Here is a 61,656-nt window from a genome sequence, read left to right on the forward strand (position 1 = left end):
AGCCAACATCGCTGGCTGATGGCTGAACATAATTATCTGCAAGGGATGAGGGGAAAACATGTCATCATGGCACATACAAACCGTGCATAACCAGGTACCATGGGCTTCATGGTGGCCCCGGTTGTAACCGCGCGCCCCAGCCACGCATGTCCCCCACCCCCGCACCACGGCCCCATCGGTGCCCCCGTCCTGGCACCCGTCCCTGCTGCCAGGGCCACCGTTTTATGTCACTGCCCCCACTGGGGGCTACCATCAGTGTTGCCCTGGGTGATCGGCCGGTGGGGTGGGGGGGGGGGGGGCACCCGGGGGGCACGCCCCATACGGCCGTTTTCTATGGGTCCACCCAGGGGCCGGGGTGGGTGGCCAGCAAGGTGGCCGCTGTAATGGCGCTCAGTGTGTAGGCAGCGCCCTGTCCTGTCAGGGGCTCCCAGGCTGCTCGGCCTGTTCCCCCCCCCCTTCCCCTCCCCTCCCACGGCCCTGGTGGGGCCCACCCTCCTCCCGCAGAAAGCACGGCTGGTGACCAATCCCCTTGCTGTGTCGTGACTACCCTCTCCTATTCTTTGGCTTCTTGGTTGTTGGCTACGGACAGGCCTTAGAACAACCGTGTGGATGGCTCCCATATTTTGTGGAAGACCTCCGACCCCCAGATGGCGAATTTAATTTTCTCCCTTAGGAGAAATTCCGATATGTTGGGCAGCCAGTCTGTAGCTTTGGGTGGTGCTGCTGACCGCCAGCCGAACAGGATTCTACGGCCGGCGATCAGGGAGGAAAAGGCAAGGGCGTCACCCCTCCTCCCCGAGGAATATATCTGGCTGTTCTGATACCCCGAAGATTGCCACTCTTGGCCAAGGCTCCACCCTCATCCCCACCACCTTGCCTCAAAGAAGGCTGTCCAAAACCTAACATGTCAGGAGCAAGGCCAGAACATGTGGGTGTCGTCGGCCAGGCCTCCTTGACACCGTTTGCATTTGTCCTCCACCTCCGGGACAAACCTGCTCATTCATGTTCTGGTAAAGTGGGCTGTGGGTACCACTTTTAGCTGCATTAGGCTCAGCTTGGCGCATGTGGAGGTATCTGTAGATTTGAGCAGATGTGTTCAGTCGATTTCATTCACCTTGTAGAATTTACAAGATGTGTAGGGGCCGGCGAAGAATGCATTTGGAGAATAAAATGCAAAGGAAAAATTTGGTTTAGATTTTCCATTCCCAAGGATTCGAAGATGAGGGTTAATTGAGATTCAAAAAAAATAGCATGAAGCAAGCAGTTATTGATAAGGTCATTTAATAATATTCAAGAATATCAAGGGTTGGTAAGATGGAAAGGTTCGCACTCCTGAGTGAACAGATGGGAAATGTGGAAAGTAGGAGGCCATCGTTAATATGCTGGCAAAGTCTGAGGGAACAGTGGTGGGCAGGCATAAACAGGTTGAGGAGGATAGCAAGATTAGTTTCTAGTGGGCGCAATCACAAGGTAGGTCAACAAAATAGAAGGATGGAGCAATTGCCGCCCATAAAGGTTTCTCTGAGAAATTTGATAATTAATTTATGCTGTGGGTGCCAGCTGCACAGCTGACATTTATAGTAAGTGCTCACTTATCATTGACTCAAAAGTGAGCGATGGTGGTGTAGTGGCAAGCATAACTGCCTGCCAAGCAGCTTGACCCAGGTTCGATTCCCGGGCAGCGCAGTGATGATGTCTTGGCCGCACGGTGGCTCATTAGTTAGCACTGTTGCTTCACAGGGACCCGGGTTCGATTCCCGGCTTGGGTCACTGTGCGAAGTCTGCACGTTCTCCCCGTGTCAGCGTGGGTTTCCTCCGGGTGCTCCGGTTTCCTCCCACAGTCCAAAGATCTGCAGGTTGGGTGGATTGGTCACACTAAATTGCCCCGTAGTGTCCAATTGTTAGGTAGGATTGCCGAGTTAGGGTGGAGGTGTGGGGTTAGGTAGGGTGGTCTTCAGGGCGGTGGTAAACCCGATGGGCCGATGGTCTTCTTCTGCACTGTAAATTCTATGAAATGGAATTCCTCCAACATGTTTCCCAGTACGGATGTTGGACTATGTAGTCTATCATGACCAGATCTGGTCCTTGGTGCCATCTTTTTCCAATATTGGAAATACATTGTCATTAGTTACCTGCCCGATGTTCACAGAGCTCTACCAATTCAAAATTGAGAAAACTCTAAGATTGAAAAGATAGCACTGTGACTAGTTCTCTCAATGTTCCCCCTCCGTTCACTCCAAACTCATATACTCCATCCCTCATCCTCTCCAGGGCTGAATCAGAACTCATGATCCATTACCCTGTTCCAAGGGGCCAATCACAGACACTAGACTTGTGCTGTGTAAATGCAAAGTCACAGTCATGCAAAGGTAATGCAAAGTAACTATTCAGGAGGAAGGTGCAAACGAGATTTCTCCTGCAGGCATCAAACCAATTTGTTTGACCCGTCTTTATAATATAGTTTAATTTTGATGCTGAGCACTTAACAAGAGACACCACAATGGAGTCCTTAAATCACAAGTTCAACATTCTTACAGAATAGCATTTTGAAATTAAATGAAAATGGCTTATTGTCACAAGTGGGCTTCAATTAAGTTACTGTGAAAAGCCCCTAGTCGCCACATTCCGGCACCTATTTGGGAGACTGGTACGGGAATTGAACCATGCTGCTGGCCTGCCTTGATCTGCTTTAAAAGCCAGCAACTTAGCCCAGTGTGCTAAACCAGCCCCATACAGATTCATCTCCGATTGACTGAAAAGAACAGGTCATACTTTGCCAAACTGGGAGGGCGCCAACAGTTTGCTAACTAGGACTATTTTGTAGCATAGTCCTGGAACTGTACTAACCACAGATGCTCAAAGTCTTACCTGTTGGTCCCCGGGTAGATGTGAAACTGGTACATTGTGAGATGATACAAAAGACTTAAGAACAATCCCATAAAAGGATGGATTAATGGACAAATATACCTTTCTGAGTTAATGAGCCTCATTCCTTACTCGAGATTAAACATGTCTGTCACAGTTAGCTTTGCCTGCACAATTTTGTCAGCTGTTACAAAAACTAAATGTTACGACAGGACCCTGGAACATAGCTTGTCAACAACAGCCAATTCAGTGGCTGTTGCCCAAGCTGCCATCTCTGTTAAGGGCAGCCGACACAACCCCCACCCCCGCCCACAAAGTGCTAGTCGGACAATCAGAGAACCAGCCAACTCAGCGGTTTGAGTGGCGGCACCCGGGCAGTGCCCACCGACTAGATGTACCTGTTGGATGAGGGTACGTGATGGCAGGCACTCTCAGAGCCAGGTAAGTAGGGTCTGCGGGCACCAGAGTTAATCAAGCAGAGCCCTGGCGAGGTGGGGGATATACCCAGGACAGGTTGGGAGGGCATGTGGAGCCTTTGCAGCCGGGATGTTCATTACCACTTGGGGCGTGTGCACTAATAAGTTCCCGGAAAGGAAGGCTTCCTCACACACCATCACACAATCACCCCACTCCGCTCAGGAACTTTACCTAGTGGTCTCCACTAGCAGCGGAGAGCCCCCCCCCCCCCCCCCCCCCCCTCTCTCCCCCAGCTGCTGCTGGTTAACAGACAGCAGAGGCAGGAGGAGAACCTTCATTGGTTTCGTTGGGCTCTGGGCAAGTAGGTTGTCTGCCACCTTTCCCACCAGGTTTCCCGGATAGCCATGGTGACAGTCAGACAACAACATCCCACCTACTGCCAACCCCCGCCATCTTGCTAGCCTTCCCAGCTTTGCCACAATATCCACCTTTGGAAGTGAAGCCAGGGAACTTAATCCTGCCACTTTTTCACTTGCAAAATGGTGGCAACTCTACAGGGAGTAAATATGTCTGCATGTCCAACCAACAGATATGGACTTCCCACTGTATTTGTGAAACGTGTGCACAATGCTGCCTGTACCACTCCTATAAATGTGAATACACTTAATTGGCCCTCACGGTAGCACAGTTGTTAGCACTGTTGCTTCACAGCACCAGGGTCCCAGGTTCGATTCCCAGCTTGGGTCACTGTCTGTGCACAGTCTGCACGTTCTCCCCGTGCCTGCGTGGGTTTCCTCCGGGTGCTCCGGTTTCTTCCCACAAGTCCCGAAAGACGTGCTGTTAGGTAATTTGGACATTCTGAATTCTCCCTCCGTGTACCCAAACAGGCGCAGGAATGTGGCGACTCGGGGCTTTTCACAGTAACTTCATTGCAATGTTAATGTTAGCCTACTTGTGACAATAAAGATTATTATTATCATGGTCACTCAATGTCTTCTTCTTCGGAGATCACTCACTGATGAGCATGATTGTCCACCTATGAATCTCAGTGTCACTGGTTACTCAATTTATTTGAAATCAGTGAACGTTTGATCTTCTGCAATCACCTCATCACTTTGTCTGCCTGGGGTAACACTCGGCAGCTGAACACCACCCATGCCCTCAGGCTGACTAGTACGGCTGCAGAGGAGAAAAACATACAACAATGGACACATGAATGGGGCATGATTCATTTATAAAAATCTGTGATCATATACGCTCTGTGCGGTAATATCTGACCTGAGTGATGACAGATCCAATTGTGGCCTTGAAATGGGGAGCGGATAGCTTTCTGAAGAAATATATTGGCCTGGGTTACGGGCAGGGGAGTGGGACTAGCTGAGTAGGCTCAACAGAGGGTCAGCACAGACACAAAAAGCCGACCGGCCTCATTCTATTGTGTAACCATTCTACGATTCTATTGCTATGATCAGCAATGGGTGGAACATTTCAGTTAGGTAATTATCATAGAATTTACAGTGCAGAAAGAGGCCATTCAGCCCACCGAGTCTGCACCGGCTCTTGGGAAGAGCACCCTACCCAAGGTCAACAACTCCACCCTGTCCCCATAACCCAGTAACCCCACCCAACACTAAGGGCAATTTTGGACACTAAGGGCAATTTATCATGGCCAATCCACCTAACCTGCACATCTTTGGACTGTGGGAGGAAACCGGAGCACCCGGAGGAAATCCACGCACACACGGGGAGGATGTGCAGACTCCACACAGACAATGACCCAAGCCAGAATCGAACCTGGGACCCTGGAGCTGTGAAGCGATTGTGCTATCCACAATGCTACCGTGCTGCCCCCAATTAGGTTACCTCAGGTGGTAGAATTGTGAAATGAGCAATTTAAATGCTGACTTAAGAAAGGATATAAATGCATTAGAAGCAGCCCAGAGAAGCTCCACTGGACTGGTACCTGGGATTTGGGGAGGGGGAGAAGGTTGGACTGGCTTGTCGGGTTAGTAGAACAGTATGGTTAGGAGTGGTGTAGACCAGGGTGTTACAGTGAGATCAGAGGTCATGTGCCAGAAACCCGGGAGAGGAGATGGAACACTCTGTACTCATAAGAGACACTCCTCCTCTTCAACCTACCTTGTATATCATGTTAATAAACCAGTTGAAAGTTAGGAGCGGAGTAAGACTTCAGTCTCTCTAGATAAGATAACCAAGCAAACCAGGTCACCTGTATATGCAACATGGTCGCAGCGGTGGTGACACAAACCTAATTTAGGTCGGTGCCATTGACGGAACCACAGCAAGCAAGTGCAGGAAAACCTGATAACAGACGAATCTGCAAACCTACCGAAGAAGGAGGCAAGGTGGAGAGCAGTAAAGATGTCTGTACCTGGTCAGCAGTCACAGCCCCCAACCCCAGCCATTTGAAAGTACCAAGGATGCACAGAGAGGCCAGAAGTGCGAGTTATGGAAGAAACACTTCCTCCAATATCGAGCAGTATCGGGCCTCCGTGCTAAGGAGCAGAAGGATCAGGTTAGTTCATTATTTTAGGCTGTAGGACATAGGCGTGATAGCAGACGGTGTTCTTTTGAGACAGGAGCTGGAATGGAGAGACCCCTGCAGACTTTGAGACTATCATTACAGCCTTTGACACCTTTGTTGGCCACGAAGGAGTCCACACCGAGTTGTTAAAAGGAAGTAAAGGTTTTCACAATAACAATTATTTACACAGCATGAAAGATCCCAGCCGGGTCTCTCCTGTCAGTACCCAAACTGGCCAACTTTACACAGACGATAACTATTCATGGTTTAGGGTTCCTGTGGTGAATGTATTCACCTAATGCATGAGCTGTCTGTATGATACTGTAAACTATGACCTGGAAGTGGTGATACGAGCTACTTCCAGGTCCTGTACTGTAACCCCGGTGGGCTCCGCCTCTGGCTCTGCCCTCATTGGGGCCATATATACACCAGCCACCTGTGAGTGGCACTCATTTGTACAAACGACTCTGGCTAGGCAAGTTCATGATTAATAAAGCCTAATGTTCACTTACTCTCTCAGTCTCTCCGTAAATTGATGGTACATCAATTTATTAATCATCGACAGCACCATGGAAGCCGCTCTAAAGCCAGACAAGCTCGAACTCGACGCGCGCGCGTCGGAAGCCAAAGAGATATTCGAACATTGGCTTTGATGTTTCGAGGCCTGACTCCTCCACAACGCCTCCCACGCAGACACTCAAGCTCCATCTCCTCCACGCTCGGGTGAGCCATTGAATCTCAGTAATGATCGAGAAAGCGGCCACGTACAAGGGGGCGGTCGCAACCCTCAAGGCTCATTTCGTAAAGCCCGCAAACCAGGTGTTCGCCTGACACCTCCTCACTACTCGCAGTCAACGCGCCGGAGAATCGCTGGACGAGTACCTGGAAACCCTGACTCTACTCGCAAGGAACTGCAGCTATCGAGATGTGACGGCAGAGGAACACATGAACTCACAGATCCTGGACACCTACGTGGCTGGGGTTCGCTCGAATGACATCAGGCCTGCTGGAAAACGGGACCTCTGACCTGCAGGACATGGTAAAGCTATCTACCTCGTTAGAGGTGGCCTACCAGAGCCTCAGTGCGTTCCCTGTGGGCCTGGCGAACCCCTCGTGGACACACTCATCGCGGCCCCCGTCGGACCTGACGATGTTAGAGGCCTGCGCAGCACGTCTGCCAGCCCAGCCCGGGGAACCGTAGTGCTACTTCTGCGGCCAGTGTCAACACCCCCGGCCGCGTTGCCCAGTGCGCGCAGCGATGTGCAGCGATTGTGGGAAAAATGGGCAATTCACTAGAGTCTGTCTGGGCCACCTAAGACACAGAAATCAAAAGCGCACCAGGCCCGACCCATGGACTCGCAGTCCCACAGACCCCGCAATGTGGCTGCGTGCCTGCCCGGAACGCCCCCTTCAGACCCGTCATCAGCCTCGTGCGACTCGTGGGGGCTGCCATCTTGGCCGCCGGCTCCAGCACCGACCAACACATGCGACTCATGGGGGCCTCCATCTTGGCCGCCGGCTCCAGCACCAACCGACACGTGCGACCGATGAGGGCGGCCATCTTGGTCACAATCCACCCCAGGCCGACACGTGCGTCTCATGGGGGCCACGATCTTGTGACTCCACCGACCACACAGGCTACCCACAGTTGGGCGCATTCACCCGCGACCAGTCGCAGCCAAAACAGCTGAAGAACTCCATGATGGTCGTCCGGGTCAATGGGCACGAGACCCCCTGCCTTTTTGACTCTGGGAGCACGGAGAGCTTTCTCCACCCGACACAGTAAGGCACTGCTCCCTCCACACCTACCCAGCCTCCCAAACAATCTCCCTTACCTACGGTTCCCATTCGGTTCAGATCCGGAGGTACTATATTGCCAATCTCGCGATGCAGGGTGCAGAGTACACTCGTGTTAAGCTCTACGTCCTCCCCCCCCCCTGCGCCCCCCCCCCCCCCCTCCGCAGCTCAGATTGGACTTCCAATGTAATCACCGAAGCCTGACCCTACAGTTCGGCGGACCCTTGCCCACCTCACGGTGTGCAGCCTCGCGACCCTCAAGGTCTCCCCACCCTTCGCTCTTTGCGAACCTCACTTGCGACTGTAAGCCCATCTCCACCAGGAGCAGGCGATACAGTTCGCTAGACATGACCTTTATCAAGTCGGATGTCCAGCGACTGTTGAGTGAAGGGATCATCGAGGCCAGCAACAGCCCCTGCACAGCGCAAGTGGTGGACGTCCGGACCGGGGAAAAGAATCGGATGGTTGTGGACTACAGCCAGACAATTAACCGGTTCATGCAACTGGATGCATACTTCCTCCCCGGCATAGCGGAGATGGTCAACCAGATCGCGCAGTACCATGTGTTCCCAACAGTCGATCTGAAGTCGGCCTACCACCAGCTCCCAATCCTCCCGGAAGAGCGCCAGTACACTGCCTTTGAGGCAGCCGGCCGACTCTTCCACTTCCTCAGGGTCCCCTTCAGCGTCACTAACGGGGTCTCGGTCTTTCAGAGAACGATGGACCAAATGGTGGACCAGTACGGTTTGCGGGCTACATACCCGTACTTGGACAATGTGACCATCTGCGGCAATGATCAGCAGGACCATGAAGACAACCTTCAGAGGTTCCTCCACGCTGCCCAATCCCTCAACCTTACATATAACAAAGAAAAGTACATCTTCCGCAATACCCGACTGGCCATCCTCGGCTACGTCGTGGAAAATGGAGTCCTAGGGCCCAACCCTGACCATATGCGCCCCCTCACAGAACCCCTCCCCCCCTCTCCCCACAGCCTCATGGCCCTAAAATGATGCCTGGGGCTGTTCTACTACACCCAGTGGGTCCCCAACTATGCGGACAAAGCCCGCCCACTTATTCAAACCACCATTTTTCCCCTGACGTCTGAGGCCTGCTCGGCCTTCAGCCCCATCAAGGCCGACATCACCAAGGCCCCAATGCACGCGGTGGACGAGTCCATCCCCTTTCAGGTAGAGAGCAATGTATCAGACGTCGCACTGGCCAAAACACTCAATCAGGCGGGCAGGCCAGTAGCATTCTTCTCTCCACGCTTCCGAAATTCGACACACCACGGTCGAGAAGGAAGCACAAGCCACAGTGAAAGCCGTGCAGCACTGAAGGCACTACCTAGCCGGTAGGAGGTTCACCCTCGTCACTGACCAGCGTTCGGTCGCCTTCATGTTTGACAACACACAACGGGGCAAAATAAAAAATGACAAAATCTTGTTGGAGGATCGAACTCTCCACCTACAATTACGATATCAAGTATCGTCCTGGAAAGCTCAACAAGCCCCCAAATGCCCTGTCCCGCGGCACATGCATCAGCGCGCAAGATGACCGTCTTCGGGCTATCCACAATGACCCCTGTCACCCGGGTCACCCGGCTTACCCACTTCATTAAGGCCCGCAATCTGCCCTTCTCCACTGAGGAGGTCAAGGCAATCATCGGGGACTGCCAAGTCTGTGCGGAGTGCAAACCACACTTCTACCTGCCAGACAAGGCCCGCCTGGTAAAGGCCTCCCGGCCCTTTGAGCATTGACTTCAAAGGGCCCCTGCCCTCCACCAACTGTAATATATACTTTCTAACCGTTGTCAATGGGTACTCCCGCTTCCCCTTCACTGTCCCCTGCCCCGACGTGACCTCAGCCACTGTAATAAAGGCACTGCACGGCATCTTCACACTGTTCGGTTTCCCTGCAGATGTCCATAGCGTCCGGGGCACATCGTTCATGCGCAATGAGCTACGTCAGTACCTGCTCAGCAAAGGCATCGCCTCGAGCAGGACTACGAGCTATAACCAACGGGGAAACGGGCAGGTGGAGAGGGAGAACGCGATGGATGCCATTCTTCTGGCCCTCAAGTCTAAAAGTCTCCCGAACCCCGCTGGCAGGAGGTCCTCCCCAAAGCCCTCCACTCCATTAGATCACTCCTCTGCGCAGCCACGAACGAGACCCCTCACGACCGTTTGTTTGTCTTCCCCAGGAAGTCCAACTCCGGGGTCTCGCTTCCATCTTGGCTGATGACTCCAGGACCTGTCCTTCTCCGGAGGCACATGAGGAGCCATAAAACCGAACTGCTGGTTGAGAGGGTCCAGCTGCTGCGCGCCAAACCCCAGTACGCCTACATCACGCACCAGGACGGACGGCAAGATACGGTCTCCCTATGAGACCTGCGCCAGCTTGTTCCCCTGCCAACGCGCCCCCCTCTCCGCTGCCCACCACCACCCCAGTGCCCTGTACGCCCCCCTGTATTGCCCCACGCCAACACTACCACCACCCACCACCCCCTGCCTACCCCCAAGCGTCTCCAACACGCCGGACTGAAGCTCGAGCTCCAGACACAACACCCCTGGAGTCACCACCTGCAACAACCGTGCCTGCCGCACCGCCAGAGCTGAGAAGGTCTAAGAGAACGATCCGGCCAGATAGACTGAATATGTAAAGACCCCACGTCACCCCCACTGGACTTGATTTTTTTAACAGGGGGTGAATGTGGTGAATGTATTCACCTAATGCATGAGCTGTCTGTATGATACTGTAACCTGTGACCTGGAAGTGTTGATACGAGCTACTTCCAGGTCCTGTACTGTAACCCCAGTGGGCTCCGCCTCTGGCTCCGCCCTCACCAAGGCCATATATAGACCGGCAACCTGTGGGTGGCACTTATCTGTACAACCGACTCTGGCGAGGCAAGTTCATGATTAATAAAGCCTAATGTTCACTTGCTCTCTCAGTCCCTCGGTGAATTGACGGTACATCAGTTCCCCACCCCCTTTAACGGGGAGCTCAAATTTGGCGATGCTCACGGGGAGTTTAAGCATTGCCACGCCGTAGGACCTGTGCGGGCTATGACAGGCACATATTTTAGTCTGAAACAAAACCTTGCGATAGAGCAAGCATGCTTCAATCAAAGATGCCAACAACCAGAGGAAATCAGTCAAATTATTTCTCAGCTCCCGAGCTCCTGTGGATACAGTGCATTGAAAGATCAACTTGTTCATGATAACGTTGTCACCTGTGATGAGAAGCTATCGGCTTTTTTAAAAGACCGAGGATTACTTCACTTCAGTTCAAGCAGATTGATACGTGAGACGGGTCAAATTCAGAGAGATCAACTGGGCTATAATCTGTCACCATCCGAGGCTCTAGTCTGCCCCGTGAGCTGAGTAGGTGCAAGGGCAACAGCCCCACCCACTCAAAAGCGCGCCAAAATGGTGAAAGAGTGGGAAATGTTTACGTTGGGCAAAGAAACAATGGTGATGCTAGGATTGCCCAGTAGGGGGTGTAGCGTGCCTCCAATGCAGGAAGAAGAGACATTTCAAAATGATTCTGTGAGTTGAAGAACTTTAATAGAGGAAGAAGACAAGAGCCTATTTACGAAACTCGCTCCATCCAAGGAATTGGAAAATATAACAAAGTTACAGAGTTTCTGGAGAAAGTAAATGGCCCTAATAAAAGTTATTGGCCAGTTATTGTGCAAGTTAAAGGCTGTGAAAGCAACTTTTAAAACTCATACTTCAACTCATATTTACAATAGCTGATCATCGAGTCCGGCTTCAGCCAAAAACCCTTCATCCATCAACCTGCAAGATCCAGGTGGCAGAAACCTTCCATTTAAGGAAGGCTAATTGTCCTTCTTTGTCACAAGGGCCGATAGATCATTGATTCTCTCTGTGTTGTTCACAATCGATGCAAGTACTTAATGAAAAATATTTTTATTGGAGTTTTAACACAATATCAAACTTAGCATAAGGCAGAGGAAGCAGAGAAAAAAACAACACAACAATCGAAACAGCATATTAGTTACAGGTTGCCACAACATCTGAACCCCTCATCCCCGTGGTCCCGTTTCCTTATTTACAATGGTATACATGCAGAGAATGTTGTATTTATAATTATAGAGATGGGGAGGGTCATGTTGAATCCTTCGTTTTCGAGGGTGGGGAGGGTGTACCGCTTCCACGGTCTCTTACATGTGTGAGGGGTCTGTGTCCATCCCGGGCTTCCCCCACCCTGCCCCATGCCCTCCCTCCCCTCCCCTCCTGTCTGCCCCCCCTCTCCCTTAGTTGCTGGCTATAACCAAGTCCTCAAAGACTGCCACAAATGGGTCATGGCCTCGAAGAAGGCTGTCCAGGACCTGTTGAGTACGTGGCAGGACCAGAACATGTGGGTAAGGTTGCCTGGGCCCCACAGACACCGCTCGCACTTGTCCTCCACCTCCAGGAAGAATCCGCTCATGCATGACCTGGTTAGATGCCCTCTGTGCACCACCTTGAACTGCACCAAGCTTAGCCCTGCACACAAGGAGGTGGAGTTGACCCTGTGCGGCAACGCAATCCAGAAACCTCCCCCTATCCCCACACCCAGTTCCTCCCCCAATTTCCATCATTTTCGTCCAGTAGGGTTCTGGTCTCTTCTATGAGTCTCTGTATATGTCGCCACGTTTGTCTCCACCCAACCAGTACAACACTACCATCTCTAGAAGCGTGTGTCCAGGTAACTGGGGGAACATCTTTGTCTCCTTGCGGAAAATATCACAAATAATGAAGCTCATTCCCTTTCAGGAGTTGGAGCTACCCAACAGTTCCCCCAGGGTCACTATCCTACCGTCCATGCACACGTCCTTCACCCTCAAGTACCCTTTGTCCTCCTTTCAAGCCCTAAATTTGGCGTCTATCTTCACCGGGGCGAACCTATGGTTGTTGCAGATGGGAGTCTCCTTAGAGATACCACCAGGTTTGAAGTGGCGCCTTAACTGGTTCCAGGGCTTTAATTGGGCTACTACCATCAGGCTCCTTGATGTGTGTGTGTGTGTGTGGGGGGAGCCGGGAGTGAAGTGGGAACTAGTGCCTGGAGAGACATCCCTGTGCAGGAGACCTCTTCCATTTGCACCCATTCTGCTGCTGGCTCCTTCAGCCGTCCCCTCACTCTCTCTGCTTTCGCCACCCAGTGGTAGAACAGGAGGTTCGACAGGGCCAGGCTCCCATATGTCGCCGAATGACCATGAATAGCTTATCAACCCTGATGAAGAAGGATTTAGGGATGAAGATTGGGAGTTATCTAATATGAAGAGGAACCTTGGCAGTACGTTCAATTTGATTGGCTGTCCCCTTCCCACTAGCAAGGGCGGGAGCGAGTCCCATCTTTGTAGGTGCCTCCTTACCTCCTCCACCAGGCTGGACAGGTTCCATTTGTGGAGCCTTGTCTAGGTGTGGCCCACCTGTATCCACAGGTACCTGAGCTTGGTCTGGGTTATCTTGAAGGGTAACTTCTCCAGCTCCACTCCTCCGCCTCGGGGGTTTCCCGGGAAGATTTTGCTCCTCCCCAGGTTGAGTTTGTAACCTGAGCAGGCACCTAACCTTTTAAGGAGTCCCGTTAACTTTCCCATGTTGGCCAGGGGGTTCAGCACGTAGAGGAGCAGGTCATCTTCATGGAGTGAAACTCGATGCTCCCTTACCCCCTCTTCGAATGCCCATCCACCACTCCACCAATTTAAGAGCGATGAATTGCCAGTGTGATCAGGAACTGGGACAACAGCACCACTGCCTCATTCCCCTATGCACTCGTTGCTGGTGGCGTTCATCCGCAGACTCGCCGTGGGAACGCTGTATAGGCATTTCACCCACGTGGGGAACCCTGATCCAAACCCAATCTGTTCAAGGTAACCCTGAGGAACCACCATTCTACTCGATCGAAGGCTTTCTCAGTGCCCAAGGAGACGATCACTTCTGGTGTCTCCTCCCCGGGTGGGATCATTATTACATTCAGCATATTCTCTGTTAGCTGTCTGTCCTTAACCAACCCGGTTATCATTCCGCGATCATTTCTGTCAGGCAACTCTCCAGGCGGCTCGACAATGCTTTCCCTAGGACTTTGCATCAGTGTTTAAGCGAGATATGGGTCTGTATGATCCACACTCTGTCGGGCTTTGTCCTTTTTGGGGATCAATGAGAGCGAGGCCTGTGCCAGCGTGGGCGGCAGGGTACCATTAGAAGTGAATCGTTGAACATTTCCCGCAAGTTCGGGGCCAATGGTGTTGCAAATGTTTTGTTAAAGTCGACCGGGAACCTGTCTGGTTCTGGGGCTTCCTCTGACTGCATGGAAGTGATGCATTCCATGATCTCATCCAGCCCCCCCACCACCGGTATTTCCTCTCTGTCGAGGAACTGTTTAATCTCTGAGGTGTACAGGCCTCGGTAAAAATTCGCAAAGGCTTGGTTAACCATATTCTGGGCTGGCATCCTACCATTCCTGTCCATAACTGGCACTACGTCTTTCACGGCAGCCTGCTTCTTTAGTTGGTGTGCCAGCATGCGGCTGGCTTTGTCTCCGTGTTTGTAAAAAGCCCCCCCCCTCGTGAGTGGCGGATCGATGGACTACTTTCCTCATGGAGAGAAGATCAAATTCCATCAGCAGTTTCACGGTTGGTGCTGAGAAATACCACCGCTCCAACTCCAGTATGGAGTCGATCAGCCGCTGCCTGGCTGCCCTTTCTCCCTTGTCCCTTATCACCGCCTTTGCTGCCTCCCAAAATGTGAAGGTTGAGACCTCCCCATTCTGGTTGCTGTCGATGGCTTGGGATATTGTTGTACAGAAATTCCCAAAGGCGAGGAGGGTTCTTAGACATAGACATAGAACAGTACAGCACAGAACAGGCCCTTCGGCCCTCAATGTTGTGCCGAGCAATGATCACCCTACTGAAACCCACGTATCCACCCTATACTTGTAACCCAACAACCCCCCCCCCCCCCATACCTTACTTTTTAGGACACTACGGGCAATTTAGCATGGCCAATCCACCTAACCCGCACATCTTTGGACTGTGGGAGGAAACCGGAGCACCCGGAGGAAACCCACGCACACACGGGGAGGACGTGCAGACTCCGTACAGACAGCGACCCAGCCGGGAATCGAACCTGGGTCCCTGGAGCTGTGAAGCATTTCACCCTCCCTCCATCAGGGAGGGGGGGGGGGGGGGGGGGGGGGGGGGAGGGGGGGGCTGCCGTTCTCCAACTTTACATCCATATAATGAGGCACGTGGTCAGAGATTACGATCATCGCAGAGCAGTCCACCTGCACTACTCCTGGAAGCACCATTTTCCCTACGATGAAAAGGTGAGTTGGCCTTGAGCGCTTGGGAGAAGAATGAGAATAATTTTTCTCTGGTTGTTAAACCTGCATGGGTCTACTTCCCCATCTGCTCCATAAAAGTGTTTGGCTTTCGAGCCATTCCTGTTCTGGGGTTGGCTTTGTCCACTTTCGGGCCTTGGACACAATTAAAGTCACCCCCATGATGAGTCGGTGGGTATCTAGGTCAGGGATTTCAGTCATAGTTCTCTTGATGAACTCTGTGTTGTCCCAGTTTGGGGCACATATATTTACCATTACTATCGGCGCCCCTTCCAGGGTCCTGCTGGCGATGACGAATCGGCCCCCAGGGTCAGTCACTGTATCCGTCGCCGTGAACGTTATTGTCCTGCTAACTAATATGGCCACCCCCCCCCCCCCCCCCCCTCCCTTGCCCTCGTGACAAAACACCCATGAGTCAATTTTCCCACCCAACCATTTCTTACCTGCAGTCAGTCCAGTCTCTGTAGGAAAGCAATGTCCACCCTCTGGCTTTTGAGATGGGCGAAGACTCTGGATATTTTCACCGGCCCGTTGATGCCCCTCATGTTTCATGTAGCTATTGTGATGGGGGAGCCCTGCCTCCTCCCTCCACTCCTGTGGGGTCAGCCATACTCCCCCTGTGGGCCTGGCCCTGTTTGCTCGAGCCTGCCCTCTCTCTCGGGCCATTCAAGATGGCCACTGCTTCCTCTTTTTCATCGTTGCCACCTGTTGTAGCTAGACCTTTACCCTCCCACTCTTCTCTCCCTCCTCCTGCTCCCTGCCTCCCACCTAGCCCCCCACTACCCCATGTGATCCCCCTTCCCTCCCTCCCCCGCCCCTCAACCCTGGCTTTACCCCGCTCTCTACCACCACCACCTCCGTTTCCCCTCTTCTTACCTTTTGTTTCCCCTGAACTTCTGATTTCCCCTTCCCTCCTGCAGGGACTCTGCGCTGGGATGTCTGTGAATGTTTAAGGTGATTAATGAGGAGCCAATAAAGTGGGCTGCTTTGTCCTGGGTAGTGTTGTGCTTCTTGAGTGTTGTGGAGCTGCATTCATCCAGGCAATAGGAGAGTATTCCAACACACTCCTGACTTGCGCCTTGTAGATGGCGATCAAGCTTTGGGGGGGGTCAGGAGGTGAGTTACTCGCCTAAGAACTCCAACCATCTGAGCTGCTCTTGCCGTCACAGCATTTAATTGGCTATTTCAGCTCAGATTCTGGTCAACGGTAACTCCCAGGACGTTCTGGTGGGGGATGGTAATCCCATCGAATGTCAAGGGAGATGGTTAGATTCTCTCTTGTTGGACGTGGTCATGGCCTGTCAATTGTGTGGCACGGATATTACTTGCTGCTCATCAGCCAAATGCTGAATGTTGGATACATCTTGTTGAATGGGCTGCCACAAATGATTCAATCGACTTCCGATGACGGGGAACTGCTGGGCGGATGCAGGAAAGATGGCACTCCTCCTGGAAATGTGAAATTTGGCATTTTTAGCCCAGAAATAGACCACTAAAACTGCAAAACAAAACCCACAACCTCCTCCAAGGTCTAGCTATGTCAGGCCACACGTGGAGACAGCAGAGACAAGAGCACCAAGAACTAATCTTGGATGGCTTTCAAACAAAGGGAAACTCCAGAGCGCAAGGGCACATCCCACATGGTGAATATGTCAATGGCAGCCATCTTGGAAAGCCCCTGGACAAAGGGAAACCCTGGAGTTCAGGGGCACAGCCACAGGGTAAGTACGGTTGACCAAGCAGAAGGGGGTGAGGGGGGGCGGGGGGGGGGGGCATCAGAAACCTCCCATCAGGATAGTCAACTGGAACGTCAGGAGACTTAACGGCTCGGTGAAAAGATGCAGAGTCTTCACCTATCTGAAAAGTCTGAGGGCCGATTTACCTTCCTCCAAGAGTCGCACCTGAAGGAGAAGGACCAACTGAAGGTAAGAGCGAGCTGAGTGGGACAGACTTACCAATTGTGCTGCGGGCCGAGGGCTAAGGGGATGACCATACTGCTCACCAAGAGGAAAGCTTTCACAATGACAAAGGCGGTTATGGATCCAGGGGGATGGTATGTGTGGTAGTACGACTGGTGCTATGTCTTTTCATCCGACGTCATTTCGTCCAACGACACTTCGTCCACGTCTTTTGGTCCAACGTCTTTTTGTCCGCACGTCTTTTGGTCCAACGTCTTTTTGTCCGCACGTCTTTTGGTCCTACGTCTTTTTGTCCGATGATTTTTTTCGTCAAAGACTGTTTGTGACTTGTTACGTTTATTTGTCCGATGATTTTTTTTGTCAAAGACTTTTTGTAACTTGACTTTTTGTAAATAGAAATCTTCTCTAATGCACATAGCAAGGTATAATATGTAATAAAGGATTTTTATTACCGGTCACTGTCCTTTAACGAGCCTCGTTAAAGGATAGTTATTATCGTTCTCTTTCCTTTAACGAGCCTCGTTAAAGGATAGTTATTATCGTTCTCTTTCCTTTAACGAGCCTCATTAAAGGATAGATATTATCGTTCTCTTTCTTAATTCGCCCATCCCGAAATGGCAAAGTTCATTGTGTCAACGAAGAGCAAAAGGAAGGTAGCTGATGAAAGTAATTACATCTACGATTTTCATTCAAGCAGTACAAACCTAGGAAAAGAATACTGGAGATGTGAGAAAAGAAGGCTGTGTTCAGTGCGGATTCACACGGTAACGGAAAACAATGAGCCAAAAATTATTTATTTTTCTAATGAGCACCTTCATCCAGCTGATGTTGATTCGTTAAATGCTAGAAAAGCAGTTGCAGAAATAAAGCATGAAGCAACTGTATTTTCCAACTGTATTTTCTAAGTGATATGATATCTTTCGGAAATTTAAAGTAATTAGTAAACTTTTAGATTTTTTAACTGCATTTTTCAACTTTTGCTGTATTTTACTTGCATTTTATCAAATAAATTCTCATAGTAAACTTTTAGATTTACTTGCTGTATTGTACTTGCATTTTATCAATTAAATTCTCATTGAAGATATTATACCTGGTTTTCTATGGAGTTTATTTGTGATTGGATAATTGGACAAAAAGACGTTGGACCAAAAGACGTGGACGAAGTGTCGTTGGACGAAGTTACGTCGGACGAAAAGACGCGACACGAGTACGACTAGGGGTATTACGGTACCTGGGAGTGTGAGCTGCCATTGGCGCAGAGGACCCGCTGCCCATTGGCCCAGCTATCGTGTGCCTCTTATCCCTATTGGCTAAGAGGAAGGTAGCTCCGCCTACAAGGCAGGGTATAAGAACCCGTATTCCCCTGCAGCCAGCCATTTTCCTGTACGTCTGCTGCCGGGCTCACTTCTTGCTAATTAAAGCCTTTTGTTTCGGATTTCACCTACGTTTCATGTCCATTGATTGTGCATCAATTTAATTAGCAAGATTTTAAAGGATGGAGCTCCGCATCAAGCCGGAGTATCTTCGACTCAGCCCTCACGCAGCAAATGCAACAGCCGCATTTAAGCACTGGCTGGCTTGCTTTAATAGTTACCTGAGCACAACGGAAAACATTCCTACGAGGGAGCAGAAATTGCACATCCTCCACTCGTGCGTCGGCACCGCCGTATACACACTCATAGAGGACGCGACAGACTGCGACGCGGCTATGGACTTACTCAAGGAAATTTCATACGGCCGGTAAACCAAGTCTACGCTCGGCACTTACTGGCCACGAGGCAGCAGATACCTGGTGAGTCCCTGGATGAATTTATTGTGTCCTCCTCATGCTGGGGAGTGTCTGCGGCTGCCCACAGGTGTGTGCTGCTGAGCATACTGAACTTCTGATCAGAGACGCCTTCGTTGCAGGTATGCAGTCCTCGCAGATCCGCCAAAGACTATTGGGGAGAGAAACTTTAAGCCTCACGGAGGCACGGGCCCTCGCCTCCTACCTAGACGTTGCAAATCGTAACGCTCGCGCATATGCCCCCGACCGCGCACCGTCTGTCGCGTCCTCTATAAATGTCCCATTGGGCAGACGCAGCATGGGTTTGTAAAAGGCAGGTCATGCCTAACTAATTTAGTGGAATTTTTTGAGGACATTACCAGTGCAGTAGATAATGGGGAGCCGATGGATGTGGTATATCTGGATTTCCAGAAAGCCTTGACAAGGTGCCACACAAAAGGTTGCTGCATAAGATAAAGATGCATGGCATTAAGGGTAAAGTAGTAGCATGGATAGAGGATTGGTTAATTAATAGAAAGCAAAGAGTTGGGATAAATGGGTGTTTCTCTGGTGGGCAATCAGTAGCTAGTGGTGTCCCTCAGGGATCCGTGTTCGGCCCACAATTGTTCACAATTTACATAGATGATTTGGAGTTGGGGACCAAGGGCAATGTGTCCAAGTTTGCAGATGACACTAAGATGAGTGGTAAAGCGAAAAGTGCAGAGGATACTGGAAGTCTGCAGAGGGATTTGGATAGGTTAAGTGAATGGGCTAGGGTCTGGCAGATGGAATACAATGTTGACAAATGTGAGGTTATCCATTTTGGTAGGAATAACAGCAAACGGGATTATTATTTAAACGATAAAATATTAAAGCATGCCGCTGTTCAGAGAGACTTGGGTGTGCTAGTGCATGAGTCACAGAAGGTTGGTTTACAAGTGCAACAGGTGATTAAGAAGGCAAATGGAATTTTGTCCTTCATTGCTAGAGGGATGGAGTTTAAGACTAGGGAGGTTATGTTGCAATTGTATAAGGTGTTAGTGCGGCCACACCTGGAGTATTGTGTTCAGTTTTGGTCTCCTTACTTGAGAAAGGACGTACTGGCGCTGGAGGGTGTGCAGAGGAGATTCACTAGGTTAATCCCAGAGCTGAAGGGGTTGGATTGTGAGGAGAGGTTGAGTAGACTGGGACTGTACTCGTTGGAATTTAGAAGGATGAGTGGGGGATCTTATAGAAACATTTAAAATTATGAAGGGAATAGATAGGATAGATGCGGGCAGGTTGTTTCCACTGGCGGGTGACAGCAGAACTAGGGGACCTAGCCTCAAAATAAGGGGAAGTAGATTTAGGACTGAGTTTAGGAGGAACTTCTTCATCCAAAGGGTTGTGAATCTATGGAATTCCTTGCCCAGTGAAGCAGTTGAGGCTCCTTCATTACATGTTTTTAAGATAAAGATAGATAGTTTTTTGAAGAATAAAGGGATTAAGGGTTATGGTGTTCGGACCGGAAAGTGGAGCTGAGTCCACAAAAGATCAGCCATGATCTCATTGAATGGCGGAGCAGGCTCGAGGGGCCAGATGGCCTACTCCTGCTCCTAGTTCTTATGTTCTTATGTTCTTATGTCCCCCTGGGCAGCATGGAACTTGACCTCTCTCACCCCCACAGACTCGGAAACCCCCCCAGGCCTGCGCCGCAGGGCACCCCAAAAAACCCACGAGGACCCGCTGCTATTTCTACGGCCAGGCAAAGCACCCCCGTCAGTGCTGCCCGCCCGTTCCGCAACCTGCAAGGGCTGCAGGAAGAAGGGCCACTTTGTGGCCATTTGCCAGGCAAAGGAGGTCGCTGCGGTCCCAAGCAGCGACCGTTGGACTCCCCCCCCCCCCCCTCACTCTCCTCAGGGGCCTCGTGCGGCCCACGGACCTCGCTGCCCCCATCCCGCAACGCCACGTGCGATCCCCACCCCCTGATGGAGCTGCCCCTTCCCCACTCCACCAAAGCCCTCAAGCGCTGTCAGGGCTTCTTTTCATATTACGCCCAGTGGGTCCCCAATTATGCCGACAAAGCCCGTCCCCTCATCCAATTAACCATGTTCCCTCTGTCGATGGAGGCCCGCCAAGCCTTTAGCCGCATCAAAGCAGATATTGCAAAGGCCATGATGCGAGCTATTGATGAGTCCCTCCCCTTCCAGGTCGAGAGCGACGCGTCCGATGTAGCTCTGGCGGCCACCCTCAACCAAGCGGACAGACCCGTGGCCTTCTTCTCCCGTACCTTCCACGCTTCCGAAATCCGCCACTCTTCGGTCGAGAAGGAAGCACAGGCCATAGTAGAAGCTGTGCGACATTGGAGGCACTATCTGGCCGGCAAAGGGTTCACCCTCCTCACAGACCAATGGTCAGTGGCCTTCATGTTCGACAACGTACAGAGGGGCAAGATAAAGAACGACAAGATCTTGCGGTGGAGGATCGAACTGTCCACCTACAACTACGACATCTTGTATCGTCCTGGGAAGCTAAACGAGCCTACTGATGCCCTATCCCGCGGCACCTGTGCCAACGCACAAGCGGACCGCCTTCGGACCCTCCACGCGGACCTCTGCCACCCGGGGGTCACCCGCTTCTTCCACTTTATAAAGACCCGCAACCTGCCCTACTCCATCGAGGAGGTCAGGACATTCACTAGGGACTGCCACATCTGCGCAGAGTGCAAACCGCACTTCTACCGCCCTGAACAAGCGCATCTGATAAAGGCTTCCCGACCCTTTGAACGTCTCAGCATGGACTTCAAAGGTCCCCTCCCCTCTACCAACTGCAACACGTACTTCCTCAACGTGATTGACGAGTACTCCCGCTTCCCGTTCGCCATCCCCTGCCCCGACATGACATGACCACAACCACCATCATCAAAGCCCTCCACACCATTTTCTCCCTGTTCGGGTTCCCCGCTTACATTCACAGCGATAGGGGGTCCTCTTTTATGAGTGACGAGCTGCGTCAATTCCTGCTCAGCAGGGGCATCGCCTCCAGCAGGACAACCAGTTACAACCCCAGGGGTAACGGACAGGTCGAGAGGGAGAACGGTACGGTCTGGAAGACCATCCTGCTGGCCCTACGGTCCAGAAATCTCCTAGTCTCCAGCTGGCAAGAGGTCCTCCCAAACGCCCTCCATTCAATCGGGTCACCTCTTTGTACATCCACTAATCAAACGCCTCACGAACTCCTTCTTGTTTTTCCCAGGAAGTCTTCCTCAGGGACCCCACTCCCGACCTGGCTGGCTACCCCCGGGCCCATCCTGTTCCGGAAACACGTGCGGGTGCACAAGTCAGACCCATTGGTCGAGAGGGTCCAGCTGCTCCACGCGAACCTGCTGTACGCGTATGTGGAGTATCCCGACGGCCGACAGGACACGGTCTCCCCCCGGGACCTGGCACCCGCCAGATCCCGGCCACCCACCCCCCCCCCCCCCCCCCCCCCCCCCCCCCCCCCCCCCCCCCCCCCGGCACCAGCACCCCCCGGCGCCAGCCCACCCAATCCTAACTGCCCCCGGCAGACGCACCTCCCCTGCCCCACCGACACCTTTAAACGTGCTGCCTAGTGGACAGGACGACCCTCCCCCGGCCTGGCCCTCACGAACTCCAACCAGGAGTCCGGACGCAGCCGCAAGAACAGGATCATCGCTCCCGGAGTCACGGACAACCACCACTCCAACGTCGCCGGCACAGCTTCGCAGGTCGCACAGGACGTCCAAGGCACCCGATCGGCTGATTGAATCCATGTGAACTGCTGATGGACTGTTGTTTTTGCTTGTTCTCTATTTTTTTCTGTTCTCCATACTGTACATAGTTACTGTGTCTTGACTCAACCCTGTAAATAGTTGCGGGCCAGTGGGCAGCCACCAGTGAAGAGGTACGATCCAACATCACTAGTCATACTACCAGTCTCTTATGTACTCGCATGGGACACCCCCCCCCCCCCCCCCCCCGGTTCCTTTTTCAACAGAGGGTGAATGTGGTAGTATGACTAGGGGTATTACGGTACCTGGGAGTGTGAGCTGCCATTGGTGCAGAGGACTCGCTGCCCATTGGCCCAGGTATCGTGTGCCTCTTATCCCTATTGGCTAAGAGGAAGGTAACTCCGCCTACGAGGTGGTGTATAAGAACCCGTGTTCCCCGGCAGCCAGCCATTTTCCTGTATGTCTGCTGCCGGGCTCACTTCTTGCTAATTAAAGCCTTTCGTTTCGGACTTCACCTACGTTTCGTGTCTATTGATTGTGCATCAGTATGTCACGGTTAGTGGTGTCCTGGAAGGCGCATCAGTAGTCCTTGTAAACATGCACACTCCTAACTGGGATGGCATAGAATTCATAAAGAAAACCATGGCAGAAATCTCCGAAATAGACTCCCCATCATGGGTGAGTGAGGGACTTTAACTGCGTACAGGACCCAGGGACGGACAGATACAGTCCCAAATCAGGGAAACTAGCAAACATGGCGAGAGAGTGGGGGCAGCACGGTGGCGCAATGGGTTAGCCCTGCTGTCTCACAGCACCGAGGTCCCAGGTTCGATCCCGGCTCTGGGTCACTGTCCATGTGGAGTTTGCACATTCTCCCCGTGTTTGCATGGGTTTCACCCCCACAACGCAAAGATGTGCAACGTAGGTGGATTGGCCACGCTAAATTGCCCCTTAATTGGAAAAAATGTTTTGGGCACTCTAAATTATTTTTTAAAAACATGGCGAGAGAGTTGAGTGTCTTCATGGAACAGACGGGGACAGTGGAGGTTTACGCACCCAAGGGAGAAGGAGTTCTCCTTCTTCTCCCAGGTCCAAAGGGTCTATACTAGGATCGACTTCTTCATGGTGGGGAAAGCGGGGAACGACGAATGCACACAATGAACGTGACTGGCAAAAAAGAACACCATAAATTACTGCCTGAACTCAATGTATGTAAATTACTGTAAATTATTGTTTTTTCTCACCATATAGAGTTTGCAATGAAATATGGAAAACACGATTTAAAGTATTTAAAGTAAAGCAAATGACACAACCAAATGATGCAAACCATTCACCAGTGAAAATCTCCACATCTATTGCATTGACTCTATGGAGCTCCTCTGTCACAGCCTCAAAGAGAACCAGTAAGATTGATTGATACGTCCTCCACTTTGTGAACTCCTATTGGCTACGTATTATCCACTGTCCACTTGAAAATAATGTGTTGATTTAAAGGTATTGCAATGATACTAAACAACATGAATACACGTTCTTTCTTATAAGTTCAGTGTTTAGAGTGTGTGTGTGTGTGTGTCAGCCGATCACAGGACAGATCAAGATTTTGCAATTTTAGAGGTGACATTCCAGGTGAAATTGCTTATGGCTAATAATTGACAGGCAGTGTTGAAGCAAATATGTTCAAGAAAACAGCAATCATTTCATGGTAATATTTAATGGTGGTGTTTCAACAGATGCTTTAATAAATCAAATGTTACATTTATGAGGAAAAATATGAATATTGATAATCATTGAAACAATTTATCCCTCCTGTAGCCTCATTGTTAAATGCATGGCGATTGATTTTAATCCAAATTTGGAGACTAGTCAACTTAGCGAGGGGGTCGGCACCCTTGAAACTTGACCCTATCCCAGCTCTTCCAATCGGTATAAAACTGGGTATGTTTACACAGACTCAGCCGTTTTTGAATGTTCCCTTTGCAAGTTGTCAGTGCAATCAAATCCAGTCACACTGGGTCTTTCCTTCAGAGAGATATCGTTTCGGAAAAGGAAACATCCATTTCTTTAAGGCACCCATTCTCCGAGCGACTGAACCTCAGGGAAACTAGCAGCCACCTCTGGAGAGACAGTGAAGGTATGATGATCAATCATTTCCCAATTACTTTGGCAGTTCCATTACTATGGGCTCACTTTAAAGCTTTCTCTAGACAGTTAATGGGTGAAGGTATGGGGCAGAAATTTCAGCTCCCGCCAACAGCGGGAATCATGGCAGGCGGGGGAGGGTGCAAGATTTGGCTGGAGGGGGGCAGCACCCTGGCGCAGTGGGTTAGCCCTGCAGCCTCACGGCTCCGACGTACAAGCTTCGATGCCGGCTCTGGGTCACTGGGTCCGTGTGGAGTTTGCACATTCTCCCCGTGTTTGCGTGGGTTTCACCCCCCACAACCCAAAGATATGCAGGCTGGGTGGATTGGCCACGCCAAATTGCCCCTTAATTGGGAAAAAAAATGAATTGGGTAATCTAAATTGAAAAGAAAAGATTTGGAGGCCCAAAGTAAGGTTCACAATGTGAGCCAATTAGTTTGGAATCTTGTTTTCCCAATTTTCGGGAAGGCGGGACAGGGGCGTCCCACTGATCTATGCTGGGAACCACGTCAGCATGTCATGAATCCTCGCGAAAAGCCCAACACATCAGAATCGTGTCTACCCTCCAACTTGAGCACCCTGCCAGCGGGAATTCAGAACATGCAGTTTCACGACTGTACGTGAGTGGCAGGCACCTGGCAAGGTCGACTTCCTCCTTCGTTCCAGGACGCTGCCTTCGCCTTCCTTTCACAACCTCGCTGAGAAATATCAGCTGCCTGTCACACACGCTACGCCAAGGCTGGGTACAGGGAAGGGGGTGAGACTGACCCGGATCTATCGGGGGGTGGGGAAGGGGGGGGCGGGAGGAGAGGGTAGACAAGGAGCATAGCGGAAGAGTGAATGGCTATCTGGGTATGGTGGCCTGGCCATGGAGGCAATGAGGTGACGGCAGGTCAGGCTACTTCCTGCCTGCCAGCCCACCCTTCCAGGCTGTTCGGCGGGCTCCCTCTGACTGCATAATTGATGAGCTGAACGGTGCAAGACCTCGCCTATTCAGCCACACCACGTTTTGGCGGAAATCACTCCGACTTTTCTTTCCAGCACTGGACTTAGTCGGCGGAGTGGGAAAATCGGCCATAGGGACCGGAATTTCCGTGAGGTAAATCGCTGGGTTAATTTTTGCTTGGGAATGGTTGGGGCACCACTGTGTGGTCGAGCTTGAGAGGGGATGAATCAGGAAGTGTTCCCACTCCAGCAACTCACTGGCTGAGAGGATAAAGCACAACTGGGATGCTTTTCATGGCCAAATAGGTGACAGGTGCAAACCATTCCACCTTACATTTCGCAATGGATATTGGTGTGAGACGGTCAAGGCACCTGGCAGGTAACACCTACACCACACAGGACAACCTGAGCGCTACCTTCCAGGTTGCTGAGCGTTTCCATTCACACACACGCAGGGGGTAATTTTAACCTGACATGGGTGGAACACTGCGTTTACACTCTGATATTGCTCTCTGTTAACGTGAAAGGAAATTAACATGGGTGGTCGTGGAGGCGGGGTGTAAAACTAGCATTGTATCCAAGCCAGCCAGCTTCTCCACCGGCTGAAATCGGTTCCCGAACAGCATCTGAGGTAGCAGCAAACAATCAGTCGAGAGCAGGCCACTGAGCCTAAAGATTAAGTTTGTTTGGCAGCTTGTCCCATTTTGATGTGCGAGCTGAGTCATCGCAATAGAGCAACACTGAGGATAATTGGCATTGAACGTGTAACTCTCATCAGAGGAACCTGCCTAACCATTTGGATTGTTATTGCCGGTCAATGCTCTAACAATCTGACCAATATGGAGTTGGTATGTACACTCTTGTCTAGTGAGACATCTGTCTTTAAATCCTCTATTTACATCACTCCTTACCAGGACTGTGAAAGTATTTTTGATCATTGCTGTCACCGACAACCCCCTTATTTTCGTTCCCTCTGAGAATTCTGGCTTCTGTCCTCTGCCCCTGACAGGGCACTGGCGATCATGAACCTCCATGTCAACCTTGCTGTGGAGGCATGGATCATCCTTGTTGATGGTACATTCATCCAGTTTGTGAGGCTGTTTGAAAATATCATCATCTTAACCATTGACTACGCTATCATAACCCTGTATGCCAACATGTGGCAGCAGCTCACCAAACTTACAATCTGCGCATGTACGCACATGAAACCAACCTGTGCAGTGGATAGCATTCCGACCTCTGATCCAGAAACTGTAGGGGCAGCATGTGGTTAGTACAGTTGCTTCACAGCTCCAGGGTCCCAGATTCCCAGCTTGGGTCACTCTCTGTGCGGAGTCTGCATGTTCTCCCCGTGTCTGCGTGGGTTTCCTCAGGGTGCTCCGGTTTCCTCCCACCCCAAAGATGTGCAGGTTAGGTGGATTGGCCATGCTAAATTGCCCTTAGTGTCCAAAAAAGGTTAGGTGGGGTCACTGGGATAGGATGGAGGCGTGAGGTGCTCTTTCCAAGGGCCGCTGCATACTCGATGGGCCGAATGGCCTCCTTCTGCACTGTAAATTCTATGATTCTATGACTTGATGGTCAAGGAAGGCATGTTTATAATGTGACCCAACAGCTCGATTATCAATCTGCAAATCCATCCAACAGCAGAAGAGATTCCTGTTTCATTGTATGGTCGGACTGTAGACAGGGGTTTTGGGGATCGTCTGTACTTGCAAATTATTCTCAAAACCATTACTCTTCATGTACAGCAAGTATTTACACATTTGAACCTTTACACAAGGTTGGAGCTTCACCTCCTTCCAGCTCACTCTGACCTCTCAGTCATGTGAGCTGATATATTATTACATCAGCAACATGTATGCTTCTGATGTTAACCCTATACTCCCCAAGTCTTTACCCCTAATCCTATTTACATCCCCCTACATGTCCCCTAAAGTCTCAGACATCACAGGGTTAGTCTCTAAGTTGCCTTGGCTCCCTGAACTCATTATAATCGCCTTTTGAGAGCGAGGATATTCCGTACTCTTACAAGAACATAAGAGGTAGGAGCAGGAACAGTCCCACAGGCCCTTCGAGCCTCCTTCATCAATCAATACGACCACGGCTGACCTTGGACTTTAACTCCATTTTCCCGCCCTATTCCCAGAGAGATCAAAATTCTGTCTCTTCCGGCCTGAAATGTAGTCAACGATGGAACATGGCAGCACAATGGCACAATGGTTAGCAGTGCTGCCTCACAGCGCCAGAGAACCGGGTTCAACTCCAGCCTTGGGTGACTGTCTGAGTCGAGTTTTCACATTCTCCCCGTGTCTGCTCCGGTTTCCTCCACAGTCCATAGATGTGCAGGTTAGGTGGGCTGGCCATGCTAAATTGCCCCAAATGTTAGATGGGGTTCTGGGGATAGGATGGGGGATTGAACTTAGGTAGGGTGGTCTTTCAGGAGGTTGGTGCAGACTTGATGGGCCGAATGGACTCCTTCTGCACTGTAGGGATTATATGATTCGCAACTCTCTTGGGGAAAGAATTCCAAGGATTCACAAATCTTTGAGTGAAATAATTTTTCCTCATCTTAGTCATAAATGATTGGTCCCTTATCCTGAGGCTGTGGCCACGTGTTTTAGATTCCTCGACCAATGGGAACAATCTTTCAGCATCCACCCTATCAAGCTCCTTCAGAACTTTGCCGGTTTCAATGAGATGAGATGAACGTATAAGCTTCCAGAATGTATAAGCTCAATTTGCTCAGTTTCTCATCAGAGGACAACCCCCTCATCCCAGGGATCAATTTGGTGAACCTTTTGCAAACATATTCTTTCCTAAATGTGGAGATCCAACACTGCACACAGTACTCCAGATGTGGTCTCACCAAAACCCTGTATAACTCTAACATCATTTCTGGGGCAGCATGGTGGTGCAGTGGTTATATATTAATATTGTGTGTGGTGGTGAATCACCTGAGGAAGGAGCAGTGCTCCGAAAGCTAGTGTTTGAAACAAACTTGTTGGACTTTAACCTGGTGTTGTAAATCTTCTTACTGTGCTGACCCCAGTCCAACGCCGGCATCTCCACATTGTCGCTAATAAGACCATTCACTTCCAAATGTGCATAGATCCTGTGCGATATTCTCCGTTTGGGAGACTAAGTCCCCACGCCGGCGTGAAATTTTTCAGCAGCAAAACTGGCACAAAACGGCCACGGATTTCCTGCTCCGGGGGGTGCTGGCAGCCAGGCAGCGCCTACCTGTACCTGCCGATACGGCCGGAGTATTACCGGGTCCGTGGTCGCGCATGCACAAGACTGGCGGCTTGCAGCGCCGTGCTTCATGGCGGACGCAGCCCACAGACCCGGCCCGCAAAAATATTCCCCCCCCTTCGACTGGCTTGCCCACAGTGCCCCCAGCCCCGAATAATGCCCCCCCCCCCTTGCCCACGGATCGGCCCTCCCCGGCTATGGTGGCAGTGGACTGAGCTGCCACATTGAGTTCCTGATGGGTGAGACCCCACGTTTCCCACGCCGACGGGAACTCGGCCGGTCGGGGACGGAGCATCACGGGGGGGGGCCTCAGGAAATGAGGCCGTGGTTACGATGTGCTGTGTGCTCCTAAAGTACGCTGCTTTTCAGGGGGGGAGCATCGCGAAAGCGGCGCCGTCCCCGATTTTGTCATCTTAGGAGAATCTCACCCCGTCGCCGAACACGATTTCACCATCGGGGATCGGGGAATCTACTCCCCGATCTCTGAGAATCTTTGCAATAATTTCACTATCACTGACACCAAGCTCACTGCCTACAATTACCTGGGTTATCCTTGCTATCCTTCTTAAACAATGGGACCACATTGGCTATCCTACAATCCTCTGTGATCTCACCTGTGGCCAACGAGGAAACAAAGATTTCTGTTGGAAGTCCCACGATTTCATCTCTTGTCTCCCTCAGGAATCTGGGATAGATGCCATCTGGTCCTGGGGATTTGTCTACCTTAATGTTTCTAACACACCTTACACTTCCTCCCTCGTAATAATGACCTGTTCTAAAGTATTTACATATCCCTCTGAGACACCACCAATCAACGTGTCCCTCTCCTTTGTGAATACCTGATGCAAAATACTCATTAAGGATCTCACCTACTTCCTTTGGTTTTACGAATAATTTCCTTCCTTTGTTGTTGAGCGGACCAACTCTATCCCAGGACCCAGCTGGATCCCAGCCTTATGCTGAACCTGTTGAACAGAGTTATCCGGAGCTGATGGAGAAGATAGGGACCAACCTGGACGTTCAGAGGAAGATGTCAGCGTCACTCCAGCAGATCCATAGCAGCTTGGAGGAGCCCCAGAGGCTTGGATGCAGAAGATGTCACCAGCAATGCGTGGCACCGAGGCCATCACTTTTAGGGTGGAGACCACAGTGCATGACATCAGCACCATGAGTGATCGTGTCAAGGCGTCACACAGTAGGTGATGGTCATGGTTGAGGGTGTCAGCAAGATGTCCAACTCGCTATTGGGATGTCACCCAACACCAAGCCTTGATGAGGTTCTGCGGGACATGTCCTGCTCTCAGATGGGAATGGCCGAGGCGTTGCAGAGCTTGTCCCAGCCGCAGGTGGGCATGGCTGAGGTGCTGCAGAGCATGTCCCAGGGCGTCATCACAATTCACGATGTGCAGACCATGGGGAACCGCCAGACTGGCAGAGCCAGGTTATGCAGGGGCAGTCGGGGCTGCCCCTCCGTCCCAAGGTGAACCTCAGGGCCCTAAGGGCACTGGTCGGGAGGAGGGAGTTCCAGGTGCCAAGCGGACCCATCCCATGGAGAGCCAACAGTGGCCACCAGCTCCCCGAGTTCCACCCCCCTGATGAGGTAGCATCTCACAGTCAGCACACGGGGCAGGGTGGCACAGCTAAGCATGTGCTGCCGACAAGTGAGCCGGGGCCCTCTGACCCCAGAGCCCCTAGAGGATGCCCCCCAGGTGCATTCAATGTCATGGGCAGCTGGCTGCCTCCATCTCTGATGTGCATCCTGGGGAAACACCAAGACATAGTGGTAGGGCTAAGGCGGCCAAGCATGTCCAGGATCACTGAGGGCACTGGGAGAGGGGAGAAAGGGTGGGCGTAGGTGGGGGGAGGGTAAAGGTCGCAGGGTGGGGGGGGGGGGGGGGGCAGCACCATCGGGAGTGGGATTTGTGCAGCACATTAAACACCTTTTCGCAAAACCATTATGATGCCTCTGTCACTTCCTTCTGCAATGCGGGTTGACCACCGGACAATTTACCCATCTCCCCAGTGCACCCCTTCCCATCGCGGCCCACCCCTGTGGAGGGTCCCCCACCCCTCACTGTGCACTGGGACTGCAAGCCCAGTGCCCCTGGGCTCTTTGCCTGTGACCAAAGATGGCTATTCACCCCCTCGGCTTTCCGAGGGTGGCTCTGGAGATTGCAGTAAGTTTTTCATTTTCTTCATCGGTTTCTGAGAAGTGAGCTCAAATTCTTACTGGCTTTCTCCCCAAGGATATTAAGGCATTATCATTGGTCCTTATGATGCCCTCATCTATCTCAATCCTGCACAATTGTGGTTCTGCCGTTTTTTAATAATTTTGCTGAATTCCGTTGGTCTCGGACCCATACTCTCTTCTGGGGCTTCAGCGCTCTAACTCATGGGCTCTGTGCCTGGTTGCTTCTCTGTTCTTCCTCATGTTGTTTACCCTCTCGTGGTCGCTCGTAGTGATATTAGGTTTGAGTTTTAGTTCTGGGATGCTTACAGCACAGGTAAGACAGTTCAAAATATGGTTTTTTGTGGAGCGAGTAAAGCCTGGTCACTAGACTTATTGCTGTGCCCTCAAGTGACATTTTTCTATTCCGTGATAATCTTGGTGATGTCTTTGAACGATATCAAACAGAAGTGTTCTTATTATGACTATTCTTTCATTGAAGCTTAGTAAGTCATCAATGATTGTGAGGTGCGTGCGCTGTTCAAAGTACTGCCATGGTAACAGATCGATGAGAATAGAGTCTGACCATCCTTCCAGACAATATCCTCAGAATAGGAGTCATTCTTCATTTCAATGCTGGGCTTGTTCTATTCCTGTAACATTTTGCATTATCCGTTAAGTGCTGAATGAGTCAGGATGTATATTCATCAGTCTCCTCAATGAAGTGTGAATCCTTTAGTTTTGTTCCTGAGGCTATTTGTGACAGTGTGTCTGGCATTGTTTGATACCTCCCTTACACATACTCTGCAATGGGGTCATATCTCATCAATTTTAGTCTGAATCATTGGAATCTGGATAGCATCTTCTTTCATGTTCAGAAGTGTGACTACTGGCTTATTATCTGTTTTGGTTTAGAAACACAATCCCATTACTGTTCTATTTCTTCGTTGCTACAAAGAGAAAAGGTATGGAGGTACCCATACTCTGTATTCTTGCAAAACATGATGAGAGGTTTATTAAGAAGCATTGTTCACACAGTCAAAGATGGTAACCTGCTCAAAGACTGATTGAATACTCTGCTGACATCACTGCACATTATGTGATGCAGAACCAGCAGGAATGTATTCTCTGAAATAATGCCCCCTCCCCCCATTTACTTCATTAGTGTATTGACAATGATTAACATTTATACAACAGATCCACTTATGCATTATTTCCATACATTGTAAGGGTCCTTCCTGTTAACATAGAACATAGAACATTACAGCGCAGTACAGGCCCTTCGGCCCTCAATGTTGCGCCGTCCTGTGAAACCCCTCTAAAGTCCCTCTACACTATTCCCTTATTGTCCATATGCCTATCCAATGACCATTTGAATGTGTTTCGTGTTGGCGAGTCCACTACTGTTGCAGGCAGGGCATTCCACACCCTTACTACTCTCTGAGTAAAGAATCTACCTCTGACATCTGTCCTATATCTATTTCCCCTCAATTTAAAGCTATGTCCCCTCGTACTGGACATCATCCGAGGAAAAAGGCTCTCAATGTCCACCCTATCTAATCCTCTGATCATCTTGTATGCCTCAATTAAGTCACCTCTTAACCTTCTTCTCTCTAACAAAAACAGCCTCAAGTCCTTCAGCCTTTCCTCATAAGATCTTCCCTCCATACCAGGCAACATCCTGGTAAATCTCTGCACCCTTTCCAATGCTTCCACATCCTTCCTATAATGTGGCGACCAGAACTGCACGCAATACTCCAAATGCGGCCGCACCAGAGTTTTGTACAGCTGCAACATAACCTCATGGCTCCGAAACTCAATCCCTCTACCAATAAAAGCTAACACACCGTACGCCTTCTTAACAACCCTCTCAACCTGGGTGGCAACTTTCAGGGATCTATGGACATGGACACCGAGATCTCTCTGCTCGTCCACTACCAAGAATCTTACCATTAGCCCAGTACTCTGTCTTCCTGTTACTCCTTCCAAAATGAATCACCTCACACTTTTCTGCATTAAACTCCATTTGCGACCTGTCAGCCCATCTGCAGCTTATCTATGTCCCTCTGTAACTTGTAACATCCTTCTGCACTGTCCACAACTCCGCCGACTTTAGTGTCATCTGCAAATTTACTCACCCATCCATTTCATTATTTCCCCTTTCTTTTATTTTGCCATTATTAGTTTTGATCCATGGGTGATTAATGGATATGTACCTCGAAGTCAAGCAGCAGAGAGAATGAAGAATTCAGAAGAAAAAGGAGGGAGCATTCTGCGAGTTTGAACAAGAGTTTCAGTCTTGTCTGCACCAGAGAGAGAGAGAGAGATGGGCTGGGACTCGGTTTGATTGATTGGCTGAGGGCCAATGAATTGGTTCAAAAGGCGGTACTCTGTCCGGTAACAGGTGGTGATAGGATCCTATCCCAGTGGAATGGTTTTCAGAGTCCCAAGGAGTTTCAGTTTGACTCCTGGATGTAGAAAAACAAGGGCCTATTTTTCTCCCTCAGGCCTTGAGTGCTGTATTCCTGAAGCAGCAGAAAACATGGATGAATGAATCTACAGGTAAACCACGACAGGCTGCAAGCAAAGGCCAGGACATTCTCTCTCCAGAAAGGCTGTGAATGCTGTATTCCAGAAACTACCGAGGTCTGAATGAATCTACAGAAAGCAAAGTTTGAACAGGAGTAAAGTGCTGGAAACACTGGAAAAAGACTCTTTTTCTCTTTTACTTATCTTTTTTTACCCTTTTCTTCCTCTCATTGGTTGTCTGTCATGTGTTTGTGTGTGCAGAGGGTGGATGAAAATTAAAAGGGGAGATTAGGAATTAGATAATAGTTAACTAGTTGTATTTGCTGCAGTTTTCATTATAGTTCTTGCTATAAATATACAGTAACTGCGTTTAGATTTACAAATCTGGTGACTGTAATTATTGGACAGCCACACGCCAAAGACTTTGGGTATTTTCCTAAGAAATATTGGTTGATTCACTTGTGTTGTGACTCCAGATCAAATGAGGCTGGAATTGACCGTGCACGAGCCCAGGGTGTCGTAGCAACTTATATACAATTCAATAAGACAATCGCTGTGGTAGACATTTTTCCCTTTTCGGTTGAATTCGGCGGTCTTGAACTTGGCTTCTCGAGACCTTGGAAGTGTCCTCATTCCATTCAGTAAATGGTGCTTCCTGGGTAGTTAAACCAGTATCTGTCACTATAGATATTGGTAAGTCCTCAGAAACAGAGTCTGAACTTGCCTCTGAGTCTGGTCTCTGTTCCAAAGTACCACTGTCTAGATTTTCCAAGGGACGAACCTCTTGAGAAGTTTGTGGAAACTCACTTTGTGAAGTAAGTAGCTGATCAGCATGATGTCCCCAAACTCTTTCATGGACCGTCTGTGTGACATTGGACTTTTCTTTGCTAGGATAATAGCATTCTCAGTTGTGGTGTAGCTCACTCTCCTCCTGATTGAATACTCACTTTTTAGAGTTTTTCCCCCTCCTGGCGATTTGAGCTTGTTGTTGTTATTTGACAATCTCTGATTTATCAGGTGGGGTTAACAAATCAAACTCTGTTCACAATTTCCTCTTGAACAACAGCAATGCCAGTGACCTTTGCGTGTCAGCATGTACCGTGTTCTGATAGGACATTAGAAATCTGTTTGCTCTTCATGCCAATGACTCCTGGTCCTTCGATGCTTTGGTAGAATGCTTTAACGGTTGCACAAAACATTCAGCCAATTCATTTGATACAGGATGATACAGATCTGATGTGATATGGTGTATACCGTTCCCCTTCAAGTAGTCCTCAAACTCCTTCGAAATAAGTTCTGCACCATTATCACTGACAATCTGCTCCAGTGTTCCAAATCTTGCAAATATTTTGTCCAGCTTCTTACTGGTCTGCTCAGTTGTCACTTATTTCATCATCTCGACGTCTGCCCATTTTGAGTGCGCGTCCACAATCACTAAGAACATGTGACCTTTCAGTAGACCAACATAATCGATTTGTATTTCTGCATTGGCTGTGTTGGCCATGTAATGGTGGAGTGATCCTTAGTTTTGCAAGGGATTGACATTGCCCTACTTTTATCTTCAATTTGAGCATCTAATCCAGGTCACCAAAAATAACTGTGTGCTAATTCCTTTAGCCTCATCATGCCAGGATGCCCCTCATGCAGTTGGTCAAGGGCTCTATTGCGCAAACACAGAGGAATAATCACACGGATTTCTAATATAATTTCATTCTGCACTGTCAACTCAAGACTTCGATGTAGACCTTGAGATCTGGATCTTTCCAATGAACTTCTGACAGCATTCCGTTTTGGACCAAGTCTTGCTCCTTCCCCATCACTGGATCAGTTGTTGTATGGCTCTGAACTTGATATGAAGTAACAGGTACATTATCCATGAGCAAGAAATACAAAATATTGACAAAATGTTTTTCAGGGTCATGCTTGACTTGTTTTTGTTTAAATAATTTTGTTCCAATTAAAGGTCAATTGAACATGACCAATCCACCTACTCTGCACATCTTTGGGTTGTGGGGAGAATGGGCAAACTGCACATGGACTGTGACCCGGGGCCGGGATCGAACCCAGGTCCTCGGCGCCTTGAGGCAGCAATGCTAACCACCGCGCCACCCCTCATGCTTGACTTGTAATGGCAAAGCATCAGCATTTGTATACTGCTCTGACCTGTGTTACTGCATATCATAAGTGTGTGCTAACAACATCACTGACCATCTTTACAATTTACTAGCTGCTAAAAAAGCCACACCTTTATGAAAAGGGTAAAATGACACCCATAAAAGTAATGGTGGCGCCTTCTTACACGGAAAATGATACTCCAAGCTTTTTCTAGCTGAGCGTATTTAATTGTTGTGCTAGTAAAGTTGCATGAAGCAAATGCTATTGGTTGTTCCTCTCCTGAAGATATAATGTGTGAGACAGCTGCACCAAGGCCATAAGGTGTGGCATCGCAGGCTAATTGCAATTTCATTTTGGATTATAATGAACCAACAGCTCTGACTAGTAAAGCTTCTTTCACTTCATTCTATGCATTTTCACATTCTTCTGATCAGTGCTATGCCTGTTTGACATGTGGCAACATGTGTAAACACTTCAATAATGTTACTAAATTCGGCATGGATTTACCATGATAATTGATCAATCTAAATAAACGACCTTAATTGTGTGACATTTTTCCATTTTAACTCTCAGATTGTGGCTCTGTAAATGCTTAAGGGCAGCTTCCAAATTCTCCAAGTGTTCCTGTTCACTTGAACCGGTGATAAGACCATAAGACATAGAAGCAGAATTAGGCCACTCAGCCCATCGAGTCTGCTCCACCAAATAGTCATGGCTGATATTTTCTCATCCCCCATTCTCCTGCCTTCTCCCCATAGCCCCTGATCAACTTATTAATCAAGAACCTATCTATCTCTGTCTTAAAGACATTCAGTGATTTGGCCTCCACAGCCTTCTGTGGCAAAGAGTTCCACAGATTCACCACCTTCTGGCTGAAAAGATTCCTCCTCATCTCTGTTCCAAAGGATTGTCCCTTTAGTCTGCTATGGGACAGGGTTTAGAGAACCCCAACGTGTATCATGGACTTCACCTGACCCCAATTTTTAATAGATTGTGGCATGGGGAGCACACAGCCCACTCTAGAGGCGTGGTACAGCAGAAATGGTCAAGTATTTTTTAAAGCATAACAATGTTTATTCTATGAACTCAAGTTAACCTTTTAAAACATACAGTGAACACCTTAGCAACCATCAATTCAAATATAACCCCCAAAGAATACAACACAAAGTAATCCTTAATAACTTCCCAAACAACATTCAGAATACAGAAGAAACGCCTAACAGAAGCACATTAGGTTTACATTCACTACTGAGAACATTTATAATTCTGAATTCGCCAAATGATCAAGAGATAGTCTTTTGATGGCAGAGAGAAAAGCAGTACACCTGCTTTATCTGGCTTCAGCTCCAACACAGAAAACAAAACTAAAACACTGCAGCAAACAGCCTAAAATGAAAGTAAAAAGCTGACAGACAACCCAGCTCCCCCCACTCTCTGACATCACTGCAGTAATAAACATCCATTTCTGAAAGGTACTCTCACTACAGATATTTATATACACACCCATTTATAAACACCCATTTCTTAAAGGTACTCTCACATGACAAGTCTGAGATGGTGTCCTCTGGTTCTAGTTTTTCCAAAAAGTGGAAACATCTTCTCCACGTCCACTCTATCCAGGCCTCGCAGTATCCTGTAAGTTTTAATAAGATCCCCCCTCATGAGTAAGTCATCTGGATAACATTGCGCCCCATTCAACCCAAATTTGATCCATGGATCTTTGAAAAAGAACAGGAGCAGGTTTTATTCCAAAAGGAAGTTTGTAATGAGACAGACCTTTGTGTGTCACAATAGTGAGTAGCGGCTCTGATTCTGCAGCCACATTCATCTGCAGATATGCCTGTGAAAGATCAATTTTGCTGACTTTTTGCCCTCCAGAAAATCCAGCAAACAAGTTTTTAATCAGCAGCAGTGGATAATGATCTACACGCAAAACTGGATTAATAGTAGTTTTAAATTCTCCACAGATTAATTAATTTTTACATTCACTTCCCATTTAACCAAATCAAAGATGAGTAGGATGTTTATAGGAGTGAAAGATAAGTGCGAACAGTGTAGAATTAGTCCAGCCAACCATCTGCATATATTTTGGTCTTGTCCTATACTCGTGAAATTTTGATCTCCTTCTTCAGCACCACGTCGGCCATGCTCCAAATTAAATTGAATCCCTGTCCTCCAGTATCCATATTTGACATTTCGGATTTACCGAATTTGCAGACAGGGACGGAAGCTGATGTTCTCGCTTTTTGCTTCATGAATTGCTTGTAGGGTGATACTAATGAGATGGAGATCTTCTTCTCCACCAAGTGCCTCAATATGGCTTGAAGATACTATGGAATTTTTATATCTCGAAAAAAATCAAGTACATCATGAAGTGCTCCATTGATGGATTCCACCAGAGATGGCGACAATTTATTTTATACTTTAAAGAGTTGATCACCACTAATTGCTAAAGTAATGGGGGGAAGGGAAAGGAATAAGTTTATTATTCTTTATGATTAATATTGAGATGGAATGTTTGTTATTATTGTTGTTTTTATTTATGTATTTTTTTAAAATTTGACTAAAAATATGTATTTTTTAAATCACCACAAATTCTCACTGAGCCATCTCATTTTAATAGAGGAATGATTGGTGTTGCCCAATCATTTGTAGAAACTGATTCCCGTCCATACTAATCTTTCTAGTTCTTCATCTTTAGGCTTGATAGTGTACGGCGTGATTCTAGCTTTAAGGGATTTGGGTGTGCTTGATTTTTAGGTGTTGCTCAACTCCAGTCATAGAATCTGGTAAATCTTTGAACATCTTCATACATCTTCCCAAGTTGTTGCAAGTTGCACTTTGAATCCATTGATTTGTAGAATCATAAAATCCCTATAGTGCAGAAGGAGGCCATTCGGCCCATTGAGTCTGCATGGACCCTCCAAAAGCACACTCTACCTACGCCCACTCCCCCACCATATCGTGTAACCCCGTAACCCCACCTAACCTTTGGACACTAAGGGACTATTTAGCATGCCCAATCCACCTAACCAGCGCATCTTTGGATTGTTAAATTAACTCTTTCTCAGTTAAGCCTAATCCTTGCCAACTCTGCTAAATAGAGCAAGAAAGCTTCCGCAGGCAATGTGAAGAGGCAATGCTGCCATCTGTCCATTTGCTTCTACTTTCACCAGAATGCAACCTTCTAATGGTTCGACATCTTCAGGGTACATCCTGAGAACCACATTTGATGGTTTCAAGGCAGATGCCTCAGCTATTGATTATAAATTGTCTCAGATATGACTTCTGCCAGGGATCTCAATCACAGGGGAGGCAAGCAGGTAGCCTGGTAAATGCCTGAAGGGCACTTGTACCTATCGGGCTGGAACTTCCGGTGGCGGAGATGTGCTGCGCAGTCACAGGAAAGGTGACTCTCCTCTTGGAAACTTCAAAATAAGTACTTTTGACCCGAATATTGGCCGCGCCTCACCCTACCCCGAAACCACCACATTCCCGAAGATGTGCCCTCGAACCAACAGAAGGACCGAAGGGAGAATAAGGGTAGCAAGAGACAAAAAAGAAAGGACGAGGCTGCTGGTGTGAGGAGCAAGGCAGAGCAAGATATGGCGGAGCGAGCGGAACCGCCAATACAAACGCCAGCCTACCCACCAAATGGATGGAACTCTAACACAGAGGCTTCTAAAACACAACGACGCCATCAAAAAATGAAGTCATGGCAAAAGGTAAAGTCGGTTGTCGCAGACACCTTGGCCTCGTTCAAAGAGGCGCCGGAGAGGACGAAGCGGCGACTGGAGACGCAGGAGGCAATGGTGTGGTAACTGGAGAGGGCCACTGACCAGCGAGACCGGGTCGCCTTGTTGGAAGCTGAGGTGGCAAGGTTGGTGGCAGCCCAGGAAACGCTGAAGAAGAAGGTGAAAGACTAAGAAAACAGGTCTCGCCGCCAGAACCTCAGGATTGGGACTACCAAAGGGCACCAAAGGCAGAAACCCTTCAGAGTGCACGGCGCAATGCTGGTAAACTGGTCGGGGGCGAACGCCTCCCCAAGCCCCCAGAAGTGGACAGGTCACTCCTGCAGAGCTCCACTGGTTTCGGGACAAGGGACGGATCTTGAACTAGGCACGAAACATGCGGTCCTGCATGTAGGAGGGGCACATGATCCGTGTGTACAAGGACATTGGGGCCGACCGGGGCCAAGTGCCAGGCTGAGTTTACGGGGCCAAAACAGGTCTATGTAAGATTTTGGATGCTATACTCGACCAAGCTGTGGGTGACCTACCAAAACAAAGAACATTACTTCACCACACCAGGAGAAGCGAAGGTATCTGTCCGCAAGAACAAGCTGGGAAAGCAGCAATGGGCACAAATGGACCATTGTTAATGATAAATTTACTTTGCTTTGGCACACGGGCATGTCCTGGGGGGGTGGGAGAGATGGCACAGGAACACAGTTGGGGGGTGGAAACAGGAGGGATAGATGGACCCAGGGAGTGATTAGGAATAGAGGGGGTAGGGGAGGGGGCAAGCGTAGAACGCTGGTTGCAACAGGTCACAAGCCTCCTTGCCGATAAGGCGTTCTGTACGAGAATGTCACAAGCCATCAACAGGTACGTAACCTGCAACCAGAACGGGAAGGCAGAGATAAGGGGGGAAATAATAGCATACAGGGCTCTCAGGGACAGGAAAGAGAGGGTGGCCAGGCAGCAGCTGGCCGACTCCATATCGGAGGGACACTGCAGCCCCAACCGTGGAACTATGGCGGAGAGGAAAAAAATTACAAATGGAATTTGACCTGCTCTCCACGGGGAAAACAGTGGACCAGCTCCTCCAGACGTGGGGGACTTTTTTTCTTTTTATACACAACGAAAAAATAGACATAAGCAAATCTATACATATCAGTTACAATTTACAATTTACAAGTGCCAAGTTGGAGTTGGTCTCCTAACCCCAACTCCCCCTACTTCCCCAAGACCTTTCCCCTTCTTGGCATCTCGTGTGTTTTCTTTGCTTGCTGGTTCATCAGTCCTGTACATACTGGAGTAGCATAGTGATACGTGATGGATTATTCTCATTTAGTTGCTTGTATTTACAAACTTTTGATCCAGGGGGGGTGGTGCCCCTGTCCCCCCTGTGTGGGTTACGGTTGGGTTCTGTGCCTCCCTATTCCCCCTTCCTCCCTTCCCCCCCCCCCCCCCCCCCCCCCTCACCTTCCCTGACTTACCCCCCTCCCTTTTCATTGGTGTCTGTGGTCTCTCTTAGGGTCCCACCTCCCCTGACCTATTTGTTGCTGGCTATAAACAGGTTTTGGAACAGGTTAGTGAATGGCTTCCGCATCTTGCGGAACCCCTCTTCCGACACCCGGATGATGAATTTGATTTTCTCCAATTGGAGAAATTATGACAGGTTGGCCAGCCAGTCTGCAGCTTTGGGTGGTGCTGCTGATCACCAGCCGAGCAGGATTCTTCAGCGGGTGATTAGGGAGGCAAAGGCAAGGGCGTCGGCCCCTCTCCCCATAAAAAGTTCCAGCTGTTCTGTTACCCTGAAGAGTGCCATTTTTGGGCACGGCGCTACCCTCATCCTCACAACCTTGGGCATCGCCACGAAGAAGGCTGGCCAGAATCCGAAAAGTCTGGGGCAAGACCTGAACACGTGGGTGTGGTTGCTGGACCTCCCTGGCACCGTTCACATTTGTCCTCCACCTCTGAGAAGGACTTGTTAATTTGGGTTCTGCTTGCGTGTGCTCACGGGGGATTTTTTATGAACATTGTTACAACACCCTAACTGCTCCAATGATTTGTAAGTAAAACACAAAAAAACTGTTTATTTGTAACGAGAGAAAACATGTAATGGCGATAATAGAACAACGGTCTGCTAATCTAATTATTCCTCAACCACCGTCCTACCCTCCACCCACACACACAGAAGATAGATGCACAGTGGGGTAAGGAAGGATCAAACTAATGGGGATTAAAAGGGTGTGAGAGATGAGTATCTTCACTGCTGAGGTTTTGGTCTTTGTAGGCGGCGGCTTTGTCAGGATGCAAAGTGTTGAAATCCACCAGTTGGTTCGGATCTTTGAGTCTGTACATTCAATTAAAACCCACAGGCTGTAGAATTCCCTCTGGGGAGTCACTTTCACTTGACTGACCTCAGTCCCACTGAGACTATCTTCGAATTTTCTGCCTGAGAATGTCAAAGTGGGGTTTCCGTCCACTCTGCCTCTCGAACGCTTGTCTGCGGATCAAGATTAACTGTACTGAAGAGAAAGAGAAAAGGGGTATTTTCTTGCAGACCTCTAGAGATCTCAGGAGAGAGCTATCAGCACTGTGCCTTCCTCAACATTTCAAACAGAGGTTAGGCTTTCACAGACCTGTCAAGATACTGCTTGCAGCCTTTTAATCAGAGGTTAAAATTTCACAGGCCTGGCTGGATAGAGAGTTTTAACTCTCCAACCTTGGTTTATAGAGAGAGTAACCCCAACTACTTTGTCCAGTCCCCCCCACCCCATCACTCCCCCAACAACATATACACTCACTACAGAACAATAAACCCCAGTTAACCAAATATACAGACAAAAAACTGAAACATCCCCAAACAATCCCATCCCATCAACACCAAGTCCCATTCAAATCCTTTAAATTAAGTCCAAGTCCTTGATAAAAGCTTCCTCCGCTATCTCAAAAAAAAATCATCTTTTGAGTTATGTGAAACTCTCAGCCTCGACGGGTACACCACACCAAAGCACACTCCACTTTTAAATAGTGCCGAATTTGCCTTATTAAAGGCTGCACGCCTCTTTGTGAGCTCTGCCCCGATACCTTGATAAATTCAGATGCTGCTTTCTCCTCACCTCACATCCCAGCTCTCTTTGGCCCATTTCAAGAGCTTCGTCTTCTGGTAGCTATCACCGCCCATGGTGGCTCATTCGCTGAAGGCCTCTGCCGGATTGACCAGTGGGCCCTATCCAGCTCCAGAGGGGACCAAAATCTGATCATCCACCCCCGCCTCGCCGAACCCCTCACCCCCAACAGCGTTGCAAACATCTGAGCAAAGTACTCAGTCAGTCTCAGGGCCTCCACCCCCTTCGGCAACCCCACGGTCCTGAGGCTCTGCCTCCTCGACCTGTTCTCCAGATCCCCGACCTTCTCCCTCAGGGCCTTATTCCTCTCCTCCGCCAAGAGCATCTCAGCTTCCAGTGAGGCTATTTGGCCACTATGCCGCGACAAGATCTCTTCCATCCCCTTCAACACCTCTCCATGCTCTTTAATGGTCTTCCAGGTCCTTCCCAACTTCTCTCTTATCGGGACCAGCCAATCCTCAATGGACATTTTGAGGGTCTTCATCATCTCCCTTCCTTGCTTTTCAAAGTGTTTGCCGAATTGTTTCTCAAATTCAATTGCCCTTACCCCAGTCAGAGTTTCTACTGTGATAAGTGTGTGTGTGTGTGTCCAGTCCTGCGATTCTTCCATTGCTCCCTGTGCCGTTGCACAATTAGTCGACAAATTCTTCTTTATCAGCGATTTATTTTGGCCTCAATCCTCGTCGCCAGTTTTTCTTCTGTTATATTTATTTGTTGCCGCAAAGAGAAAAGGAATGGAAGTGCCCACGCTCTGGATTCTTGATGAGAGGTTGCTCATAAAATGTAAGATGGTGATCTGCCCAAAGCCTGCGCAAACACTCTGCTGAGGTCACTACACATCACGTGACAGCAGGAATGCATTCTCTGATATACAACAATAATATAGTCTGGACACTTTTTGCACGCCTACATTGCAATGCTTTTCTTTCTGTCATGGTGTATCATTGTTCTGTTTCTGTTCTTCACCTAGAGGCATAGTAGACTGGTCTACGCTTGCTGTCTCTCTGAAAATGGAATAAAACTGTTCCTAGACTTTTAGATGATCTGTTGCTACTATGGTAGGTAATTCTGGGTTGTAATCTGCCAAGATTTCAGAAGAGATCAAAAGTTGTTTATCCATTCCAAAGCATTTTGCTGGTCTACATTCCAGCACCACTGTTGACCCTCTCTTAACAGCTGTCCGAATGGCTCATTGGTCTCTGCTAAATTTAGTAGCAACTTGCTTATGTGGTTGACCATCCAAGGGATCTTTGAAGCTCAGTTATGTTCCTGTGTTGGGGAAATTCTCTGATTACTTTTGGGTTCTTTTGTGGATCAACTATGACTTCAGTGGCTTGTACTTTGTGACCTAGAAACTTGATCATACGTTTGGCAATCCTCACATTTTTAAATCAATGTTAGGCCTCAGAACTGCTCTGACTTTGCAATCTTGCTTTTCTCTCATGGAACGACGTCTAAGTATGTCATCCAAATGGCACATTATTACTTCCATACCTTCCAGAGTGTGAGATATTGTTCTCTGGAAAATCTATGGAGCAGACGCTATTCCAAAGGGTAATCGAATGAAGCAATAGAAACAAAACAGCATTATGAATGTAGTCTCGCAGTCTGGATTCTCCGTCCAGAGGGAACATCCACTCTGTGCATCGAGTTGAGTGAATAGAGTACTCGTGGTTACTTTGGTAAGGCTCCCATCCACTAAAGCCATCGGGTGGCTCTCATGTTACCCTGATTAGTTTAGTTGAGTTAAATCCACGTAGATTCTTATTGAGCTATTTGGTCTTGGGTTCGTAAGCATCCCTGAACACTGTTTAGTTGGGGTGGCGACCAGTGAGATAACCCCTTGCTGCTGCATGGTTTCAGTTTCACCCTTGACTTGGTCCAAGAGTGGGTGCGAGGCGTTCCTCAGTGTAAAGAGGCAAATGGGATCAAAGCAAAGTGGGAGGAAGAGTTGGGAGAGGGTATGGAGGAGGGGTTCTGGTGTGAGGTGCTCCGGAGAGTGAATGCCTCCACCTTGTGCGTGAGGTTAGGGCTGATACAGCTGAAGGTGGTATACAGAGCACAGCTCACGAGGGCGAGGATGTGCCGATTCTTTGAAGGGGTAGAAGATGTGTGTGAACGTTGCGGGGGGGGGGGAGGGGGTGGCGCGAATCACATTCATATCTTTTGGTCCTGTCCAAAGCTTGAGGATTACTGGAAGGAAGTTTTTAGGGTAATTTCTAAAGTGGTGCACGTGAAAATGGACCCGAGTCCCCAGGAGGCCATATTCGGACCAGCCAGGGTTGGAAACGGGTGCGGAGTTGTAGCCTTCATCTCGTTCATCGCCCAAAGGCGGATCCTGATAGGTTGGAGAGCAGCCTCTCCACCCTGTGCCCTGTCGTGGCGGGGGGCCGTGTTGGAATTCTTGACTCTTGAGAAGGTTAAGCTTGAACTGAGGGGAAGGATGGAGGGGTTCTACAATTCATGGGCACTATTCATCATGTACTTTCAAGAACTGGATAACATCGAACATTAGTTGGAGTGTGTGGGTGGGAGGGTTGGGGAAGGGGGGCTGGGTGTGATAATGGCGACTATGGGTGATCCCGAATTCCTTTTGTCATTTGTTTGTGTGAACATGTGGGCTAATGTTTGTGATTTGTTGGGAGGATGGGATTGTTGTTATTGATATGGGGATTGACATATTTGTTACTGATTATTGTTTATTGTTGGTGGGTGTAAATTTGGGAGAGGCAAATGGGGTTCATATCTGCTCGTCCTTGAGTTCCCTAACCCTGTAAACCTTTTTGGAAATTCAATTTTAAATGTCCTGCTGCAGTTCTCATTGGAAACCTGGTCCACTGGAGATTAATTTCAGAATTAGGCTTAGTCGAGAGCACTCTTGATCGTGAAAGACATGGAGATGTTCAAGAATTTCTCAGTCTTCATGTTTCATCTTTGCCGTACGTTCACCTTTGACTTTTAAAGCTGTCCTACAAGGACCTTGTAATTTGATAGATGAGATTTGCAATATTACCTGTTGATCGAGGGATCCCCTAATTAAAGGGACAGCCCCCCCCCCCCCCCCCCCCCCCCCCCCCCCCCCCAGAAAATAGACCCTTGTCTGGAAGGTAGAGAACAGTCCAGACAGGGGGCAATGTTTACAAACATCAATCACATTAAAGAGAGTTAAGTCCTGTCAATTTCAAGCTCAGCACTTCAAAATCACTCAAGCTTCAAGGGGAATGACCGGATTGCACTTAGCAATGATTGGATTGCACTAGATCACACCTGATACTTCCAGGTGAGTGTTACAGTTGTAATTTTTTCTACTACCCCTGTTTCTTTTCTGGATAAACCGGTGGCGGGGTGAGTGGGGGGGAGGTCCCACTAGTTAGGAGGTCCGGTGCGGGAGGTTCCTTTAGTTAGGGGTCCCTGTGAAGGTCTCCCTATTTAAGGCTCTGGAAGGTCCCTCTAGTTAGAGGGTCCCTGTAGGGGAGGTTCCTTTAGTTAAGGGGCCCCTGTGGGGGTCCCTCTAGGTAAGGAGTTCCTTTAGTTAGGTGATACCTGTGGGGGTCTCCCTATTTAGGACTCTGGAGGGTCCCTATAGTTAGAGGGACTCTGGGGAGCCCTCTAGTTAAGGCATACCTGTGCGGGTCCCTCCAATTAAGGGGTCCCTCTAGTTAGGTGATCCCTGTGGGGTGTCTCCCTATTTAGGGGGTCTCTGTGTGGGGTCCCTCTAGTTAGGGGTCTCTGTGGAGGTCACCCTATTTAAAGGGGTCCTTGGGGCGAGGGTCGGGGCAGCTCAGAAAATCTGGGGTTGGGGGCTGTTTTGTGATGTGGGGAGGGCACTGATTTGTGGTGAGGGGGGCGGTGGCCGGTCGTGGGGATTGGCTATCGTCACTCAAAATGGCGGCCCGATAACGGCATTCCCTCGGGAATTCCTTGTATTCCTCACCATGCATAAATTTGCATGGCGAGGGATATTGCTGGGTGCGCAAATCACATGCTGTTCAGCTCCGGCGGGAGAACCTGGGGCGGAATTCGTTCATAATGGGGTTATGTCCCCACGCCCGCGAGAAAACTGACTTGAATCTCCGTTTTGAAGGGGGCCAGCAGGGCCCCCGGAGTACTCCACGGAGCTCCAGCTGCCGATACAGGGCCCTGCACTTCCGACTGCAGGTCCGCACAACATGGCGGACCAACACTGCAGGCCGGCCCCGACAATATAGGACCCCCCCAGATTCCGCGCGCCCGCCGATGATATCCCCTGACCGCGAGCCTGGGTGTCCTGGACGCCCCCCCCCCCCGCCCTCCCTGGTGACGGAGACCCCCCCCCCAACCAGGGCGACTGCGGACTGTGTCCGCAGCCGCCACTCCGAGCCCCGCCGGCTGGAACCATGAGTGAATCACGCTGTCGGGAACTCGACCAGTTGCCGGCAGAGGATCGCCGCGGGGGACTCTTTCAATGGCCCCCAACCGGTGCAGCGTCGACCGCGCGAGCGCGACTGGCACCGATTCTCCGACGGGTTTAACGCCCCCATTCTCCGCCCCCACGCTGAGCACGATTACGGCGCGGATTCTTGAAGAATCCCGGCCCTGATCTCCCAAACCGAGAATCCCGCCCATTGTCTCTAATAATCTACTTCCCATGGAATCCCCACTAATCATAGCAAAACCTATTAATAATAATAATAATTTTCATCTTTATTGTCACGAGGAGGCTCACATTAACTCTGCAATGACGTTACTGTGAAAATCCCCTTGTTGCCACATTCTGGCGCCTGTTCGGGTGCACAGAGGGAGAATTCAGAATGTCCAATTCACCAAACAAGCACATCTTTCGGGACTTTTGGGAGGAAACTGGAGCACTCGGAGAAAATTCACACAGACACGGGGGGGGAACGTGCAGACTCCGCACAGACAGTGACCCAAGCCGGGAATCGAACCCGGGTCCCTGGCACTGTGAAGCAACAGTGCTAGCCACTGCGCTACTGTGCCGCCCATATGCCTCTCCTTGTTGGAAAGAAGGTTGATTGGATGGAAAGATGGAGATTCTAAAACTAGGGGGTTAAGCCTAGAAATGAGGGCGAGTCGGCTTGGGAGAGATGTTGGGATGCATTTCACTCAAAGTGGGGTAGAGGTTTGGGATTCTCTCCCACAAATCTTTTTTTTTTTTTTATAAATTTAGAGTACCCAATTCATTTTTTTCCAATTAAGGGGCAATTTAGCGTGGCCAATCCATCTAATCTGCACATCTTTGGGTTGTGGGGGTGAAACCCACGCAAACACGGGGAGAATGTGCAAACTCCACACGGACAGTGACCCAGAGCCGGGATCGAACCTGGGACCTCGGCGCCGTGAGGCAGCAGGGCTAACCCACTGTGCCACCGTGCTGCCCTTTCTCTCCCACAAATAACAGTTGAAGCGAGATCAATTGTTAATTTTAAATCTGAGATAGATAGATTTTTGTTAAGCCAAAGTATCAAGGGATGGGCCAATGACAGGTATATGGAGTTCGGCCACCCATCAACCATGATCTCATTGAATGGTGGGACAGGCTGAAGGGGTTGAATGGCCTACTCCTGTTCCTATGTTCCTATTCTCCCATCTCACTTTCACGACAACTTAATTGGACCTTCCGCAGCCCCAGTGTCTGTCTTTCTTCTAAATCAGGATTTTTAAAAAAACACATTACTGCACCAGATGGATTGAGTACAATATAGTACAATATACATAAGGAATTCCTAAAGTCATCACACCATCCAGAAATCATATCTGAGAGTTTAATCTGACTGTGTTCAAAAAATAAATCTTCGTGAAACATATCTTTGCCTTTTGTTTCACAGCAGTCACTGAGGGAGAGTCAGAAACAATGAAAAACCAGAAGAGGCTCTGCCAGGTCTCCCTGCTTCTCTTTGCTGGTGTTCTCCTCCACAGACAACTTAAGTTCATCATCCGTTTCCAACAGCTGAAGAATAAATCTGATGCTGAATCCCACAGCCCAAACACAACACCTGGGCTCATGTTTCTCGATTCCACCAGTAAAGTGGTGCCCTCAGCACTGGCCTTTTGCTCTGTGGAGTCAGCAGCCCGGGCCAATCCTGAGAAACCCATTTATTATTTCATGACGGGTTTCAGCGGAAACTTCTCAGACTATCCGGATCAATCCTTGACCTTCCAGATGCTCTCATCAATGAAAAACATCATCTTGCTGCCCTTGAACCTCAGAACACTCTTCGAAAACACCCCTTTGAATGTTTGGTACCAAAAGGTAAGGAATTACTGAGCTATAATCAGCTCACAGATCAAACAGTACATAGCTGTCATTTACCTTTATTTGAATAAAGAGCCTTTTTATTGCCATAACAGTTGACGCAAATCCATGGGTGAAGAACGACCATCTGCTCTATTGAAGATCCTGGCTATGTCTTTCCCCGTCCCCCCCTACTTTCCCCCCTCATCCCAGAGGCTTGAAACATGATCCGCAACGCCCACAGCCTGACCTTTCACCTCTGCCTATTCTATGCAGGATTGCAAAATGCATGTTGCCGAATCTTTTCACCTTGCACTCGTCGGTACCAATGCAAGAATGCAAAAGTTTCAAACGATCGTGACAATTTATATCACAGGAGAACGGGGGCGCGATTCTCCCAGCCCCGCGCCAGGCCAGAGAATCGCCGCAGCTGCACCACGCCGCCCCGACGCCGGCGCGTGATTCTCCGAGGTGCGGAGAATCGCCGCCATTTGTGCCGGCGCATTTGGCGCGGGCTGCTGTACAAGGCCAGGCCGCCTATTCTCCTGCCCGGATGGGCGGAAAAAGCAGAGTCCTGCCGGTCTCGTCTACACCTGGTCGCTGCCGGCGGGAACTCTGCGCGAAGGGTCAGGGGCGGCCTGGGGAGGGAGGGGGTGGGGTGGCGGGGGGCTCCATCCCCGAGGGGGGGGCTCTGTCCCCGAGGGGGGGCCTCCGATGGGGGTCTGGCCCGCGATCGGGGCCCACCAGTGGGCCGGCCTCTCCTCACCTGGGCCTACTTTGTTGCACATCCAGCCCCAGAACCCCTGCGCCATGTTGCGTCGGGAACGGCGCGTTCCATAAAGCCACCGCGTATGTGCGGGTTGGCGCATCTCCACTGCGCATATGCGGGTTGGTGCCGCCCCCAGTGCGCGCCAGGAAGTGAGGCTGGAGTGTCGTGAACCTCTAACCTCTAAAGGGTGTTGTTACCTTACGGACCCCAGGTACCGCTCAGAATCCCCCCCCCCCCCCCCCCCCCCCCCCCCACCCACCCACCCCCACCCTGCATAGGTCTTTCAACCCCCACATTTCTCTTTCGCTCACATGTCCGGCCCAGACCCTCCCCCCATCCTCCTTGACAACCCTTGTTTAAGTTTGGGCTCCATCGCCACATGCTTCTTCAGGACTGACTTCAGGCACAGTAGAGGACAAGGCTCCCTTTGCACTGCTGGAAGCAAAGTGCTTCCAGCCATTTGATTAGTCAGTGGCTCTTGCGGAAGGACTTCCTCCGCAGATGGGGCTGGAAGATCTGCCTCAAGCCAAATCGCGTCCTATTTGTGGGACAGGCAGGCAGGCCAAGTAGAGGCAGTGCCACCATCGACATTTACACCGGAGCCCGGGAACCCTGCACCACCACCCCCATTAAATACAGCCTGTTAACCCTGTTTCTCTCAGCACATATGTGGAGAACGCTTTTCTGTTTTTAATTTCAGTCTTCCAGAAGATGTTTTTAATGCCCTAGCTAAGCTGTCCTCCAGTCTACAACATCAATGAATGTAATAAACCTTAGGGACGCCAATGGATAGCAACTCCAGTTAAAACAGTCTGATCTGTTGCACTCTTTAAATACTCATTTAGCTTGTACCAGAACAATGAAACCTCATCAGCACTCAATGAGTTCTCCAGCACCCTGAGCAATTTTTCAAAACAAAACATATGTTTCATAATCTCCTTTAGATCTCTACAATTTATGCCATTTGATCCAAGGCATTCTTCAATCTCCGTCAGACTTCTTGCCGGGCACAAGAGGTGAATCGTCGGAGAGGCCCAAATCGAGTTTAGCATCAGACACCGTGCCAATCGTGAGTCACCCGACTTGCTATGCCCGACGCAATCTACATCGAACATACATAGAAAATGGAAGCAGGAGGACGCCATTTGGCCATTCATGCCTGCTCCACCATTCATTATGATCATGGCTGATCATCAAGTTCAATACACTGATCCTGGCTTCCCCCAATATTCCTTTATCCCTTTAGCCCCAAGAGCTATATCTAATTCCTTGAAATTACACGACGGTTTGGCCTCAACTACTTTCTGTGGTAGTCGATTCCACAAATTCACCACTCACTGGGTGAAGAACTTTCTCCTGACCTCAGTCCTAAAACTTTACCCCTTAACCTCAACCTAAGACCCTTAGTTCTGTACTCCCCCACCATCGGGAACACTCACTCGGCATGATCCAGATAATAATATTTAACGGCTCACTTAAATATCCCGGCGCCTATTCACCCGGCGTCCGGAAGTCACCAGCCGCAAAGGCAAGGCCTCAACCGGGTGCCAATTACTACTGGTTTCCACAAGCGTGGACCAGACATGATGGCCACTTGGGGGGTCTCAGCGGCCACTGAAGTCAACCGGGTGGTCGGGAACAGGGCAGAGTAGAACCCTGGCACTCCATCTGGCAGCCTGGCAGTGCCAGCCGGGCACCCTGGCAGTGCCAACCTGGCAGTCACTGTCAGTGTGCCCTGTTGGCACTGCCAGGGTGCCAGGGCCACTTCTTGGGTTCCAGGCTGGTACTGCCAAGGTGCCAAGGTACCATGTTGGCACTATGAAGGCAAGGAGGCTGTGGGGGCCATGCCGGAATGCCCCTTTGTAGCCAGAAGAACAAACGCCAATCCCCCCTCGCCCAGCTCCAACACAATTATGGGAGGCTCCTCAGCACCCCCCTCCCGCACCCCCAAAACACCCACACCGGGCAACCTGGCAGTGCACATTTCACTGGCAGTGCCACCTGGACACCTTGGCAGTGCCAGGCTTGCACCCAGATGGCACTGCCAGGGTGCTGAGATGGCACCAGCAGTGCCAGGGCACCACCCTGCCCAAAGGGCATGTAGCTGGGGGCCTCCAATTCCCTGGGAGACCCCCTAGGAGTGCTATTCCATCTGGGGACCATTGCTGAACAGCGCTTGCCCAAGGTCTCTGAGGCAAAAGGGTTCAATACCAAAGCATCAGATACATCGGGAATCAGCACATTAAAGTGATGTTTACTGCCTCGCTCTAATATGCAGATTTGCCAAAACCTGATCCCACCCATTGTGGGCGGGCTTCACATCACAACATCTCACGAGATCCCATTGGTTCTCGGAAGGTGTGGCGAGCCACGTAGATCCTGGGACCATATATTATATAAAAATTTTGATGCTACTTGACACTACCCATAGGACAACATTGAACAGCACTAGAATTTATAACATAGGAACTAACCATTCAGCCCACTAGGTCTATGCTGGTGTTTTATGTTCCATATGAACCCCTTAACATGCTATTTAGTTAATCTCACCCTTTATTAATTTATTATGTACTTCCTAACTTCTTCTTGAACGCATCTATATTATTAGTGTTATTAGTGCAAAGCGGATATAGTTTTATAAAGGCAGCAGTGTTATACCATGTGCGTTATATGTTATGAGTGTGTGCCATTTTACTCCACTTGTGTAAGAAGAGCTGGAAATCAAGGCTTAAACAGGGTTTCTGCTGTGAGTCTAGTGAAGTTAAACTGATGGACGGGAGCAGCTCTAGGGAAATACTCAGGCATAGAGAAAACTTAGTTCTCCAGAACCAGCCACGTCCTTAGCCAATCTAATCCAGTTAACATAGAACATACAGTGCAGAAGGAGGCCATTCTGACCATCGAGTCTGCACCGACCCACTTAAACCCCCACTTCCACCCTATCTCCACAACCCAATAACCCCTCCTAACCTTCCTGGTCACTAAGGGCAATTTAGCACAGCCAGTCCACCTAACCTGCACGTCTTTGGACTGTGGGAGGAAACCGGAGCACCTGGGGGAAACCCACACAGACATGGGGAGAACGTGCAAACTCCGCACAGACAGTGACCCAGTGGGGAATCAAATCTGGGACCCTGGCTCTGTGAAGCCACAGTGCTATCCACTTGTGCTACCGTGCTGCCCTCAATGTGGAAAATTGCTCAGCTATGTCCTGCCCGCAAAAAGCAGGACAAATCTAAACCAACCAATAACTTCCCCATCAGTCCAATCTCAATCATCAATAAAATGATGGAAGAGTCAGTGCAATCAAGCAGACTTTCATAAGCAATAACTGCTCACGGATGTTCAGTTTGAGTTCCACCAGGGTTACATGGCTCCATATTTCATGACAGCCTTCGTCCAAACATGGACCACAAAAGCTGAATTCTGGCGGTCAGGAGAGAATGACAACAAGGTTGCATTTGGCTGAATATGGCATCAAGGAGCCCCAGTGAAATTGAAATCAATGCGAATCAGGTGAAAAAGTCTTCACTGGTTGGATGCATACCTCTCACAAAGAAGATGCTTTTGGTTTTTGGAAGCCAAATATCTCAACCTCAGGACATCAGTGCAGGAGTTCATCAGGCACCAACCATCTTCAGCTGCTTCATCAATGACCAAGCTGTGTGGGGAGGACACAGAGAAGGGGCAAAGAGATATGGACAGGTTATTGACTTGGCAACAAGGCATCAGATGAAGTATAACATAGGGAAGTGTGAAGTTATTCACTTTGGTTGGAAGAGTAAAAAAGCAGAATACCTTTTAAAAGGTGAAAATCGTGTACGCGTTGATGTTCAAAGAACATAAGAACATAAGAATTTGGAGCAGGAATAGGCCATCTGGCCCCTCGAGCCTGCTCCGACATTCAATTAGATCATGGCTGATCTTTTGTGGACTCAGCTCCACTTTCCGGCCCGAACACCATAACCCTTAATCCCTTTATTCTTCAAAAAACTATCTATCTTTACCTTAAAAACATGTAATGAAGGAGCCTCAACTGCTTCACTGGGCAAGGAATTCCCTAGATTCACAACCCTTTGGGTGAAGAAGTTCCTCCTAAACTCAGTCCTAAATCTACTTCCCCTTATTTTGAGGCTATGCCCCCTAGTTCTGCTTTCACCCGCCAGTGGAAACAACCTGCCCGCATCTATCCTATCTATTCCCTTCATAATTTTAAATGTTTCTATAAGATCCCCCCTCATACTTCTAAATTCCAACGAGTACAGTCCCAGTCTACTCAACCTCTCCTCGTAATCCAACCCCTTCAACTCTGGGATTAACCTCGTGAATCTCCTCTGCACACCCTCCAGTGCCAGTTTCTCAAGTAAGGAGACCAAAACTGAACACAATATTCCAGGTGTGGCCTCACTAACACCTTATACAATTGCAACATAACCTCCCTAGTCTTAAACTCCATTCCTCTAGCAATGAAGGACAAAATTCCATTTTTCCTTCTTAATCACCTGTTGCACCTGTAAACCAACTTTCTGTGACTCATGCACCAGCACACCCAGGTCTCTCTGCACAGCAGCATGCTTTAATATTTAATTGTTTAAATAATAATCCCGTTTGCTGTTATTCCTGCCAAAATGTATAACCTCACATTTGTCAACATTGTATTCCATCTGCCAGACCCGAGCCCATTCACTTAACCTATCCAAATCCCTCTGCAGACTTCCAGTATCCTCTGCACTTTTCGCTTTACCACTTATCTTAGTGTCATCTGCAAACTTGGACACATTGCCCTTGGTCCCCAACTCCAACTCCAAATCCCAACTCCAAATCATCTATGTAAATTGTGAACAATTGTGGGCCCAACACGGATCCCTGAGGGACACCACTAGAGACTTGCGTGTGCTTGTAAGAGGAACAGAGAAAGTTAGCCTGCATATGTAGTCAGCAATTGGGAAGGCAAATGGCATGTTGGCCTAGTTTCTGAGGCTCACGGCCTTCTGAGAGAAACAAATTCTCCTAATTCCTGTCTTTAATGAGAGACCCCTTATTTTTAAACAGCGACCCCCAGTTCTAGTTTCTCCCCCAAAATGATTGGAGTACACAAATAAAGAAGTCTTGCTACAATTGTACAGGGTTTTGGCGAGACCACATCTGGAATACTGTGTGCAGTTTTTATCCTCACATTTGAGAGAGGACATATTTTGATTTTGTTTTTAAATAAAGTTTTTTCTACTTTTTTTTCTAGTTAAGGAGCAGTTTAGTGTGGCCAATCTGAGATCTCAGAGTGTAGTCCATCTGGACCAGGGATTTGTCAGCCCGCAGACCCAACAATTTGTGAGGTACCACTTCCCTGGTGATTGTAGTTTTCTTAAATTCCTCCCTCCCTTCCATTTCCTGGTTCACACTTATTTCTGAGCTGTAACTTGTATCTTCTAAAGTGAAGACCGATGCAAAATACGTGTTTAATTTATCCGCCATAGCCCAGCTTTCCATTATCCATTCCACAGATATACTTTCAATCAGACCAATGCTCACTTGGTGCAGTCTTTTCTTATTTAAATGTTTGTAGGAACTCTTACTATCCGTTTTTTTTATTTCTAGCTATATTCTCCCTCATATTCTAATATTTCCCGCCCTATTAATCTCTGTCATTCTTTGCTGTTGTTTATATTCTGTCCAATCCTCTGGCCTGCCGCCCACCTTTGTGCAAATATATAGGGCAGCATGGTGGGACAGTGGTTAGCACTGCTGCCTCACAGCGCCAGGGACCCGAGTTCAATTCCATCCTTGGGTGAAAGTGGAGTTTGCACATTCTTCCTGTGTCTGCATGGGTTTCCTCTGGGTGCTCTGGTTTCTTCCCCCAGTCTAAAGATGTGCAGGTTAGGTGGATTGGTCATACTAAGTTACCCTTTATAATCCATTAGGTGGGGATAGGGTGGGGGATTGGGCCTAGGTAGGATGCTCTTTTGGAGGATCAGTGCTGGCTTGATGGGCTGAATGGCCTTCTTCCACACTGTAGGGATTCTATGTTATATTCTTAGAGGCTGAGTCCGCTGGTCAGAGATTCGAAAACACAGGGTCGTGGTCTCAGGGTAAGGGGCTAATCATTTAGGATTGAGATGAGAAGTTAATTCACTCAAAGGGTCGTGAATCTTTGAAATTCTTGCCCCCAGAGGATTCTGGATGCTCCATCATTGAATACATTCGAGACTGGGATAGACAGATTTTTGGTCCCTATGAGAATGAAAGGATATGGAGAATGGACGAGGAACTGGAGTTGAAGCCAGGCATCAGCCATGATGGCATTGAATGGCGGAGTAGGTTTGATGGGCCTTGTGGTCTACTCTTGTTCCTATTTCGTATGTTCTTCTCTTTATCATAGGGCCAGATGTGAGGTTGGCTGAAGATGTTTGCTGATGATTGCACAATGTGGGGCAGCACGGTGGCACAGTGGTTAGCATTGCTGCCTACGGCGCTGAGGACCCGGGTTCGAATCCCGGCCCTGGGTCACTGTCTGTGTGGAGTTTACACATTCTCCCCGTGTCTGCGTGGGTTTCACCCCCACAATCCAAAGATGTGCAGGATAGGTAGATTGAACACTCTAAATTGCCCCTTAATTGGAAAAAATAATTGGGTACTCTAAATTTATTTTTAAAAAATTTAAAAAAAGAAAAAAATATTTTTTTTAAAAATGATTGCACAATGTTCAGTATTATTCACAACTCCTCAGATAATGAAGTTGAATGCCAACCGACTGCTTCTGTACCTGAGTACTGAATATTATACAATCGTCAGTGAATATCCTCACTCCTGACCTTATGATGGAGGGGTGGTCATTGAAGAAACAGCAGAAAATGCTTGGGCCTTGTGCACTGCCCTGAGGAACTCTTGCAGCAGCAACGTTCAGCGGCTGAGATAATTGGTTTCTAACAACCACAACCAATTTCCTTTGTGCTAGGTAAGACTCCAACCAGTGAAGAGTTTTCTCTCTGATTCCCACTGACTTCAATTTTGCTAGGATTCCTCAATGCCGCATTCAAAAGCTGCCTTGAAGTCAACTGCAGACACTCTCACCTTAATGTCCAGAATTCAGCTCTTCTGTCCACGTTTGGGTCAATTTGCTGTAACAAAGACAGGAGCAACTTCTCTCTGTGCTGCATGAGTGTTCACCCGCCCTGCAATTATAAACATGCAACATATATTGTACACAAGCAATATACCCATGGCTTTGCATCAATCTTAAAGGGTCAGAGACTGCGCAGGGTAACAAGCAGGAATGCACAGCAAAGAGAGGTTGGAGGCAAGATTTGTCTGGAGTACATTACTGGTGAGTAAGTGCCACTTGATACATTGCTTCCAGCCCTTTGCTGATGATTGAGATTATGCTGATAGGGCAGTAATTGGCCAATTGTATTTCCCTTCCTTTTTGTGTAAGATCGTGAGTAGGTTCTCCCTTTTGGGGCCTAAGTCCACACGCCCGGCAGAAACCCCGGAATCACTCCGGACTATTTCCTTGAAAGTCTGGGGTGATTTCCTGTATTCCAGGGGCCTAGCAGGGCCCCGGCGTGCATCCCGCAGCTCTGGCTGTCAGTGGGGCCCTGCTGTCCAGACCTCGTGGCCGCGCGTGCGCAGGGTGGCTGCAAGCAGGTCCGCGCATGCGCGCGGCGGCCCACTTCGGCGCAGGTGGTCACCCAATCGCAGGCCTGACCACCGCTGAGGCCCCCCCTGGAGTCAGATTACCCCCCCACCCCAACCAGGACCGCCACAGCGGCCGCGGGTCAGAGTACCAGATGTGAACCACGCCGACGGGAATTTGGCCAGTCGACCGCGGAGAATCGCCGTGGGGGCCTCTTGCAACGGCCCCAAACCGGCGCCGCGTCGACCGTGCACGGCGACTGGTGGGTCCGCGGAGAATCACGGAAGTGCTGTCGTGCCGGATTTCTGGCGTGAACGGCTATTCTCCGCCCCAGCAGCTGGCGCGATTCCGGCGTTGATGGTCGGAGATTCTCGCCCCCTGTTGCTGAGGCAAGAATGCAGGAGACCATGATCCCAAATGGGAAGCTCCACATTGATTAAGGGGAGCTTATCGCAGGCATTGAGCAGACACTGTGGCCTTTTCTGTAGCAAGAGAGAGAAACATGGAGAGTCAGTTCATTCAGATTGCCGTCACAAATCTTGTATGGACTGGTGAGGGAGTGACATTGAGGTATGTCTCCCTGTCTTCCTCAGTAGGAGGATCTCGAGGGCAAGTGAGCATTTGTATTTCAATATTAGTTTAAAAACAGCCACGGGGAGAAGTAGCCAGTGACTCAGCAGCATTGTTACTCTGTAAATTGTCTGCTTGGAGGGAAGTTTACTCAGACTTCTCTGCGATGGTTTTAAAGAATGCAAGGGTTAAAGGAGAAAATGTGTTGGGCAACGGAAGAGAGGTACATACCCCAATGATCACCTTTAACTCTGTGTAATGCAGGTCGACCCAAATTTGGAACAATACTGGATTCACGTGCTCTCAGATGCCTGCAGAATAGCCCTCCTGTGGAAATACGGTGGCATTTACCTGGACACGGACATCATATCCTTGAAGCCGTTGACTTTCACAAATTTCATCTGTGCCCAACAGGAAAACTTAGCCAATGGCGCAGCTCTGGGATTTAGCCAGTACCACAGTTTCATACAGGACTGCATGATAGACTATGTCAACAATTATCAAGGTGAGATCTGGGGTCACCAAGGTCCTTCGTTAATGAGCCGTGTATTGAGACACTGGTGTAACACAGATGATCTTGATGAACTTGTTGGTGTAAAGTGCAATGGCATTTCTTACTTGCCGCCAAATTATTTCTATCCAATTCGATACAACGACTGGGAAAAATACTTTGAGCATTGGACAATGGAGGACATCAGAGACACTTTCTCAAATACGTCTGGAGTACATATCTGGAATTTTCTAAGCTCTGGGAACCAGGATAAAATGAATGAAGGAAGTGACGTACTATTAGAGTACTTCTTCCGCAAATATTGTCCAAGAACATACAAGACTTTTTACACAAAGCAGTGATTCGATTCAACCTTCTGTTTTGCCAATTTGCATATGTTTATTGAAGAATTTATCTCACACCGTATTTTTGTTGTTTGAAAAATGTCACCAACTGTTGCCCTAATAGTCCAGTAATCTCACTGCCTGGCTTCCTACTGATCCACTCCAGCCTGAAAATTTCCAGATTGATTTCCCTCCTGCAGTGTTGCAATTGGCCAAAAGGCACCTGGGTAAAGCAGAGAGCAATAGCAGCCAATGTTCAAATTGTGGTTCACTGTCCATGCTTTTACTGGCCGATGTTTGGATGTATGTGCTGAATGAGGGCAACTTTCGACTGGGCTATGTTGTACCACCTTGGCTGAATTCTTTGCTCTAAGGCTCTAAGCTTGCAAAGAATCAGCACTGGAGCAAAGTACTGGCTTCTCTGACTGCTCACCATTGTGAGACTGTGCACTTAAGGAGAGAAAACACAAAAAGTGGACAAGGACAGAAATATACTACTTAATCTTTAATTTTATAACAGTTTGGACACAAAATGAACATCAGAAAGCTGGGTAAAAGCAAATTACTGCGGATGCTGGAATCTGAAATGCTTTGGCAAAGAGTCATCGGACTCGAAACATTAGCTTTTTCTCTCCCTACAGATGCTGCTAGACCTGCTGAGATTTTCCAGCATTTTCTCTTTCGTATCAGAAAGCTGGGAATGGCCAAATCAACCTACTTTTTCTCCTGAGGGAAAATTCCACAATATTTGTTTCGTTCCCCCTTAAAAGTGAATGATGAGACTCGCTAGCATTGCAGCTTGCTTTCTACAGATGACATTTCCAATCATCCAGGCAGATTCCAGTTATAAACGTTTAAGGAGTGGTAAAGGGGGGAATGGTTCCAAAAGGGGGATTTATGCATGGAGACAGAGAACATGGCTGAGCTACTAAACTCTGCATCTGTCCTTTGTAAGCAACCTCTCTTAAATCCTTGTCTCATCCTTGTTTCCCTTTTTAATTTCTGTTCTGCTGTCTGCTTCCATTCTGCAGACTTTGCTATAAAACTGTAGACTTTGGTTTTAAACTGAAACATCCCTGATCAAATGTGCTATTTGGACTGGCCCAGTCACTTCCTTCGGTCCAGTGTGCTATTTGGCATTGTCCAGTGATGTCATTTTGACTGACTTCGCTAGCAACCAATCAGCTGTTCTGGAATTCCGGGACTGTTTCAGTTCTCAACTTTGATTGGCAGAGCATTTCAGAAGCTTGGAGTGAGCAGGTCTGGGCACTCTATCAGCTAAGGCTTGTGAAAGTAACTTCTTATGATTGGTAGAGGCAGAATACTCCAAAATAGTAATCTTGGGCATTCGCCACACTACATGGGCGGTATTCTCCCCCCCTGTGGTAGTCGGTAGTATTACGGTACCCAGGTTGAGGCTGTAAGACCATTGGTGTGGGAGGTACCTGAGACAGCAAAATCATTGGTGAAGCCTGCCTGCTGGTTCCGCCCAGTAAGGCGGAGTATAAGAGTCTGTGTCTCCCCAGCTGCTACATTCTGTACCTGCGCTGCTGGGGGAAACATCTAGTCAAATAAAGCGTTCAATTGTACTCCAATCTCGCTTCGAGAATTATTGATTGTGCATCAATTTATTGGACTAGATTTTGAAGAATGGAGCTCTGCATCAAGCCGGAGTGTCTGCAACTTAGCCCCACACGGCAAACTCAGCGGCAACCTTCAAACACTGGCTGGCATGCTTCAACGGGTACCTCAGGACTGCCACGACTACACCCATGGAGGACCAGAAACTGCAAGTTCTCCGCTCGAGGGTGAGCCCAGAGATCTACACCTCATCGAGGATGCGGACGATTTTGAGGCCACGATGGTCCTGTTGAAAGGACACTACATTCGCCCAGTGAATCAGGTCTACCCCCGACATCTGCTAGCGACAAGGCGACAAATCCCAGGGGAATCGGTAGACGAATTCTACTGTGCACTTCTGGTACTAGGTAGGAATTGTGACTGTCCGCAAGTTTCAGCCAGCCACCACAGGGAACTTTTAATCCGGGACGCATTCGTTGCAGGTATGCTGTCCTCCCAAATCTGTCAGCGGCTGCTGGAGAAAGAGACACTAGGCCTCAAGGGGGCACGGGCCCTTGCTAGCTCCCTGGATGTGGCCTCCCGCAACGCCCGCGCAAACGTCCCCGACCGCGCGGCAGCCCCTTGGGCAGCGTGGAATCCGCCCGTGGCCGACCCCGATGCATCCGCCATCCCCCCACAAGCTTGTGCTACCAGGCAGCCCTGGGGGGCCCTGCTGTTATTTTTGCTGGCAAGCCAAGCACCCCCAGCAGCGCTGCCCGGCCCGCTCCTCCCTCTGCAAAGGGTGCGGCAAAAGGGCCATTCCGTGGTGGTATGCCAGGCCCGGGCAGTCACCGCCGTCCCCGGGGGCGAACTGGGGCCGCCACCACAACTCTCTCCACAGGCCACGTGCGGACAGCGAGCGCCGCCATCTTCGTTTTCCCAAGCCACGTGCGGGCCCTGGACTCCGCCATCTTGTCCCCAGGGACCACGTGCGACGTGTGGGCACCACCATCTTGCACACCCCCAGCCATGTGCCACCCGTGGGCGCCGCCATCTTGGCTGGAGTGTCAGGACCCCGATTCGGATGACGACACACCGCCCGAGGAAAATCTTCAACATTTACCATGACTTGCCTCAGTGACCCTGTCTCAGCCCCGAACTCTCTCGACCGTGACAACGACCGTGCTCATCAACGGACACAAAACATCCTGCCTGATCGGCTCCGGGGGCACAGAGAGCTTCATACACCCCAACACGGTAAGGCGCTGTTCTCTTTCCATACACCCAGTTAATCAATGAATCTCCCTGGCCTCCGGGTCTCACTCTGTAGAGATCAAGGGGTTCTGCGTAGTGAACCTCACGGTCCAGGGAAAGGGAATTTAAACATTTCAGCCTCTATTTCCTCCCTCACCTCTGCACTGCCAAGCTCCTAGGGTTAGATTTCCAATGCAACCTCCAGAGCTTAACCTTTAAATTTGGCGGCCCTATACTCCCCCCCTCACTGTCTGCAGCCTCGCGACCCTCAAGGTCGCGACCCTCAAGGATGGACCGAATGGTTGACCGGTACGGTTTGCGGGCCACGTTTCCGTACCTCGACAATGTCACCATTCCCTTTTTGCGAACCTCACCCCGGATTGCAAACCCGTCGCCACCAGGAGCAGACGGTA

The 61,656-nt window shown here is 49.3% G+C and overlaps 1 protein-coding gene across 1 annotated transcript; it reads left to right on the top strand.

The window, feature by feature from the left end:
* The first annotated feature begins 24,401 nt into the window (after positions 1 to 24,401).
* On the top strand, positions 24,402 to 59,940 carry LOC119976797 (lactosylceramide 4-alpha-galactosyltransferase-like). The gene is made up of 3 exons (XM_038817591.1): positions 24,402 to 24,519; positions 48,220 to 48,644; positions 57,860 to 59,940. The coding sequence occupies exons 2-3, from the start codon at positions 48,246 to 48,248 to the stop codon at positions 58,445 to 58,447; spliced, it is 987 nt and encodes a 328-aa protein (XP_038673519.1). The 5' UTR covers positions 24,402 to 24,519; positions 48,220 to 48,245; the 3' UTR covers positions 58,448 to 59,940.
* Positions 59,941 to 61,656: the final 1,716 nt, after the last annotated feature.

Source organism: Scyliorhinus canicula, chromosome 13 (genome assembly GCF_902713615.1).
Source record: "Scyliorhinus canicula chromosome 13, sScyCan1.1, whole genome shotgun sequence".
NCBI lineage: Eukaryota > Metazoa > Chordata > Chondrichthyes > Carcharhiniformes > Scyliorhinidae > Scyliorhinus > Scyliorhinus canicula.

Bases quoted from the DNA above. Each gene is read 5' to 3' on its own strand.
- LOC119976797 (XM_038817591.1), top strand. From the start codon at position 48,246: ATGAAAAACCAGAAGAGGCTCTGCCAGGTCTCCCTGCTTCTCTTTGCT. The intron at 48,645-57,859 runs GTAAGGAATTAC...TGTGTAATGCAG, and splicing joins TGAATGTTTGGTACCAAAAG to GTCGACCCAAATTTGGAACA.